Raw genomic sequence first — 72,089 nt, 5'->3', positions numbered from 1 at the left:
ACTTTTTTGCTGCTGAAACTTGGTTCAGCGAGGGTTCGTTGAGATATAATAGATTCGTGCATGTTTTTCCTTGTTGTTGCTAATTTTGATAATGCACATGCTCGGGTGTTTTGTTCCCGAGCTATATGTGTAATTTTTATTGAATGGAATTATGGCATGAGGTCTGTTACCATTGTATGATATTTTTCTAATAGGTTATCTTTTACCTGAAAATGTCCTGTTACTTGTTGGACGACGAGCTGTGAGTCACAATAGACTTGGAGATGAGTTATGTTCAGCGATTGTGCTAGTTGTAGTCCTGCGAGCAATGCCTCATATTCGGCTTGATTATTGCTTGTTTGGAATGTGAATCTGATTAACTGCTCGGTTTGGAGCTCGTGTTTGTTGGTTAGGTATACTCCTGCTCCTGATCCTTCTGCATTTGAGGCGCTGTCTACATACAATTCCAGATATAGTCTTGGTTTGTTTGGTCCGTCAATTCTGCTAGAAAGTCGGCTAAGAACTGAGCTTTGACAGCTGGCCTCGGTTCATAGATGATGTCGAATTCTGAGAGTTCTATGGACCATTTGGTGAGTCTACCTGAGACCTCGGGTCTTGTGAGGATTTGTCACAGTGGTTGGTTTATTTTGACAATTATTTGGTTGCTTTGGAAATAATGCTTTAACCTTCTCGCTGTTAGTATCAGTGCGTAGGCTAGCTTTTCTGTTGGTGGACATCTTAGTTCCGCATTTTGCAGTGACTTACTGACAAAGTACATTGGCTCTTGGTTGCCCTTGGCTTCTGTCACGAGTACCAAGCTAACAGCGTTTGAATTAACTGCTAGATATAAGAGTAGGGGTTTACCTGGGCTTGGTTTCTGCAGGATTGGGGGAGAGGATAACATTGTCTTTAGTTTTTGAAAAGCTGTTTCGCAATCTGTGTTCCAGTTAAATTGTGTTTGCTTCTTAAGTGCATGGAAGAAGTGTTGGGAATGTGTAGATATTGCTGGTATGAAGCGGGATAGTGCGGCTAGTCTCCCGTTTAGTTGTTGAATTTCCTTTATTGATCGAGGACTCCTCATGTTGATTATCGCATCACATTTCTCGAGATTTGCTTCAATTCCTCTTGCTGTTAGCATAAAGCCGAGGTCAGTGTTGACTCCAAAAGCACATTTTTCCGTATTGAGTCTCATGCTGTGCTTTCTTACCTGATTGAATACCTCTTCTAGGTCAGTGTCATGAATGTGGTCTTGTTGAGACTTGACGACCATGTCATCGACATATACTTCCAAGTTTCTTCCTATTTGTTTGCTGAAAACCTTATCCATCAGTCATTGATAAGTAGCACCTGCATTCTTAAGTCCAAAGGGCATAACTTTATAACAATAGTTTCCTAGTTCAGTTATGAAAGCTGTTTTGTCCTTATCTTTTGGGTGCATTAGAATCTGGTTGTATCCTGAGTATGCATCTAGGAAACTCAAAATATTATATCCTGATGCATTATCTACCAGTTTGTCTATGCATGGGAGTGGATAGGCGTCCTTAGGACATGCTTTGTTTAAGTTAGTGAAATCTACACACATTCGCCACTTACCTGATGCTTTTCTTACCATTACGACATTCGAGAGCCATGTTGTAAACCGCAGCTCTTCTATGAAACCTGCTCATAAGAGTTTCTGGGTTTCTTCCAGGCATGCTGCTCGTTTCTCATCACCCATGTTTCGCTTCTTTTGTGCTATTGGCCGAGCTTTTGGATCAATTTGTAGCTTGTGGCGTATAAGGCCGGGGTCAATTCCGGGCATGTCCACGGGCGACCAGGCAAATAGGTCGGCATTAGCCCGAAGTATGTTGATGATTCGTTGTTTGGTTCCTGAAAGAAGAGAACAACTTATATAAGTAAAGTGGTTGTCATTGTTATCCAATTGTACCTTTTCGAGGTCGTCTGTTGGTGCGGGCCTGTCTTGAAGATCTTCTCTAGGATCGAGGTCAGCGACGCCGACGATGTTGGCGACGTCATATGTTTCCTTGCTGGTATTGCCGTTTTGATTGTTTTCCGATTTCATCCTCAGACTGTTGTTGTAGCATTTCCAAGCTTCAATGTGGTCGGAGTGTACATAGCTATTTGGTCCCCCTGTGCCTGAAATTTAACACAAAGATGGATGGTTGAAACAATAGCTCCGAAAGAATTTAAAAAAGGCCTGCCTAATATAATATTGTACGGACTGCTGCAGTTAACAACTAAGAATTGTATGTCCTTGGTTTTACTCAGGGGATGGTCTCCAATTGTTATCTGTAACCATACGCTGCCGAGTATGGATACACGTTCTCCCAAGAATCCGACTAGCTCTCCGAAGGATGGTAGCAAGGCTTGCTCACTGAGCTTCATTTTTTGAAGGTGGAATAGAACAACACGTCCGCGCTGCTGCCGGGATCGAGTAGGACTTTCTTTACGAGAAGATCTCCCGCTTGGACTGAGATTACTACTGGGTCGTCCAGGTTGTCTGACCTTGCTTGATAGTCAGATTGTTTGAAAGATATGTTCGGCGTCCGAGGTTTGTGGGCTATTAACTCACTTGTTTGTTGCATTGTTAACATCTCTCAGAACCGACGTTTGCGTGCCGAGCTGGTCTGGCCGCTGCTTGCGAATCCCCCTGATATGCAATTTATAACTCCTCTTGGTGGCGGAGGTTGTGTTCTGGGTTTGTCTGGTGTGTTCGGCCTCCGCTCTGGGCGTCTGTCATGGTGGTCCTCTGAAACTGGTCTGGTTTTGCTTATATATTTGTCCAGTTGTCCCTATCTCGCTAATCTTTCGAGGAGGTCTTTGGTAATGACGCATTCATCAGTGGTATGCCCGAACTTCTGGTGAAAGGCGCAGTGTTTTGATTTGTCGACGAACTTCTGGTCTTGATATGAGCCGGCTCTGCTTGGCGATTTGATGAGCTTATTGTGTAGTATTTCCTTTAGGATGTCCTCCCTTCTCGTGTTAAATCTTGTATATGAGTCAAATTTCGGGGTTAATTTGAAAGGCCTCTTGGGTTCCTTTGTTTGAAATTTGTCGTCTTCTCTTCGTGATGGTTGTTTCTCGTTTCTCTGAGTTTCACGCAGCTCCTCAATTTCGATTTGTCCTGTTGCTTTGTCTCAGAACTCTTCCAATATTTTTGGTTTTGCGATGGCTATGGCCTCTTGGAATTTCCCCGGTCGGAGGCCGCTCTTCAGGGTGTGGAGCTGTACTTCGGGGTTGAGGTCAGGGATTTCCATGGCGGCCGTAGTGAAGCGCATCATATAGTCTTTCAGGCTTTCATGTTGTCCTTGTCTTATTGTGCTGAGGCAGTCCGAGTCCCTTACATAGATCTTTGAGGCTGCAAACGGGTTAATGAACAGCTTAGAGAAGTCGTCAAAACTGGTTATCGATCCTGCAGGTAAGTTAGAGAACCATAATAACGCGGCACCATCTAAAAAAGTTGGAAAAGACCGGCACAGAATAGGATCGGAATCACTGTTCAGGAACATCATAGATTCAAATTTTGTTACGTGGACTTTAGGATCTCCGATCCCTTTATATGGTGCCAGAGTCATAGGGAGTGTGAAGTTTTGAGGCATTTTAAAGCTCATAATTTCTTCAGAAAAAGGGTTAGCACGTCGTCTCCCTGTTTTCAGGGGGGGGTTCCCCCGTTTTTTCATTGGATTCTGACTGGTGCTCCTCGCGCTGTTCGGTGTTCGTTTCTTTGTTGACATTCTTCTTTTCGCCTCCATTTTGTAATGTAGCTAATAGCTCGGCCATGCGTTGATTTTCTGCTAGCAAAGCGGCGTTGGCCGCCATCAGATCAGTATTGGACCGAGAATGTGGCTGGGTATCCGACTGATCTGTCATGCTTCGGTTTCTGAAAAGAAAAACAAAGCACGGACTGTGTGAGAGAATGCTATTACTGGAAATAGAAAAGGAGGGGGTTAATTAAATCCGGCCCCACGGTAGGCGCCAAATGTTCCTGGCGAGATGAAGCTTCCGAAGTATGATCGGCTACCAGCTCCGTCAGAGGCTCGGAAGTACTTCTCCTTGGAACTTGAAGACCTCGGCGCGAGACTTACAAAAAGGACTCCGATGCCCAAGTTAGTGCTTGGTGATATAAATTTCAATAAAGGAAAATAAGAGTGAGCTATTGACATTGTTTTCTCAGTAGCTTGTTATCTCTCTTTTTCACTTTCCCCAGACGAGGTTATGTCGTCTGTTTAAATAGACTGTATCGTAGTGAACGTTAGAGTAGTGTTCCGGTTTTTAGGGTTTGTTATCGAAGATCAGTATATTTGGTTAAGTACGAGATTCTTGACGCGTGTGACGAGTTTGACTTGTTCTCGGTTGTGAGGTTGTTAGCCGAGGATATCGGTAAGATACAATTTGTTTGCCCAAAATCAAATTAAGCTCAACGGTATGGATTACCTAAGATTGAGAGCTCTTCAATTCATTTCACATTAAGAAAACACTAATACATAATCGGTTAAAGTATCACAAAGTATTTGCGAGAGAAAATTGATACTAAAAGAACACATTTCTCATAAAATCATCATATCAAATGAACAGCATTGCCTCCAGGGCACCAGCTAGAGGGTTGGTTAGTTGTTTCGTAATTTAAACATGTGCAAGCATAGTTAACTGCCAAAAAAGGGATTAGATATATAGGAGAAAATGAAAAGAAGAAAAGGGTATGTTGGAAAGGTACTGCTCACGTTGTGTTAGGTGTGGCGCATGTAAACTCGATGAGGCCAACAAACATATCTAAATAAAATGCATCTTATTAGCTGAATTGATGCATTTACAGGTAGAACCTTTTAATACAATAATGCCTCTGCCCCCTAAAGCCACAACTGCTTCCGATACTTACGCTCTTGGCATCACTATTCACTACTATACTCAACTTCATTATATTTCCGACTTTGGGACTCATCAATTTAATACCCAAAGACGGGAGTGAAGTACTCACTGCATGCATGTTCCTATTTTGTTTGTATGTATATATTGCCGAGAGAAAAGTTAAGTAGTCAACATTTTTATTTTATTTTATTAATCTTGCACATGAGTTAACAACTTAACATTAACTATTTTTTTTTACTAGAATATTAGTTCTTTAGTATTTTCCTATGTAATAATAATAAGGGAGCCACTCCAATAAAGACATAAAAAACGTCTTTTTAAAAAAAATATTTTTTAATAATTAAAATTATATATTTTTTAATAATTAAAATTTAATACATATAATCGATTAAATCGTGTTATTTTTGTCAAAATTAGACCAGACAAATTAATTTGACCAAAAAATGGTGAATCAAATTTTGATTCGGTCTAAATTAATATTATTTTTTATAAAAAATGACTACAATATTCCTATCATAGAAAATGACTAAAATACTATATATATATATATATATATATATATATATATATATATATATATATAAAACTCTAAATCCTAACTCTACGACGACAGAGAAGAAAAGAGTTAGAGTTCTCATAATTAATATATATAATAAGATTATTTTAGTCATTTTCTATAATAGGGGTATTGTAGTCATTTTTTATAAAAAAATAATATTAATTTCGACCGATTCAAAATTGGATTCACCATTTTTCGGTCAAATTAATTTGTCTGGCTTAATTTTGACAAAAATAACACGATTTAATCGATTATATATGTTAAATTTTAATTATTAAAAAAATCTTTAAAAAAAGACGTTTTAGACGTCTTTATCGGAGTGACTCCCTAATAATAATAATAATAATAATAATAATAATAATAATAATAATAATAATAATAACGCGTCGCTCTCTCAATTAAACTATCCAAAAAGTATGGGTTAAAAAATAATTTTATAATAAAAAATTGATTAATATTATTAATTAAAAGTTAATGTTTATATTTACTCTTAAGTAATTAATACGGAGCAATAATTGGTTTTGGTGTTTTGGACGTGTACTAAGTATTGCCGCAGAAACGTTTTGTGGTTGAAAGTAAGTGATCTGATTCACAATGATGTTCCCATAGGCCATAGTTCGTTCTTTTGCACTTGTTGATTGTCCGCAACAATTATCAAAATCACTATAGAACAATAGTATACATTATACAACTCCCTTTGTTAAATAAATCACATATTAGTAACTTTCAAAGTACCTTAATTATTGTTTGCATTGTAGAGGAAACCAAAACCTTCACCCTTTATTTCAATAAGTTCGTATGACCTATCTATTCAATCAATAGAATATGTTGACCCATATATTTATTAATTAGTATAGACTACTTTTCCTAGTTACTGTTTAAATAAGTGTATTGATCAAAGTTTTCAATGATAAAATTATGGATCCCGCTAGGAAGATAATGGACTATTTATACAATGTGTACAATAGACTATTGAGTTACAAAATGAACATTCTCCATACTATTTAGAATAACCATCCGAGTACTAGCGATAATAAACATCTTCTCAAAAGTTTAAACTGATTTTGGAATTCACCAAGGATCAAACTCTTGACCTTTCGGAGCTAGCACTCTAGTACCATGTCATGATACCACTCATCCCAAAAATTTCAACTAATGAAAAAAGGTAACACTAATGATTATATCTCTAATACTCCCTAAACCTCTATTGTACACATTGTATAAATATTCCATTGGCTCCTCATACTTTTCCTAAAACTATTAACGGATGAAGAATTGGATTATGGAGTAAGGATGGTAGGGAGTTAAGAACTTATATTAAGATGGTAGGATCGGATAAGGTAGCATGATGATGTTATTTCTTTTCAAAAAGAAAATATATATGGAAGTGGGATGAGAACAGAAAGGTGGTGGGGACTGACTCAGATAGAGCTTGGATGGGGACACTATGAGATGTGAATGAGAGTAGGATTTGGGAAACATAACATTAGAATCAAAGAAAGGAGAATGGAAGATACTCCAAACTTTTCAACTTAACTTTTTGTAATAATTTGGCTTAAACTTGTGTTGACTATAAGAATTCGCGTGGACATGCGTTAAATTCTTTATTTATATTGTTTGAAAGGTAAATTTGGAGAGATCGCAGATAAAATTGTGCGTGATATATGCATGTTATATATTCTAGAGGAAAGTAATAATTAGATTTTTGAAAGTATTGATCTTGGACTAATTATTTTTTGAAAAAAGAAATAATTAAGTCCTCTAAAATAGTAAATTATGGATATGTATGTCTTTTTATCAATGAATAGTGTAAAACGAAACCAAATTATTTATGTATTTTATTATTTATAGTGGTGAATGTCTTGTTATTGTCAGATGAGCAGAAAAATGATGTAATTTTAGATAGTGAAGCATTTATTATCTTTTGAGTTTTTATATACCTTTTATCAGTTGTTCTCTATTTATCACAAATTCTACTAAAACAACTAATGTTTCATTCCAAAAATTGTTATCTACATGACTATATTTCATAAATAGACATATCAGAGTAATTAACAGTACATATAAACATTATCGTTAAGTTTTAGTTGATAAATTGATAAAAAGATATCATGTGTCCATTATTTACTATCTTTCAGAACTACATTGATACTTTTTTTTCTTTATGAACTAATTAGCTTGAAGTCAAAATTTTTAAAGACCTGATTATCACTTACTCTATATTCTAAATTATGTCTTATGAGTTGATATATTCAAAAAGAATGTTGCCACAACTTTATACTCAATTTAGGAGTTAAACCGAAACATAATAATTATTAAAAAGGACATATCATGTTTATTTGATATTATTTTTAATTAATATTTTAAAATTTAAATAAAACAAATCAATCTTTGAAATAATTATATAACTCTTATTTAATTATTAAATAACTTATTTATTTTTTCACATTAATTTCATATTTTTCAAATTATTATTTTTTAACTCAATGTGTTTAAGTATAAAAAATATGAGATTAATTAATTTGAAATATATTTAAAATTTTTAACCCAAAATAATAGATACAAGTCTTAATCTTTTATATATAAAAAATAATAATTCTATAATGATTTTTAGAAAATATTTATTATTATTTTTTTAAGTGAGCAAGAATATTTTTTTAGGAATTAAAATGAATACTTAAAATTTCAACGATAGTAAACAAGAGGAAAAAAATTGGTACTTTGTTTAAAGAGGTAAATATCAAGAGAAGTGTTAGGGAGTTAGTATGTTTTGTGATTTGTGATTTATAGTCATTAATTAGTCATTATTAGTATTTTTAATGGTGTGAGATTATATCTAATGATGTGGAATTACTTACTTTTCTTTTGCTAATTAAGTGCTGGTCAAATTTTAATAAAAGTGCTGGCTTTCTAGACTTTTTCAAATATCAATTTAGTTTTTGAAAGATAAAATCTTAACAAAATGGTACTTGACTTTTGTTATTAATAAAATAATTTTTAAAAGATTTTAAAAGTTGACAAACGTATCCCTAAACTCGCCAAAACACATTTTCGACGAAAAGGATGTTGTGTGCCCACCAATTAAATTTTAATTTGATGATATTATATGTTTCTTTAACTAATTACTGAATTATCTTTTATAATTAATTAAATAATTACAAGCTGAAAAAAAATCCAATTCTTTTACCCTAAGCTAACTTTCTCCATGTCAACCTCTACAAAAGGGTTTGCCTTGCTCCTTCCATGGTTCCTCCTTACTTCTTTATTGTTGTTTCAAGCAGCACCACTACCACCACCGATGTGAAAATTAGAGTTATATCTTTTTCAATATATGATCCTTTCAATGACTGTGTTTTTATTATACAATCTGATAAACTAAATAACAAAACACAAAAGTTTAAAAAGAAAAACTAAAAATAAAAATTGAAGAACAATAAAAAAATTAGTTCAACAACAACTCCAGGAATACAAATTCTGTTCATCAGCATTCAACAAGCTCATAAATAAAAATTTAACACAAGTTAGTTTTAATTTTGTTCACATTCAAAAGATGAAATGCGAAGAGGCTGACTTACCAGAAAGAAGAACGACCAACAACGAAGATACTGACGACGACAATGAAGAACGATCTTGTTGGAGGTGGCGACAGAGACCGGACTGCAATGAATACGGTTCTACCTTTGATGACACTACAAGAAATGTGTTGATTACCGTCGGAGTTATCGTTGGATTTAGCATCGCACATTAGCATTGGCTTTATTGACGATTTTGGTGTGGAATTTGTCAGGTCAAATCATTACCGGCGAATTTTTGTTTCCGACGGTAAATTCGTCGATAATAACTGGAGGAAAAAGGGGAAAAAATAGGTACAAAATGTAGCGTGGAATTTACCGACAGATTTTTCCGCTGGTAAACCCATTTAGTGAAACACTGCGTTTTGGTGGCCACAATGCGTTACCATCGGATTTATCCGCCGGTAAATCCGATGGCAACGAGTCCAAAAATTCAAAGTGCGAAACCACTCCCCCCTTCAGTTCAAAATCTCCTATCTCTCTCTCTCTCTCTCTATGTAACCTCTCTTCTCCCACTCTCTCTAACCCTTTCCTCTCCCTACCGTTCTGTCAGCCCTGCTGCCGTCGACCCTCCTGTCACCGCCTCCTCTCTCCCTCACCGAAACCAGCTCGTTCATCCTCTCCCCTCTGTCAGCTCGTTCATTCTCTCTCTCTCTCTCTCTCTCTCTCTCTCTCTCTCTCTCTCTCTCTCTCTCTCTCTCTCTCTCCCCTGTGTTCTTCTTCTCCTGAGTTCTTTTCTTGTTCGCTCCTCAGGTTATATGGTCACTTTTTTTCTTTGTTTAAGTTAATTTAGGATTTAGGATTTGATTATTATACGCTAATTTAAGATTTAGGGTTAAGTTAACTTAGAATTTAAGATTTAGTTATATATTGTTTTAGGATTTAGGATTTGGTTATCATATGCTAATTTAGGATTTAGGATTAAGTTAAATTTGATATCAATAATTAAGATGTTCTTTCAAGTAAATTTACATGAGCATAAATTGCTTCAAATTTATCACTATGGTTCCAAATAGAAATAGATATATGTATATGCTAAGTAAAAGTGCGTGCTATATGTAAAACATTATATATATATATAATATGAATTCAAATATGAAAATAAAGTGAACTTGGAACAAAAAGATAGATGGTGATGGAGGTATGAAGTTTTTTCACATAGCTTTCAAACAAAAAATTAAATATAAAAAGTATGCACTTTCCTAAAGTTGTTTAGCTTGTAGTGACCTTTGAATTTTTCAAAGGGCAAGCTAAGTGTGATAGTACATACACAAGAGAAAAATGTATAAAAATTATTTGCTGAAATAACTTCTATAAATTAATGAGAATGTAAAAGATTAGTTCTAATTTAGATTCAATATGTTAATCTATATTTTTGAGCATAACTCAAATAAAAATGTTGCATTTTCAATGTATAAATAAGTTAATATATTTTGCTGAAAATATTGTGAATTTAATTGAGTTTTGACTGATGTTGTAGATTGAGATTGGTTGGATTTGTTGAAACTGTAAAGGTTGATATATGTCCAATTTTAAGGAAAGTTATGTCAATTTTTTTTTAAAATAATATAAATGTTGAAAGATTTGTGTGGTATATATGCTTACTAGTGTTAATAATATATTCTTTTTGCAAACATGACGACAAGTAGTAGAGGTAGAACGAGTGGGTCTTGCAGTCATGGTAGAGGGAGGGTTTTCACCGGATCCCCAAAGGCTGGGTGAGAGACAGAGAGCGCTGGAGTTAGAGTGCCATTTTGGAAAATGAGAAAGTGAGAGTGAGAGCTGGGGAGGGGCGGGGTGGGTTCAGATAGCCTAGAGAGTTTTTTGTCATTTTCAAATGGTTAAATTACACGGTTGGTCCCCTTACTTTCACTAAAATTACAAATTGATCGCTATTGTCAAACATGTGCAACTCACATGTTTAAAATAGAGAATATGCTAAGAATATTCTGCTAAATCAAACACTTTTTGAACGACGGGGACTAAAATGCAAATCTTAATTCTTTTTAGGGACCCAATTATAAACTTTTAAAGTGTAGGGACCAATTTGTAATTTCACTAAAAGTATAGGAACCAACTATGTAATTTAACCTTTGCTATTCTTAAATTTTTCATTGATAGGTTTGCACCAAACAACAAAGTATGTACATAGGAGATCTTCAACGTGATTAAGTCCATGTACGACACTACTTGACCAAGCTACACGAAGATCCCTGCTAAGACCAGAGAGCAATGGTTTCAGAAGTGGACGGTAAGAACTCAATGTTGTTGAATTAACTGTACTTCAACTGTTTTTTTTTTTGACTAACTAATGTTGTTGAATTACTTTGTGTAGGAAAAATTTATCTGGAATAAGGAACATGATATCTTGATCAAGAAGATTTACGACCACCAGATAGCTAAGCGACTTTAGTAGATGATGCAAGACGTTCATTAGGGGCGCGACAACCTCACTATTTGTCTCCATCCAGATCTTAAGAAGGAGTTGAGCGTCCATTTTAGTACTGATGAGGGGTTCAAGTATCCCCTTCTGACAAACAGAGCTAACAGGGCTTCGCCGATGTCGTTAAAGTATACTGGTGGATTGGCGACTTTCATGAAGACAAAGAGCAAGCTTGTATCTAGTTTATTTACTAATTTTTGTTAATTATTATTTGAATTAATTGTTACTGGATTTATTTTATTATTTGGTTCAATATGTGTAGTCTAAGTTGCTGGATCGTGAGGCGACATTGACAGAGACCTTCAAGTATACCCGTACATTGAAGGCCAACAAAGAGAGATTTGCTGATGAGTGGTCTGCGACTCATTACGTGAGTTTCAATTAATTCTAACTTTGAAATTTATTCAGTTTAAAGTCGATTAACTGGCATCATAACCACAACGTGTGTTACACAGGAGGACTACATGCAGAGATTGGAGGCCGTGACCCAGCAATCTCAGCCGCCTAGTAAGGATGACCCCGCCAACTCCGATGCCTCAGTGGTAGATCCTGATAGAGTTTGGCACGAGACCACCTATAAGCCCTACAAGAATCATATCTTCAGATTGGGGTTATTTTTTGCCAGCGGCCACTACACCTCCACATTGATGACTTCATCTGCCTCTGCCACCAGCCTTGCTGATCTCAAGGAAATTGTCGACTTGAGGGAGCAGGTGCAGAAGCTCATACAAGAGCTTCACCAACAAGCTTAGTAATCTGAGCAGAGGTACAACGACCTTCTTGCACATGTGGGAGGAGTCATTACCATCAGCGTAGACCTGACGGAGAAGCTGGAGCGGGTAGAGCATTTGCGAGAGTAGATGGAGGTGAACAACGAGTCGATGCACGCTGGAGGCAGCAGCGCTACTGGTACCAGCGGCAATGCTACTGGTGGAAAACTGACATCAGCACTACCTACTCCTCTGCCTCAGCATGGCGAAGACGACGACGGCGATGATTACCAAGATCCGTACGGCTTAGGGCTTTAATTTATTTCATATATATTTAATTGTATTCTATTTAGTTTGACTTTTTATTATATTCAAACCATTGATATTTAATAAAATTATTAGTTAATTTCTAATAATTTTGAATTTCTGTCCTAATTTTGTAAACAAAAATTTTAATTTTATTATTAATTGTGGGCTAATTGTGAAAAAACACAACTACCGTAGGATTTATCGGTGAAAAAATCCGACGGTAATTGGACGCTACAAAACATAATATGGCGCCAAAGTTACCGTCGAACTAATCTGACGATAATCATCAACTTATTTTCGTCATATTAATTGAAAAACTTGACAAAAAATTCGTCAGTAATTAGCGTCGGATGGAATAATCCATCGGTAAAAATTTCTCGGTGTCGTTTATACCGAAAAATTCAATCTGACGATAAACTAATTACTGACGGATTATCTGCTGAATCCGCCAGTAATTCCAACGGTATTCGGTGCATTTCTTGAAATGTGATCTTTCTCGACGACAATGAAGACAATTCTCCTCTGATGCGATAAAAAAGGCAATGCTTCTACCTAGGACGTGACAATTCTGCCTTTGACGGTTCTCCTCAGGCGCATAAAGACGACATTCTCCTTGGAGGGGTCAGACGCGCGAAGATGACTTTCTCCTCAAGATGGATTAGGCGTGCGATGACGACGTTCTCCTCAGGTTGGGTTTCAGGCATGCGACAAGAATTCTGCGGTGACCTTGAGAGTAAGAAGGAGAAATAGTGTTGGGGGGGGGGGGAGTTTGGCAGTAAAAAGGGAGGAAGATGGCGAACAACATTGAGAGAAGGAGTGGAGGCACAATTTCCAACTTAGTAAAACCTAGGACAAAAGATTAGGAATTTTTTATTTTTTAACTAATTATAAAGGATAATTTAGTAATTATCTAAAGAAATAAGTTATATCATCAAAATACGGTAGCCATTTTAGCATCTTATGTTGAAAATGTGCTCCAGCAAATTTAGAAATACGCTTGTTAATTTTTAAAATTTTTTAAAAACTATTTCATCGATAACAAAAATTAGATACTATTTTATTAATGTCAAAATCTTTTAGATATTGAGTTAATATTTACCTCTTGTTTAAACATGCTTTTGATTCAAAAATAAATTCTCTGCACGAATTATTCAAATACAAGAGTACAAGTCCAATCTCCAAGAGGCCAAAAAAATGTTTGATCGATTCTCAATGGCTATCCAACTAATAATCTCATGAACAATATTTGTAGGGAATGTAATTGAAAAGTGAAAATCCAAATGTTATTGTCTTATGGGAAATTATTAATTAAGAATTATTAAATAATTTAATATATTTAATTAATTTATTATTTAATAAATTTTAATTATTAATTTTATATAAAAATAATTATATATAAATTTTTAATGTTTTATTTTTTTTTTAAAAATATTTATATACAGATTGAAACGGTACATACAATACATAAAGACATTTATTATTTAAAAAAAAAAACCACTAATAATATGTAAGAGAGTAAGAGCAAGTTTTTGTAAAGGAAAACACTTATACACAAATTAAAACGGTACTAAAATAGTAGTAAGGATATATATTTTTTTTTATCAAAGATAAGGAGATTTAAACTTGTAAACTTTTAGATGAGTATCAAAAAACTATGTTATTTGAACTATAACTCATTAGCAAATACATCAGGACATTCATTATTAAAAAAAGAAAAATAATAATAATAATAATACGTAGAACATTCATTATTAAAAAAAGAAAAAAAATAATAATATGTAGGAGAGTAAGCGAAAATTATTTTTAATATAGAAATGGAGATAGTATTTTAATTGAATATTGACATTTGCAGTATATTACAATATTGTAAAAATTATTCAACACGCTCTCCATATGTTTCAACATACTCTACGTGTTGGTCAAGATATTGTCACGTGTTCAACACGCCTATCGCGTATTGCAACACGTTCCCACGTGTTAACTCTCCACTTACAAAATTCACTTACTTATAATTACATCAAATAATCCAATTTTTAACAAAAATATCAATAATTTTTTCATATATAAAAAAATCAGCCGAGAGTAAGAGCAAGTACTTTTTGTGAATTGATTGTCTATAAACTGCGACATCGTCAATCCACTCCCTTTATCCAAAAATCTGGTGTTCCCCTTTTCACTTCTTTAGATTGAGTTCTCTCCTTTATGACTTGGCCTTTTGAACGTTGCCACCAGACCAAGTAGATCACTGCTGGCTCTCCCTTTTAGAAACCCATTGGTATTGACATGCATCATACTTATTTAAGTTCAAAATTTTACAAGCCAATCAATCAACAATTACACACACATAATGGAATACATATACATATAACTAATTAAGCTCTATACATATAATTTTCTTTAATTAAATTTATCAAAGTATAATTTAACAAAAAGCTTTATATGCATCATTTTGGTATACCTTTTTTTCATCTTTTATTTTTACATTTAAAAGTAATTGATAAATAATGAAAATATTTATATTTTATATTATAAAAAAATATACAGAAAAATTTAAACAAAATGTACAAACATTATTCACTACAAGAAACAGCGTAATTATCGACGCCAAAAATCGACGGTTAAGTTTTTTGTCGATATTTTTCGATGGCTTGCCGTTGATAAAATGAAAAATAGATGACCAGAAATAAAATATTAAAATCGACGACGATGTCGTCTATTATTTTGGTAACTTTCTAACCTTTAAATTCTATCGTCACATTATCGACAAAAGAGTGGTTAAAATTTTTTTTCTTTAAAATCGACGGACTAATTGTCTATTTTAATAATTAAAATATCGACATTTATTACTGTCTATAAATTTAGACGATAGAGATCTCTTTTCTAACTTGGATAAACAGTATAGATTTATTATATAAAATAGACGACTAGATGTTGATTTTTATTTTAACTAAAATCGACGGAAAGAGTCGTCGAGCTGTCGATTTTTATCATAAAAAAATATCACTCCCGCCTTTGGCTTCCCGCGTCCTTCGTTTCACTCATTTCCCCAAAATTTAACCCCAAACCTTCATAGAATCATAGTTCAGACTTCAGAGTGAGGCTTCTTCTTCTCCTTCATCGCCTAAGAATAGAGATCAGAGATGGAATCATAGTCACGTAGAGAGGCAGAGAGCAGAGCTTCTTCTTCTCCTTCATCGCCTAAGAATAGAGATCAGAGATGGAATCATAGTCACGTAGAGAGGTAGAGAGCAGAGCTTCTTCTTCTTCGACGCCTGAGAAAACCCGCCGGCCTCCACCTGAGTGCAGAGCGTCGTCTTCTTCTTCTTCTCCTCTGCCTGAGAGCAGAGCTGCTTCTTCTTCTCCTCCGCCGAACCCGCTGTCGCTCCTTTTCATGTGAGTTCCTCTCTCTCTCTCTCTCTCTCTCTCTCTCTCTCTCTCTCTCTATCACGCATTGTGATTTGTGAATTTGCATGTAAGTTCTTCTTCTTCCACAGACTCGTCGTTGCAATGTCTTTGCCGATCGTCGTCCCTGTGAGCCCGATGCTAGAGCATGTCGCCATTGCAGCTTGTTGTAAGTTCCTCCCTGTCTTTCTTTGATTGTTATATTTATTTTTGCAATTTTTGTATCTACTATTTTTATCATGAAATTCTGAATTTGCGTTTGTTAAACCTAATTAGCATAATCAATTCATCACATTACTTCAGCTTAACTAGTTTGTCACAATTTTACAATGTGATTAGATAAAATAAAATTTAAAAGAAAGAGTATTGCGGTTCTTGTGATAATCTTGAATTTGTTTTCCGACCAAAATCATAATAATAAAATCTTGAATTTGTTTATCAAAGAAAATAGTTATTATTTCTATTACAAATCAAATAAATCATTGTTTATTTTTATAAAAATCCATATGCCTTTACAAATACATGGTGGCAGATTAGCGTACGACGAAGAGTATTGCGGTTCTTGTTATGGTGCTGATGGCAATTGTTATAATTCTTGTGAAGAAGTTCAAGAAGCGTATAACAAAAAGGAATGGGCGTTGCCGGAGAACTTGGACTTGTTTGATCAGTGTCAAAGAGAAGGGTATGTTCAGAGGGTAAAGGATGAAGAAGGTGAAGGATGCAATATTCATGGATCTCTTCAAATTAATAAGGTTGCTGGAGATTTTCATTTTGCGATTGGGAAAAGTATTCTTAACCATTCAACTTCTTCATTTCTTGTTGATTTGCTTGCTTTACGAGATAATAATCATTTGGGAAAAGTATTCTTAACCATTTAACCTTCTGTGGATTATAGTAATAGACAAAGATATATGAAAGAAAATTTTGATCATTGAAACAGAGGGGTATTCTGCAACCTGCAGTTGTATTGCATTGTTTCACATTTGAATTAATTATTTTCTACTCTATTCCTTTCAGGGGCATTCTGGTAATCATTCATGGGCTTAACGAACACAGGTAGTCTACTATACTTTCTATTTTTTCTGATATATCCATTTTCAAGTGATTGTTATTTGTTAAGGCATTTGTAAGATGATAATAATAATAATAATAATGGTGATGTTGTGAGAGGCTTAACTGGCCAGCCTGCTGTGGATTTTGAGCACTATGCTGGCTATGTTACTGTGAATGAAACCAATGGAAGAGCACTCTTTTACTGGTTCTTTGAGGCCATTACCAACCCAGATGATAAGCCTTTGGTCCTATGGCTTAATGGAGGTAATTAATCATAATCATAATATAATTAAAATCATGATGATGTGTTTAATTAATTGAATTTGTTGCATGCAGGACCTGGATGTTCTTTTGTGGGATATGGAGCAACACAAGAGATTGGTCCATTTTTAGTGGACTCTGATGGGCAGGGACTCAAATTTAATAACTTGTCTTGGAACCAAGAAGCCAACATCTTATTCCTGGAATCTCCTGTTGGAGTTGGCTTTTCCTACTCAAACACAACTAGTAATTATGATCAATTGGGTGATCAAATGACAGGTCCATTACTTTAAACTTAACATAATTAATACTATTTGATTTGTTACATGCAAACACATGCATGCATATCTTTGATTTGTAACTTGTTTGTAACAGCTAATGATGCTTACACTTTTCTCCACAACTGGTTCCTCAAGTTCCCATCATATAGAACAAGGACTTTTTACATAGCAGGGGAGAGTTATGCAGGTATTTATTCTATATATTCATTCATTCCTGCATCTTAGTTATTTGTTAAGCATCTATGTGGAGCCAACAATTCTTTTCTTGCTTTATTCACTCTCAATTTACCCCTCTGTTATATATTTTGTTTCTATTTTTTGTCTTTTTAATATATCATGCCTCGGCAATGTTAGCAGTATGAATTGTGATCTTAAGCAGGAGCTTGACAAGTTGAGGAAAAGGTTCGAGTTGACAGAAGCAGAGAATGTTTATCTGAACAAGTCGATTGAGAGAATGGACAAAGAGTTGCATGAAGCCAAAGACACAAGTTTCTATTGAAGTCATCAAATTGAAAACTCAGAAAATCTGGTTAAGAAGAAAGAAGTAGAACTGTTAGCAATGGAGAAAAGGCTAAAGGCATCAGAGACATTAAACACCGAGTTCTGCAGAGCTATTGAGGAGCTGAAGATGGAACAAGAAGAATCAAGAATGATCAAAGAAGATATGGACAAAAAGGTATAAAAACACTTGAATTGAGTTAATTGATTGAAGAATAATAAGATTCTGTGAATAGTATTTGTTCATGTTATAGCTATTCCTAGCTCTCGAATGCTTAAAGTCCCTATCATCAATTGAAAAATTGTTAATTTAGAGCATTTGGTTTGTCTCCTTGTTTGCACTGTTCCTACTAATGTTTCTTATAATTTTGTTATCTTTAGGTGTGAGGATTATGCAATTTGCTTTTTGCTTTCAACCAGAATGGCATCACACAATTACATGGCAAGTGCCAAATCTGTATCTCTTTATTGTATAAGTTCAGGAGTTTCTCAATTTGCCATTGTTGCACTCTTTTGTAAAATCAATTTCGGACAGAAGCAATTCTCTACTTGCTGTTTCGGTTTCACTCAACTTTGTTTGATTGAGAAGTTCAGGTAAGTCAGTGGTGGCATTTTGATTATCCTTATGCTAGTTGATCATATGAATAATCTGGGAATATATGTGACAACTTTGAAGATTTGGAGGTTTTTACAGAGCCTGTTTCTAACCGTTTACACCGTTATCATCTACATTCCCTAAAGAAGTTTTCATACTGTGTAGTATCATTGTATCAACCATATATTACTAATAATCTAATATGATATTGTTGAGGTTTTTCTCTTTTTTTTTTCTGTTGTTTGACAAATGATTGTTTACTATCCAGAGTTGGCAGAGATAGATGGTGCCAGAAATTGGGCTTGTAAAAGTGGCGGGATACCAAAAAGCATGGAGATTTGACCCTTAACATCGCAAACTAGTGGATTTTTTGTCGCCATGTTCACAAAAGTAGCCATTTGATCTTTCCTCAAAGAATTTATAATTATTTATTTCAGTTGCCAAATAGTTTTAGATATGCTATTACATTAGAAACATTCAAACAGGAAAGTTTTCTTTTGATTATTATCATCATGTAGCTAATTAGTTACAGGAATTTAAATATTGTTGTCCAATCATACGGTTCTTGAGAGACTGGCTTGCTGCATCTTTTTCCAAAATTGAAATTGATTTCAAATTTTTACATATATGATAATTATTAGTTATGATTATATTTAAAAGTTTATTTCCGTTAATTGTTTACTATTTTTTAAATAGAAAAAAATAATTAAAATATATAACTATTAAAATCGACGGTAGAGTTGTCGCTTTTTAAGTTTAAAATAGACAAAAAAGCCAAAATATAGACACAGAATTTGTCGGTATCTAAATAATTAAATCGACGGCAAATGTGTCAATTTTATTGAATCAAATATCGACGGCAACGTTGTCGATTTTATTAAGCATATTATAGACATAAATATTGTCAATTTTATTGAATCGACGAAAATGGCGTCGATTTTATATAATAATATCGACAGCAATGTTGTCGATTTTAATAAGAAGGTAAAATTCTCAAACTCATTATAGACAGAAACGCTGTCGATTTTATTAAATTATTATCGACGGTTAGGCAAGCTGTCGATTTTATTAGAATTTTAAAAAATCGACAAGCTTAATAGCGACCACCTCTGCCGTCTATTTTGCCATCGAATTTTAATATTATCGACGGCTTAGCCGTCGATTTGGCCGTCAATTTTAACAATGTTTCTTGTAGTGATTTTCTCATTTAATAACTAACAAACATGAAGTGTTCAACAAAATAAAAGATATTATAACTATTAATGGATAATTTAGATATACATAGAAATATTATAATTTAAGTATAAATACGGTACTCCAAGAATACTCTCATGTATATCTTTACTAGGATAGAAAATTATGCATTCTAATTTGTTATGATCGTAAATTATGCTTTTTAAGATAGGAAATATTTGATATAGTTTCATATCAAAAGTTGTATATATATGTGTTCATGACTAATAGAAAAACAGGTTGAATTTTCTACATGGTATCAAAGCTTACTCTAATACCGACAAACACAAAAGGAACCTAGGCTGCATAACCATGGCAGCAGAATCAAGAAAGAACTAAATAAATGTACCAGAGACTTCAGAAAAAGGAACTAAGAAAACTTACTCGCCATATGACCTCAATGCGAGTGACAACCCAAGAAATGTAATCACGCAAGTGTAGCTACGTGGAGAAAATTATGAGGAATGGGCTAGAGCTGTGAAAATATCACTTCGGGCTCGGAGAAAATCGGGATTCATCGATAGAACTCTTATGGAACCAGAACAAGGTACATCTAATCTTGAGGATTGGTGGACAGTCCAATCCATGATTGTATCATGGATCTTGAACACGATCGAACCAAGCCTACGGTCGACCGTTGCGTATGTAGAGAACGCACGGACACTATGGGAAGATATCAAAGAGCGGTTTTCCGCTGTGAACGGACCATGAATACAACAACTGAAGTCAGATTTGATGAGATGTAAGTAGGAAGGAATGACCATGACGGCGTATTATGGGAAATTGAAAGTACTGTGGGATGAATTAGCATAGTGCGAGCAAATTCCAAAATACACGTGTGGTGGATGTAAGTGCGGGATTGGATCTCAACTTGAGAAGCGAAGGGAAGAAGAGAGGGTCAACCAATTTTTGATGGGCCTAGATGATGTGATTTATGAAATAGTGCGGTCAAATATTCTGGCAACCGATCATTTGCCATCACTGAATCGTGTGTATGCAATGCTAGTCCAAGACGAGAGAGTGAAGACGATGGCTAAAGCATCAGAAGAGAGAGGATTGGTTATGGGACTCACAATACAGGCAGGGAATAGGATGAAAGGACGAGGAGATCCTAGCTAAAAATCAACAATATGCTCTCACTGTGGCAAAAGTGGGCATGATGTTAAAGGATGCTTTCAGATTGTAGGATATCCAAAATGGTGGGGCGATGGACCAAGGAATGAAGGAAGAGACAGTGGCAAAGGCTACGGATGACAGGGCATGTGTACTCGAGGAATTCCAGTGTGTGCAAATGTGGCACACACTGATGGAAGTGGTAGGCATGCTACCAACATGGAAGACACGAGACATGAGATGTCAGGATTGACCAATGAACAATGGCAAGTATTGGTAGATATGATAAATAAGCAAACACCAAATGACTCCGAGAAAATGACTGGCAAGAGAACTTTTTATTTATGGATCATTGATAGTGGAGCTTCCAACCACATGACTGGAACCCTGAAAAATTTATGTGAAAAGAAAACTATATGCGGGTGTCTAGTAGGTTTACCGGATGAAGAGCAGGTGATAGTGCAAGCAAGGAACAGTGATACTTGAAGGAGGACTTGAATTGAAAAATGTTCTCTATGTACCTCATTTAAAATGCAACTTACTCTCAGTTTCTCAATTAACAGATGAAGAATACTGTCTAGTACAATTTACTGATAAATTTTGTGTCATACAGGACCGCACTTCGAGGACGCTGATTGGAGCGGGTGAGCGGAAGGATGGGCTCTATTGGTATCGTGGGCATACAAGATTCAAGCTTGTCATACCAGAACATAGAATCAACTAGCACTTTGGCATAAGAGACTAGGGCATCCATCATTTCAAATTGTACAAATGCTTCGTAATGTAAGTGGAAAATATACAGCCAATGAGATTTGTGAAATTTGTGAAAAATCTAAGCAAACAAGAGATAAGTTTTCTTTGAGTGACTATCAAGCTTCCAATATTTTTTATTTAATCCATTGTGACTTGTGGGGACCCTATAGAACTCCCTCCTCGTGTGGTGCTTCGTATTTCTTAACTATTGTGGATGATTGTTCACCAGCAGTTTGGATATATTTGTTGAAAAAAAAGGCTGAGGTATCAATCACATTGAAAAAAATTTTCACTTTTGTTGAACGCCAATATAAAAAATATGTTAAAATGGTGCGATCTGATAATGGAACGGAATTCATGTGTTTAAAACAATACTTCCTACAACAAGGCATTGTTCACCAATCATCATGTGTTAATACACCGCAACAAAATGAACGAGTGGAGCGCAAACATTGACATACTCTCAATGTTGCTAGATCATTACGTTTTCAAGGAAATCTTCCAATCCACTTTTGGGGAGAATGTGTCTTAACTGCTGGCTATTTAATTAATCGTACGCCATCCTCAGTACTGAAGGGCAAGACTCCGTATGAGGTTTTCCATGGAACAATTCTAAGTTATGAACACTTGCGGGTTTTTGGCTCTTTGTGTTATGCTCAAAATCAGAATAGGCAACGAGACAAATTTGCCAGCCATAGTCGAAAATGTGTATTTGTCGGGTATCCTTTTGGGCAAAAAGGATGGAAACTATTTGACTTGGAAAAAGAAGTTTTCTTTGTTTCTCGTGACGTTCATTTTGTTGAAGATGTGTTTTCCTTTAAAGCGGATTAGTTTTTGGAACCAAGGATTGAAGATATTGGACCTCTTGTGACAGAAATAATTATTGAAGAAGACACATACATCGAGACCAGTACTCCACACTTGAATGACTGTGCTGAGGACTCCCCTATTGAAGAACCTATTGACCAATAAGGGGGACATAAGCTCAATAAAGAGATTGAAGAGTACATCGCTGACGATGCATCGGAACCAAGTGTAGTAGAAACAACGCCGATTTCTTATCTATCACTAGTCACGATGGACGTTCCACTTGGTCGAGGTCACCACATGAAGACACCCTCAGTCAGGTTGTGCGATTTTGTCTTTGCTGCTACGATACTAATAGGCCTTACCGACCAACCTCCCTCTCTATCAAAATCCTCAGGTGTGTCCTATCCTATACAAAATTTTGTGAATTATAATTCCTTTTCCAAACAACACCGCAGTTTTCTTTCCTTTCTCCAGACAGAATGAGAGCCTTTATTTTTCTCTCAAGCAGTTAGAGATGAGCGTTGGCGTGAAGTGATGTCCCAAGAAATTTGTGCACTTCAACTCAATGACACTTGGAAGCTCACAACCCTTCCTCCAGGAAAGAAAGCACATGGGTGTAAGTGGATTTATAAAATTAAATACAACTCTGACGGAACAATAGAGAGGTTCAAAGCAAGACTGGTAATTTTGAAAAATAATCAAGTGAAAGGCTTGGATTACAATGAAACGTTTTCTCTAGTGGTAAAGATGGTAACAATTTGTACAACACTCACAATGGCAACAGCCCAGGATTGGAAACTCCACCAAATGGATATCCACAATGCATTTCTTCATGAGAACTTGATGAGGACGTTTATATGAAGCTTCTCCCTGGTTTTCAAGTGTCTCAACAAGGAATGGTTTGTAAACTTCAGAAATCTCTCTACGGACTACGATAAGCTCCACGATGCTAGTTTGCAAAACTTTCATTTACTCTCATTCGATATGCTTTCAAGCAATCCCCAAAGGACCATTCCTTGTTTAGCCTTCACTACAATAGCGTGCAATTGGTAGTTTTGCTATATGTTAATGACCTTGTAATTTCAGGAAATAATGGTGCTGCAATTCAACGTTTCAAAGAGTATTTACACACATGTTTTCACATGAAAGATTTTGGCCGGCTGAAATACTTCTTGGGAGTTGAGGTTGCCAGATCTCCGACTGAAATCTTTCTGTGCCAAAGAAAATATGCTTTGGACATAATCACTGAAACAGGACTTCTAGGTGCTAAGCCTGTAGCAATACCGTGCGAAGAGAATCATCGATTGGGGTCAGCTACAGGTTCTCTTTTATCCGATCCTAGCATATATCGTCAACTTGTTGGAAGACTGATTTATTTGTGTTTTACTCAGCCTGATATGGCCTACAGTGTTCACATATTGTCCCAGTTCATGCAAAATCCACGCATCGAACACTGGCAAGCTGCTTTGCGTGTTGTACGTTATTTAAAGGGACATCTTGGACAAGGAATTCTTCTCCCACGAGAGACTGATTTATGGCTCTATGGATGGTGTGACTCCGATTGGGCTAGTTGTCCACTCACTCGCAAGTCAATCACAGGCTGGTTCTTCCAGCTTGGTAACTCACCAATATCTTGGAAGACTCAGAAACAACAGACAGTGTCTGCCTCCTCTGTTGAGGCTGAATATCGTTCAATGGCTCAGATAACAAAAGAATTGAAGTGGATTAAAGATATACTCTTCTCTCTATACGTGCCTCATCATGCCTCCATTCGTCTCTATTACGACAGTCAAGCAACTCTTCACATTGCTAAAAATCTGGCTTTGCATGAACGCACAAAGCACATTGAAGTAGATTGTCATCTTGTTCGGGATGAGATCGTGCACCAACGCCTCCTTCCATCTTATGTTCTCACTCAAACTCAGTTGGCCAACCTTTTTTACTAAAGCTCTTGGTGCCAAAAAGTTTGAGGCAATATTGGTCAAGTTGGGCATTCAAGACTTGCATGTTCCAACTTGAGGGGGGTATTAATGGATAATTTAGATATACATAGAAATATTATATTAATAATATTTCTATAATTTAAGTATAAATACGGTACTCAAAGAGTACTCTCATGTGTATCTTTACTAGGATAGAAAATTATGCATTCTAATTTGTTAGGATCGTAAATTATGCTTTTTAAGATAGAAAATATTTGATATAGTTTCATATCAAAGGTTGTATATATATGTGTTCATGACTAATAGAAAAACAGGTTAAATTTTTTACAATAACTTTATTAGTGTTATATTGTCTATTTAAAAAATTATCAAAATATTTGAATTATAATATATATTTTAAACAAAAACAGTTTAATTTTTTTTAAATTTAATATAAGAGTTTAGCCATCCAACAAGATTGCTTGGATGCAATCTCCTTGCATTGGATAGCCAATAGTAATGAGAAAAATACATAAGCTTTTGAATGCTAGAAAGATATTCAATTGCTGATGAGGTTTCCTTGCAAGTTCGAAGCTGAGACTTTGGATTCGAGCTCTTGATGATGTGGTAAAGATATGAATAATCTTCTTCCACATTTCTGCAAAAGTTGAGCAATGAACCACTTTGTTTTTAGCAGTGAACCACTCGGTTGAAGTTGATGATTTTGATGATGAATCCAACTCTTCTTTATATCAAGAACCATGACAAATGCATATTGTGATGGTGCATTTGCTAGATTAAAGTGATTATCAAGCTCAAGAATTTGGATTATAAGAAGAACGATGTGTTGCCAAGTTGAGAAATTGGTTTTTTCAAGCTTATTAGTGAGAGGAACCAATGTGTTTTTCGCAGAAGATGATGATGATGCAAGAGTTAAGGTCATCATTGATCATGACCAGCTTTGATACCAAGTAAAGTTATTGAAAGAGAAGAAACTAGAGAAAAAGTTACGAGAATGAGGTGAGAATATGAAACTGAATTGATATTGGAATGTATTAATTTACACCTGAAGTTACCTCAGTTATATACACAATAAAAACAAAGAATAACAACACATCAATAACTAACACTTAATTGATCCTATAATAAATTCTAACTTCATCTAACTAATTTTGCATTGCTTGTCACACATGTCACTAGAGTCTTCTCCCTTAACATTTCCCCCTGCCCCTCCCCCTCTCTCACTCTCTTAACATGTCACAAGATCCGAAAGTGAGAAAGGTCATGGACCATAGAAGAAGACTTTATCTTAATCAACTATATAGCCAACCATGGGGATGGTGTTTTAGAATTCTTTAGCCAAAGCTGCCGGTAAGCACACAAATACGTGTGCGCACACACATATTACATCTTTCATTTCTTCTCTTTTTAGTTTTTGTTCTTTTTCATTTCATGTTCAAACCCTAAAATTTTATGCCTTTTCATGCTTTTACAGGTCTTAAACGTATCATAAAAGTTATTGATCATGTACTTGCTTGCTCAACCATGCCTTCTGTGTTTTTATTTTTTTCATAGGCTTTCTCTTTCCAAATATTTGAAACTTCTTCAAAAGTCAACCCTTTTGTCTCCGGCATATAGAGAATCACAAAAACTATCGCAACACAAGCAATTGCCAAAAGAATCATAAAACTCTTACCAAGCCCAATGATATCCACAATTGAAAGGAAGCTAATGGACATGATGACACTACCAACCCAATTAATTGTTGCAGACATGCCACCACATATTCCTCTATATTCTTCAGTGTATATCTCTGTGTTCACAGCCCAAGGAACAGGACCCATTCCAGGTGCAAAGAATATAATGTACAAAGCCAAGCCCACAACAGCAAGCCACCCATAAACTAAACTCTGGTTGCCATGTTCTCTAACATAACATGAAGCAGAGAGTAGGATCAAGGCTCCAACTACACCTGTTAAACTACTGAGAGTTAGCTTCTTTCGACCTACAATGTCAATAAGGTAAATTCCAAGAATTGTGCCACCGGCATTAATTGCAGAAACAATGAGGGATAAGAACAAAGCCATTTCGTTTGATTTAAAGCCTGCTAATTGGATGATTGTTGGGCTATAGTACATTATAACACTAATTCCAGTAAGTTGTTGAAATGCTTGAAGTCCAGCCCCACATATGAATGCAACTCTGATTTCTTTCAACTTGAATACATCACTGTATTTAACTTTGACCTTATCCCTTTGTTCTTGCTTCATGTGAGTTTCAAGAATTTCTATTTCATCCTCCAATCGAGGTGATGAGTAGATCTTAGAAAGAACATTGGTGGCTTCCTCTTTTCTATTCTGTAAGTTAAAAAAGAACTAAGCTTTTAGTTATTGTACCAAAAGGAAATCAACATAAGGATTTATTTTACCTAGATTTTATATGTGGCTACTAACATAAAGTTCTTTTCATGTGAAGATGACAGTTAAACATTATTAAATGATAATTTAGTTAGTTAACTTTAAAGTTTATGTTTATAATTTAAGATTCAGGTTTTAAAATTTAAGATAAATAAAATAATTTTAAAAAAATTGGTTCATGTTGGCTAAAAAAAATTAGTTTTCTAGCATTACTATTTAGTTGAACATGTTAAATTATCTAACAGTTATCACTTATTATCTTAGCATAGAGACAATTTTACGTGAATGATCACTAATCTTATATCATCGTTTACCTTCAAATAGAGCCATCTTGGGGATTCAGGGAGAAAGGCCATAAGAACCAATTGAATGACAGCTGGTGTACCTGCAATTCCAAGCATCCAACGCCATGTCCCAGGAACCTACATACATAATTTTGACGTTAGAAAATCAAGAATGTAGATGAAGACAAAAGTATTAGTATTGGTATTGTTGGTTAAAGTGTTGGGTATACTTACTCTAGTCAAACCATAATTGATGACAAAGGAAAGAAATTGCCCGGTTGTAATCATAAGACAATTGATACTAACTAATCCACCTCTTATTTCAGATGGCGATACTTCTGCTATATACATAGGAGCAGTAACAGAGGCAAAACCTACACCTAGGCCAACAAAAAATCGGCCCACTATGATAAGAGTTGGATTTGGTGCAACGGCGATAAGGAGTGATCCTAATACAAAACAAATATCTGCGATAATAGTGGCAGCCTTACGTCCTAAGAAATCATTAATGTAACCACCAATGGCGGCGCCAAAAATTGCACCAATTAAGGCCATGGCAACAATTAGTTCCTGCAAATAAAATTTTTGTATCTTAGTTATAATTACGTGAATTTACCATTTAGATAATACGGCATATCAATTCACAATTTATTTGTGTAATGAAACGCTATATGTACATTTTTCACATCAAATATTTTTAATATGATGTACTGTATAACATATAATGATTTCTGTACCGAAATGAATTGCGTTTCATGTAACCATATTCATAATTATAAGCTAAAAAATTAAAGAAAATGAGAAAAAAATCAAGTTTCTCCCACTCTTACTTGAAGAAAACTACTATTCTTTACAATTTCAAAATCATCTTTTATGTACAAGAGAGCACCAGATATCACACCTGCAAATGAAAACAAACTATGAGCTATATCATTTTGTTTTTTCTTTTTAACCAATGAAAAGGTACAAAGTATGCATATATTTATACCAGTATCATAACCGAATAGAAGGCCACCAATACCAGCTGCAAAAGTAATTCCAACAACGTAAGAATTTCGAAAAAAAGATATTTTACGCTCTGGATGCTTCTCCAAATAATCAGAGCTTCCTGCTTTAATTGACACGGATATATCAACCACCATTATTGCTAGCTCACTTGATCAACTAGTTGTAAATTGCATGTTATTGCATGAGATCAAATATCGTTTTATAGACAATAAAGTTGTTAAATTTAGAAATTTTGTTGGACTTCTTATTCTCTTAAAAGTAGTTGAGCATATATATGATAACAACATTTGTTTCTTTTGTGAAGGAACAGTTTTGTGTTGATGTATTATTGTCCCTTTTTCTATTTCTTTTGCCAACTTTTTGTTATTACTCTGTCAAAACAAATATGTACTCAAATATCTACACATGTTGATAAGGTTATTGTCATTTTAGGTCCTTAATTACCTTAATTTAGATTATTTTAATTTTTATGTGTTAATACCATTAAATAACTTTCTATTTTTGTCTAATCGCATATATTTATAATATTCATGTGGGTGATTAAGTGAAAATTATTTGTTGATGTATTGATATGTTAATTGGATGTCTGTAAAAATTAATTTTATACTGATATTTATATAAATTAAATCCAAATAATTAATAGATTTGAATCATACAAATTATTTGCATATACTTTCTGTGAATAAATGTTAGTAACAATATTTTTTATCAATATTAATTAATATTTTTTGCCAATATTTTTTTTATACTGTTAGAAGTTAAATTTAATGTTTAAAATTTAAATTTTTGCACTTAAGATACAGAATATTAGTTAAATATTAATTAAAAATAATAAATTTTATTAATCATATAGCATTGCTTCTTTGTTATGCTAACTTGAGTTGGAAATATATTTTTTTTTGGTGAACTTTTAAAGTTGGTGAAAATTTTTTCATATAATGTAATATAATCTATTTTTCATAATTCAGTCATGTATAATTTAATATCATTGTGTATTTATTATTATCCGTCGTATTTGGGTGTTATTTGTATATTTCATAAAGCTTATATGCTAATCATTCATCAGTGACACTAATTGTATCTAATAAAGTTAATTATGTTAACTCCTGTTGCACTCCGCTTAATATAGTTGTATAGTATATGATTAATTAAAAGTTTTTATATTTAATTTCAAGTATGATAAAATATAACATTTATTTTTGTTAGTATATTATAAAATTTATTTAAAGGTGAACTACCGATATTTTATAATATGTTCTATATAATTTAAAAATTTCATTAGCATTTATCTAACAGTTTATTTTAAGTGTTTCAAATTACGAGATAAATTTTTATTTGTTGTTATAAATACAAATTAGATAATCAAATATGAAATATAAGAAGAACTTTACTACAAAAGGCTTTGAGATGTCACTCTACTTTAAAATTGAAAATAGTCACTATATCACTCTACCTCAAAATTGAAAATAGTCACTATTCCACACTTAATAATGGATGACATTTGATATTCATCTCAAAATTGGAGGATTTTTTTCCATAATAAATTATAAAAAATATTTATTTTCTCCAAAGCTAGTTTTAAGCTTTATTTACCGAAATACACTTTTTTTTTGGTAATTAGGATAAATTTGTCGTATTTTCCGGTGAACTCTATATAAATTATGGAGTTTGTCGTACCCCCGGCTACGACGAACTCTATGCTAAGTTTCTGCCATAAAGCTGAGTTCCCGACTTTGTTCTCCACAATCATTTTGGTTTTTGGTCATTTCTTTTTTTTTTTTTACAATGGCAAGAAATCCACTGTTTTCTATTCATTACAATGGAGAAATAGTGTATGATGAAAAAGGTTCTATCATTTTTAGATCAAACCAACCAATATTTACCCATCTGACAGCGAAAATCAACAGTTTAAAGTTGTTAAAGAATCTGATATTACTTTCCGTGGAGATGCAAAAGACAAAGAAAGTGAAAAAAATCTACTACAGATATCCAACCAAAATAAATGGTAGATTAATTTATAAAAGGTATGTCACAGGTGTGTTGTCTCTGCTGATGGTATATTTATTTGAACACGCTTGTGAGAAAAATTTTATGGTTTTTTGAATCAGGTATCGTCTGCGTGACGACGAGGACGTATGTCTTATACGTTCTTGGCACAACCGGTGGACAAATGTTCATCTGTTGGAGTTATTTGCGTTCCTTGTCGATTTGGGTGGCCGAGGATCGTCTGCGGATCTTGTCGATGATAGTCCGTTGAGTGAGCCTATTAGACAAAATATCAGACAAACGATGGTGGATCTGAATATGGCTCCTGAAGGTAGTCAAGAAGGGTCTAATGTTGAAGTCGGCAATGCTAAGTTGGATGACGGCGTTGAAAGTCATGAGGGTTCCGCTGTTAGGGATCCGATGATGGATCAGTATGAAGTTAACCCCGATGATGGATCAGTATGAAGTTAACCCCGATGATGGAGACGATGCCGAAGAAGAACCAACCGAAATTCCTGATGATGGTGATGAGGAAGAAGAGATGAACTATTACGGTGACACACAAATTGCTCTGACATAGCCCGCAATTTCGCAACCGTATGACCGCCCGGACCATTTCTCTAGGTTGAATCTCGATGCAATGACGTCCGATTGGTCCTTTACCCAGGGAAGCCCTGAAGATGATCCAAGGAATGAGTTCAAGGTTGGACAACATTTTCGGAACAAGGAAGAAGTCATGTTGGCTGTTAAGACGTATAGCATTAGGAGGGCTGTGGAGTACAAAATAATATACAGTGACCAGTGGCGGTATAATGCACAGTATATCCAGTTCGGACCCGGTTGTAATTGGAGCATACACATATCATATCGTCGTAAGGTAGAAAAGTGGGGGGGGGGGGGAGATGCACTGGTCCTCACAAATGCATGCAAACTTCCATGGGGCAAGACCATCGTCGGTTGGATTCGAAAGTGATTTCTCAACACATTTTCACAATTATTAAAGCGGATCCAACAATAAGCATCAGGGTTCTGTAAGGAGGTGTAGAGAATCACTTCGGTTATAAGGCATCCTACAGAAAAGTTTGGTTCGTAAAACAGAGAGTGATTGCTAGCATATATAGGGATTGGGAGGAGTCATATAACGAGCTTTCTCGTTGGTTGTTCGCTATGCAAATGTACTTGCCTGGTAAGGATTACTCTGTTGTGGTTATATGTTATTAAGACAAGAACGGTATACCATATGCAATGCTTATTGAGAATTGGTTTGTAGGTACTTGGGTGCAACTTGTCACTCAGCCTTGGCCTGGTTCCGCCGATACCATCATGTTTCATCGGGTGTTTTGGAAGTTTCCACCATGCATTGAGGCTTTCAAGCATTGCAAGCCACTAATTTCCATTGATGGAATACACTTATATGGTAAATACGGTGGGACGCTGCTCATGGCCATAGCTTAGGATGGAAACGCAAACATTTTGCCTATTGCGCTTGCCGTGGTTGAGGGAGAGACAAAGGAGGCATGGTCGTTCTTTTTGTCGTATCTGCATCATCATGTGACTCCACAACCCGGTGTCTTAGTGATTTCAGACAGACACAAATCAATTGATGGTGCATTGAATGCCGATGATAGTTTATGAAAACCACCTCATGCTTTCCAGGCATTTTGTACGAGACACATTGCTGCCAACTTCATGACTCACTTCAAGAATAAGGATTTGAAGAAGGTTCCGATTAATGCAGCATATTCGAAGTCGCAGCGGGAGTTCGCTCATTATTTCGGGCATCTGAGGGGCGAGAATGAGGCATTATTCTAGGCACCCACCTGTGCCACAAGCAGGTGGTCGAATATCGCGATAGACTCGCCCGAGCTGAGGATCTGGGTCAGGCAGTGGAGTGCTCATCTGGTCCCTCAGTGCGGCATACTCTGCAATGGAGGACGACCCGCTGGAGGGATCATCAACATGTTGTGGATGGTATGCTGACTGAGGAGGAGACGTGTGCATCTGGGAGAATGGTTGTGCCTGCTATGACTGTGTCCCGATATCTGGCAACCCGCCATTACCCCCCGTCATCCAGTCAGGGACCAGTATCGTCACATCAAACATGTCCTGCGTGTCCAAGATGGGCTAGTAGTCCGTATGCTATCCGAGATCATCTGGGTTGAACGGCAGATGGATTTGGGTATCGATGTCAACATGTAGTGCCCGCTGCTCCTGCTGGCTAGTCCCGACATCCGGTCCCTCACCCTGGTGGCTGGAACCAGCGTAGAGTGATGTGACCCAGGGGGTATGAGGGACAAGTATCCTCTGGGCAAGGGTCCCGACAGAGTCCTAACTGTCTGGTCACCAACTCCCTCTGGCCCATGACCTGGGGGGCTGACTGGGTCTCTGTCTAGGTGAAGCTCGTCATCCCCTGCCTCTCTCGGCCTCCACCACGTCTGCCTCTGCCTCTCCCCCGTCCCCTACCTCTCCCTCTCCCAACGGCTGATCGTAACTCTGGAGCAGGTGGATGGTATATAGGTAGGTCCTCTGGCACCACCCTCGCCGGCACTAGGTGCTGGTCACCCTGACCAAACAATTCCGTGTGTGCCCACTGTAAGTACCAAGTCATATATAGTAGTGAAGGACGCAGGTCTATATGATGATGGATGTGCAGACGATGGTCGGCCCGCTGATCCCATAGCTCATGCCACCCCTCAAGCAAGTGCAAAAACCACTCGCCCCTTCCAACACGACCGTCCATCCTGTGCATGTTGTCGATGTCCAATGGCCTGTTCGGGATGTTCTGTAGGCCACCGAACTGCCGCACCACTCGGTCCACCTGATGCTACTCAACAATGGCAAAGCAAAGCAATGGGCATACAACCGCCACCGTGTGGTCAGCCTCAGCAATCGCATCAGGAACTATACCCTCCAGTTGTGGGTCGGCATACGGCGTCCACTCAACCTGTTTCCAAGACGCAAGTTGGTGTTAATATTTAATTTTCATATGCAAAACACATAATATAAAGTAAACAATTTAAACTTAAATATTTATGACTTACGTAGAGCATCCCAATCCCGTTCAGAATACGCCTGTAACGCCTAAGGCGGCCCTCGCCTCTGGCGTTGTCAGAGCGGTACTGAACCCACCTACAATTCCGCGGTAAAAGTTACATCACAGCTAAGTTATATTAAACAATTAATATAATAAATTAACAAAGGATTATTGCAGAAAATAAAAAAATACCTCTCAACCAGCGAAAATCGACGAGTATCAAATCCATCAGGTCCTAACAGGGGAATACAGTGGTAGGCCCAAGACAATAGCAGGCTGACGCAACCATTCAGGTTGCGCGCACCATGCTCCGTGGCACGACACATCTGGCGGTACATCCATGCCAATACAGCCGATCCCCACGACAACCTACCACATGCATCAAGGTCCTCCAGCAGGGGGAGCCACCTGATGTGCACCCGAGAGTCAGATGCATATGGGAACAGAATACCCCATATCAGCTGCATGATGTACCCTCTCGTGTACCTCAGGAGGTGCTCCTCAATGGCGTCCTGCTCCAGCTCTCCGAAGACAGTGTTAAGGAACCACATGAGCTTGACAGTTCACTTTGTCTGTGACTGTCTGTCATCCGCGCCGGGCATAACACCCAGTAACTGCTGACAAAAGTCCTCGATGCTCCGTCCCTGATGGTGCTGCTCCCAACTACCCATGCACCCGCTCATAGGATCACCATCGATCCTGAGTCTTAGCTGATACGCCACGTCCTGCAGTGTGACGGTCATCTCCCCGCATGCTAGATGAAAGGTGTGGGACTCAGGCCTCCACCTCTCTATCAACGCTGAGACAAGTGGCCAGTCATGCTCGAACTCAACCATATAGGCCACATACTCAAACCCGACTCGTCTGAGATATGGCCTAATCGCCTCCGGTGGCATCGTCATCAAATTCCGTCTGGTGCGCAAGATCCGAGGCGCCTACCAAACGGAAAGATAAATAATAAAAAAAACGTTATCTCTAAATAGCACAAGTTCACTCTTTATTAATTAGAGAGAGATAAACGACAACGATATTATCGTACCACACGATCAAGTCTGCCAGCAATGTGCTCGACCTGATCTAATCTGTAGAGGGTATCCTCGTATCCCAATAACTGTTGCTCCATCTAACCACACTCAATTTAAACAAAATAACATATACTTATCAATATTTGTTTCGCATGAACAGAATTTGTAAACAAACGTATTTGAAAATACTAGTTATCTACCTTACTTTCACTAAGGTACCCTAGGCAGCCCTAACCAATAACTCACTTAACCCTATATTCTAACTTAATTTTATTAAGATTTGGCTAACAACTTAAACCAATTTTTCTGACTAAACTAACTAAGAATAGACTAACCAATTCACATGTTAAAAACAATCAATAACTACTGAATAACATGAAATCAGTAAACAATAACTCTAATTATAATTAGCATGCAACCACTAACTAAGAAATAATAGGTAACTCTAACTAATCTAAAAAAAATTACTCCAACTAACATATTAATTACTAACCTCAAATTACTGATGCCGTGAATAACGGACTTCTCGAACGCCGGAATACAAAAAGGAGTAACAGAATAAAATTTAGAAGAAGATTTAGAAAGAAAAGGACAAAAGATAATGATCCCATTCTAAATATATAGTGCGCCGAACTTAGTATAGAGTTCGCCAGGAGTACGACGAACTTGCCCTAATTACAAAAAAAAAAAAAAAAGTACTTTTCGATAAATAAAGCTCAAAACTAGCTTTAGTGAAACTAAATATTTTTTATAATTTATTATGAAAAAAATCCCAAAATTGGAGCTACATGCAAATGCAAAACTAACCGTTTTTACTTCACACATTTATGAATGTGGTAAGCAAGACAAATATTTAAAATGATTCCAATTTTAGAAAATCTCAATATGGTCATATAACATTTCTCATCTCCCTAAAGATATTATAGCGTAGATCAATTTAGAAACAAATTGTGACAAACATTTCTACACTTTTCATAATTTTTGAGCTATGTAATAACAAAAGTGGCGGTAATTCAGTAAAAATTTCATAAGAGAGAGGGAAATGTTTTAGGATTGCAAGAAGAATCTAGATAAATAGAGATTTTTGCTCTTGAAATTAAAAAAATAAAACGAAAGAAATAGCCTCTACAGATTCTGAAACAAAGAGATGTCTATCTTTCATAGATTCTTCTATTTGGGCCTACTTACTATTGGTTACTAGCTAGTGCAACATTACACGCATAATTTATAATTTTATATTTGAACAACCACCATTTATATTTTCTTCTTAATATTGTTTTTATCTCATTTTTTTCGATAATTATTTACTAAATTGTAAAATTTTTAAATTTTCAAATGAAATCAAAAGTAGCCATTTTTAATTAAACAAAAACTGAATAAATACAAAAGATAGATATGAAATTACATTTTTAAATTATAAAAAAAGTTAAAAAATGATCTCTGAATTTTGTTTTTTGTTTTAAAAAGTAGTTGTTATTTAGTAATAGTAATTTAGAAAGTATTAATGGGTTATAAGTGATGGGACATAATAGGGGGGTGTGGTGGAGTGTTTGAGTTTGAGTTGAATAGAATAGAATAGAATAGAATAGAGAGTGAGGGAGTGATCCACGTGGTTCTGAGAAGTCTCGAACCCTTCTTAGCTTGTTGTGTAGATGGCTGAAATCAAAGGAGGCGCCGACGACGACATGGCTGACGGTATGCAATGCACGGACCACCCTTACAGAACGAATCCCGGCGGAATCTGTGCCTTCTGCCTCCAAGACAAGCTCGGCAAGCTTCTCTCCTCTTCTTTCCCTCTCCCCATCCGCCCTTCTTCCTCTTCCTCTACCTCCTCCCCTTCCGACAACATTCCTCCCTCCACCTCCACCTCTACCTCCGCCTCCGCCGTACCTCCTCCCTCACTCTCTCTCTATCCTACTTCCTCCGCTAACACTACTCATTCTAGAAGGCCACGCCTTCCTTTTCTCTTGGTCAAGAAGAAGAAGAAGAAGCCCTCTCCCAGCTCCTCCGCTGCACCCTCTGACGCCGCCATTCTCAAGCGCAGCAAGTCCACCGCCACACCGAGAAGACCACGCTCTCTCCTCGACCCTGATGACTTACTCATCCACGATTTCACTCCCAGGAAGAGGAATCACGGCTTCTGGTCCTTTCTCTACCATTCTTCCAAGTCCTCCAAGAGCTTCAGGGACACCATATCGGAAACTTCCAAGCCAAAGGAAAATAGCAAGTGCTGCTCCGGTTCTTCTCTCATGGCCAGAAGGACCGACATTGTTGTTGTGGAAGAAGATAACACTCCCAACAGTAGCCACTCCACCGCTTCCTTTGAGCGCAAGGTTTCCAGATCCAGATCTGTTGGCTGTGGTAGCAGGAGCTTCTCCGGCGACTTCTTCGAGAGAATCTCCACCGGTTTTGGTGACTGCACTCTCCGCCGAGTGGAGTCTCACCGTGAAGGCAAGCACAAGCAGGGGTCGTCTTCTTCTTCCGCTGGCGGCGGCGGCGCTGCCATGAACAACCACCACCACCATTGCATGAAGGAAAGAGTGAGGTGCGGAGGCCTATTCAGCGGGTTCATGATGACGTCATCTTCATCTTCGTCGTCTTCTTCCTCTTACTGGGTCTCATCCTCTGCTGACGATAACAATAACAATAATAATGGGAATAATAAAGCGTCCTCTTCTTCTACTGCTGCTGTTGCAACATCACTCTCACACTCCCATGGCAGAGTCAGGAGTTGGGGTTGGGCGTTTGCGAGTCCTATGAGAGCTTTCAGCGCCAAACCCTCTTCTTCCAAAGAGAATCAGAATCGGAGGGATATTATTAGAGATGCAAATCACAATGATAATCATAATAAGAAGAATGCCACGCCAAACTTGTCTGCTATACCTTCATTGCTCACTGTCAGAAGCTGATGAAGAAAGAAATCCCATGTTAATTACTACTATTCATTTTGGTTTCCTTCATTACTTAATTAGTAATCTGATACTACTTTTCTCTTATAAATTTGGTGTTCATGAATAGTTGCAGCTGCTTGTAATGGAGGCGTAGTACTATGATCTCTCCGGTGGCAAAGTGAAATTGGAGAAGAATATCTCTGTCATCACATCACGTGGTTCGTCTTAATTTATGTTATTATGACTGTTGTACTTCTCCCTGTTGGATAATTTTCTTACTTTAGTAATTAGTATGCCCAAGACATGTAATTTTTATTTTTGAGGACAATTACTTTTCACATGCATACACATGTTTTGGAATCACCGTTGTAGAGCTTGTGTGCAATTTCAATAAAAATTGTTACTACTAAATACTAATTGTGATGAGTTATATAGAATACATCATGTGCAAAAGGTTCCTTATGTAGTCAAATATACAGCTAGTGAAGAAAGTGGTCCCGTAGTTTGACATTGAATGGGACTAGATCTTGTAGGCTGTGGCATGGCATTTATTCCATGTTCTCGCACTCCATCTACACCTGCTGTTACTTCTCTTGTATCGTATGGTATTCCATGTCACTCATTCACATACAGCTGTATACACAGTCCTGGTTTTTGGTCAACATATCAAATATAATTCATCATTGTCATGTGCCTATCCAAGTACACCAAGCACCACACTCGCTAATTAATATTATTGTTGCCATCAGCAAGTAATTTTAATTTCTTGTCGTTTACGCTAACCAACCAACACTCAAATATATACCGTCGGTAAAACGTCCAAGCAAAGAAGGATAAACATTAAACAACACCACATGGTATATTTTTTTTATTGGAATTGTAAAATTGTTTAGTTGAAGAAGGGACGAAAAGGAGTTGAAGGTGAAATGAAAGGAAAGAAAAGAAGAGTGATGGTGACTGGTGTTATTATAGGGAAGGGAAGAAAGATAGAAGGGTGGAAACATGGACATATGATGGGGACTCTTTCTCTCTCTCTATTCTCTAAGGGGTGATGGGAAAGTACACAAGGGCCAAGGAGAGAGGAGACACATCAGGAAAGCTGCTAAAGGGACACTGTTAACCTCATATTGGTGGATGCGCATCATTAAGATGTGGACCAACTAACCTGTACTTTTAACCCACACCCCCTCTACTTCCCATTTTCTTTTCTATCTTTCGTTGCAACTCACGGTAATTCACATTCTGTTACCATCTCAAATCTATGTTTCTTAATTACGCCACTGCCTAATCTTTCTTTGGTTGCTAACGGATTTTCTAACTCGACTGGACAAAAATTAATTTGTCGCATATTTGAATTTGATTTAAAGGTTTTTTGCTAATTAATATGTTCCTACAAGAACAAAAAAAAATTCAAATTCCCACACTTTTTCAATGGACGAGTGAGTTAACAACTATTCCACTGATCTAAATTAGTTCTTGACCGTCTAATCCATCGACTATTATTGTTTTTCTAACCCTTTAGCTAGAACCAAATATTTGAGTACAAATTCATATTAGGGGCGAGGCAGGAGTAATTATTGTTGAGAATTTCTTTCTTTCTGGATGTCGATGTGGCTAGTTAACTCTTCTAATTCATTGTTAAATAGGATATAAAAAAGTTTAAAGACAAGCATAATTTTTTATTTTTTATCAGCATTTTTAATCATTAACCTAATTTTTTTGTCTAACAACTAGTATTTTTAGGCTTTTTTTTTTTATACGGAAGTAAAAGTAGTGATATACCTTAATATTGTAATTTTTGATATTTTTCAAAAGTGTGGAAGATACACAAATCGGAGGGTCCGATTTCTATACTTCAAATTTTTAAAATTTTTTTAAACAGAAATCCCTCGATCCAATTTCTGTACTATCACAAATTCCTCGATCCGATTTTTATTTATCTAATTAAACGATCCCACATTTGAGAATAACACCCCATCAACCCACATTTTGAAAAAACACCATTGCTACTTCAATATCAAAAACAAAATTCTGTATTTTTATCAGTAATAATATTACGAAAATATACATTTTTTAAAATTACAGTCTACTTTATTCTGACAATATAGATTATACATGACATAAAAGAATTATAAAATCAAACTATTTTTACAAAAAAAAGTCGTAAGTTGACAAAAGTCTCTGACTAAGAAGACCAAGGTATCTATAAAAAATCAAATAATAAGATTTTTAGTTATTATTTTTATATGAAAAAGTCTAATTTTTTATTCATAATTAATTTTAACATTAGTTATCTAAAATTTGAAACAATTTAACGTGTATATTTTTACATTTAATTAGGTGTTAAGTCTGTTGCGCAAATAGAAATAATTAATTTTTATACTTGTTATTTAAAAATAATATTTTTTTCTCTATGTATATAAAAATATAATTAGATATTAGCATAAAAAATTTATAATGATAATTATAAAATTTACTCAAAATTAATTTTTTTAAAACAATTAAATCTTGATTCTAACTTTTAATTATAACATTAGTATTCTCTCCAAATTATATGTAATAAATATTTGAAGGAAGAGAAATGAAAATATAGATTAGAAAGATACGCGGTAAAAATTTAAAACTAAATAAAAAACTAAAATAATAATAATAATAATAATAATAATAATATTATTATTATTATTATTATTATTATTTTTTTTTTTATTTTTATTTAAATTATATTATTTTGTTAATTTTGTTTTCTGTAGAAGAGAAAGGTAGAAAAAATAGAGAATGAGAGAAAAGAGAGAGAAAGATAAAGATGAAGAATAAGAGCGAGAGTGAGAGTTTGTTGATTTTGGAAGAACAAATTTTATTTTAATTGTAATAAAAAAATATCGGATGACATATAATATGTCAAATTACTAATATAGAATATAAATTATGTATATAGTAAAAATGGTAGAAAGAAATAAAAATAAATAGAGAGAGGTAGATGAGAGAATTTAGGAGGGAGTTTATTAATTTTGGAAAAAAATATTTTCTCTCAATTTTAATAAGAGAGTGTTATGTGACACATTTAATTATTAAATTAGATAGTAATATATGATACATAATATAGGTATATTTTAATTTCAATTTTAATTTTAATACAATTAAAGAATGTCATGTTACATATTTTGATTGTCAAATTAGTAATTAGTCAGTCATATTAATATTAATAATTATATATAAAATAGATAGAGTAGTTGAAGGAATGAGAGAGATAGAGAATAAAAAATAAAAAAAAAAAGAAAGAGGAAGGAGGGAAGATCTTTTTAATTTTGGAGGGAAAGATTTGATTTCAATTGTAATGAGGGAGTGACATATGGTACATTTTGATTGTAAAATTAATATAGAGGAGGAAAAAATTCTTTAATTTTAGAGAAAAAAATTTAATTTCAATTACAATAAAGAAGTGACATATGACACATTTTGATTATAAAATTAAAAATATATAATAAAATAATAAATATATTTTTAGTTCGTATTTTTAAAGATTGTTGGTTAACTGTAGGCCAATAACAATATATTTTGTTTAGGGTATTATGAATTGTGATTACTTTCCAAAGAGCTATAGCTTGCGGATATAGGTAATTAGGTATGTAGGGTTTTAGACATACAATGCACTCAAGCAAGTAAATACAGAATTTTTTTCCATGGAATAAAGAGGAATAATCAGTTAAGGACAAACGAACATATTTCCTTTCTTCCTTGCATCCCTATACACGCTAATGTGGGTCTACCGACCTTTTTCGGCAATTTTCTCTATTGGTTACACCCGCTTTATTAATTCAAGTATGATCATATTATCTAAACTCCTTGTTACATACTCAAATCAATCTTAATGGTCCCAATGCTAATTATACATGATGTCTTGGTTAAACTTGGATTAGCTTGTGATTAGTAGAGCAATGCGAGTGAGATGAGATGGGCCTACGGGGCAACGGGCTTGTGATGGGCATGGGGATCATGATGATAAAAATAATCATAATTATTGAGGAGGAGTCATGGGTCCACTAATTTTAGAAATTTGGGCTGAGCAATGGAACGTGGCGTCTCAGGTTGTTCAGGTTGTAGGTCCAAGAGACAACAGTTCCATCTCTTTCCAATTCCCATGCACAAAATTACTTGCCGAAGAAAAAGAAGCAGCACAAAACAACAAAAAGCTTTTCCACCACAAAACAAGATGAGAACGACAAACTCACAAAAGCTTGTTAAAAAGAATCAAACGAGACATAATTATCACGCTCAGTTCTACCGTGGCTGCAGTTATGGTGGCGATCGTGGTCACGCTTTCGCGGCCTATTGACACCCTAACACCGTAACACGTGACATTCTGTTTAAAATAGTTTAATGATATTCATAATTTTTATACGATCTGAAATAAATTTTTAGTAATATATATTTTATTATTATAAATAGATGATTTTACTTTTAATCAAACTTGAAGAAGAATAACATGTCAAAATATTAATATAATATCTAATTAAAGAATAATATGTTACTAAATTAACTTGTCCAATTATTTTTTTTTCTTTTTAGCTTTTTATTTGTTCGAATTACAACAAAAAATGAAGTAAAATTATGAACTTTACCAACTGAACAAATAAATCATTACGAATTTTATCATAAAACAAAATTTCAATTACAAAACAAATTAATCTGTTTAAAAAGGAATTTCACATTCTAATTTCATAAATCCAAATCATTGTATTTTTACCACGTCAAGTAAAAATTTATTTATCCCAGCTTAACATGTAATATCGTAAGACTTACATTTCATATTCGAGACCTATTTTTCCAAAAGATCACATTTTGTTATATCAAATAGAAATCTATTCCCACTTGATGACACGTAACGTTGTCTCACTAACCACTAATGAATTAGACAGTTATTTTTACTAAATTGATAATTAAAAATTATTAAGTAATAATTTAATTAAATTAATTAAATTATTTAAAAAAATTTAATTATTAATTTTATATAAAGATAACTATATATAAATCTTTATTTTAAAATAAATATTAAACTAATATCATTTAATGAATTTAATAAACTAAATCAAAATTTAAATAAAAATTTATATATAATTATTTTTATAATAAATTAATAATTAAAAATAATTAAATAATTTAATATACCTACTAAACTATCATTTTAATATTATTAATCTATAGAGCATAGACATTTCATCGAGTCGTCGTATCCGTATGTTAGACATATTTTAGACACAACACTTATCCGACATGCATGTCTATGTTCAACCATGTCTTAATAAAAAATAAAAAATTACTCTAAATATGTTTAGACATACTTAAATACCATCGTATATTATTATGTGTCAGTGTATTCTTAATATATGTTTTTAAAATACATTTAAAAATAACATATATTATTATTTATTAAAACAAAAATATTTTAAATATTTTATATAATTAAAATAAAATATTAAAAATAATTAAAAAATCAATTTATATTTTAATATAATAAAATTACAAAATATTATTATAATTTATTTAAAAATAATTTATATTTTATATATATACGTATTTTCTATCTTATAAAATTTTAAAATTCGTATATAATCCTGTGTTGTATCTATATCGGTACATCATAGTTATTAACTATTAATTTTATATAAAATTATTATGACCTTTTTCTGTTCCGTTCAGCTAAGTATTTTGATTCTTATTAATCCGGTCTCATATAAATGGAGGGATAGCACGATTAATGTGTTATTAGATTAACAAAAGAACAAGAAAGAAAAAGTATGAAGGATAAGTCCATTACTAATTTAGCAAATATAGATGGATAGAAACTAAGGACACGCAAACAAAAACGAGTATATCATTGCTATTGCTTTCGGATACGATCATAGGAAGCATAAAAAGCCTTTTGGTTTTGATATGATAATATGATTATGAGTGTGGGCCCGGGGTGTGGTCTGATGTGAGTTTGCGGTTGAGGAACATGTGTCGGAGCTCCACCGGGTCAATTTGTGGAGTGTGATTGATGGGCCTGTAGTAACCGCTTACTGGATCTGGGGCCCAATCTCTGCACACACCTCCTCCCCCCTTTCCTTCTACAATGGAATTTGAAGCATCACGCACTGCCGCATAACCCCGCCTACCATGCAACAAACTACAAATCACCAAAAATAAAATATCAATCATAAGGAGGAAGAGGAAAGAAGAAAAGAAAACTCACCGACGAAGAGGGATTAAGGAGGAGGAAGCTTCAGCAACAAGAGCACCAAGGCGGTTTACTTGTGAGAGAGAGCGAGCCATGCTTATTATTATTATTATTATTATTATGTTATATGACAAGGATATTGTTAGTTTGCTGCTGCGGAAGATCGTTTCTGATGGATGTAACGGCGGAGTTCCGCAGCAGCAACCACGGCTGATGGGGTGGCTCTGTTCCCTCTGGATTCTAATACTGCCTGTGTGGTTCCTTTTATAACCACAATACAAGAGAAAGTGTAGTTTAAGCTAGGGTCGGGGTGGCGGAGCGGAACCATGTGTCGCCATTTGGGTGCCAACACATAAACCAACCTCCTCTTACCCCACGACACGCGTTACTACCCTTTCTTTAGTTCATATTGGATTAAGATATTTCTTTTGCATTCATTGAATTGAGACCTTTTTTTATATCAAGGTTGTTGTCAATTAATCAAACAAGTCAACACAGTGGGCCTGAGAGCTAAGTAGTGTCAAGAGAGCAGAGGATAGAGCCTCCCATTAGGATTTGGATAACATTTTCATTTGGTGCCCTCTACTGTAAAGATGCATTTTTACATACTTTTGTCTTTTGTGGCAAAAAAGCGTGTCACTAAAAAGTGTTGCTTAAAGAGAAAGTGTTATCCTTAATCGTTAACTTGACTCTGATACCAATTTTTACCATTTCTACTATATGATACCAAATTTTACCATTTCTCGATGTATATTGTGATTTCATTTTTATAATTTTCAATCTTGTTTTAGTTTATAATATTCTTTTTTGCATGGATTATTGTATATAAAATCTTTTATCTGTTTGTCTTTTTCTTTAATATAATTTTTCAAATCCTCAAAAACTTCTTTTATTTCTACACTTTCTGTTGTTTCTAAATACCTTCTTAATTTTTCGACTTCATTCTCCATTTTTTCTTTCAACAGTTTTAATTCTTTTAAGTCATAATATGGTTTTCCAGGCATTTATAAATTTTTTAAATTTAATTCCAACTTGTTTATATTTATTCTTATTTCTATCCTTTTTATTATAAGGTCATCAATTTCGATCTGAAGGTTATTTAATTCCCTTTTATACTCTTTTATTTTACTTTTTAATTTTTCCGCCCTTTTTCTTTTTATTTTATTTTCTGGTTATTCAATCTTTTTATGCTTCATTATTTATTAAAATTTCTGCAAACTCTATCATCGATTCATCACTATTTTCTAGAGATTCTATTAATTTTTCTAGCTCTTCTCTTTTTAACTGGTCATAGATTATTTTTAGAGCTTCAAATGCTCTTTGATTTATTTCAGAAAACTGTAAATAATTCAAATGATTTTCTCTTTCAAAGAGCTCTTGTTTCTTGTCTTGATAAGTTACATATATTTCTTCTTTATTTATTGTCATAATTTAGTGTTTAGGGTTTCATTTAATTTTTTGACCTTTTTTGTTAATTCTTTTATTTCAGAATTTTCTTCTTTAATCTTTAACTTAGATAAACTTAAAGGGCTATTAATTTTAGATTCTCTTATTTGAAAATTCGATGAAAATAATTTTCCTGATGGTTCTTTTAATAATAGAACTGGGTTTTCAATAGCTTTATATTTTAGTATTTCTGTTTTTACAATTTTCTGAATAATTCATCGACATAAATTCTTTCTCTATTTTTAAATATTATACTATGATGGCTATTTGTTAAAGCATAATTTATTGCATATGTAATTGAAAATGGTTCATCATCTTGTTCCATTAGATTCTTTCTATGAAATTTATAAGCCAAATTTATAGATCTTCCAAGATTTTCAGTTGATAGAGGTATAGCATATCCAAGATGGGCATTGAATTTAACATTTACGTTTGCCAAGTTTCCATGAACAATTCCAATTATTTGATCTATTGGGTCATCAGTAATTCTTTTGTCACAGATTGCTAAGTTTATTGGTGAATTAATTCCTTTCATATATGTAGATTTGATTAAGACTTGTATGGTACTAATATGAATCCATCCAATTTTAGATCTTTTTTGTTGATCCTTAATTTTTTCAATCTGTTTACTTAATTCTTCATCATTTATCAAAACTATTTCAAGTTCTCCATTGGCAGATTTTATCTTTATAGGGGCTTCAAGTTGAATTTTTCCATAGTATATTATATTTTTTCTATTAAAAACTTCTTTTAAAAGGTTTGTTTATTAAAATTTTCATTTGATTTGAGATTTAACTCTGTTTTTAGAACAGCCTGTTTTTCATTATCTAATAAAGCGGTTAATCTATAATAATCAGATTCTTCTGTTAATTCTAAACTTTCTAAATAATTCATAATTGAAAGACTAGGATGAAGATGTACCTTTTTGGAGAAAAACTTCCTTTATTTAGTATATTTTACATAAGGTGTTTTTATCTCCAGAGGGGAGATTGTAAATACTAACTCTAGAGGGGAGTTTAGAACTATTTTTCCTAAAGGAATTCTTCCTCAGACCATAGAATCGCCTCGGCAGCTTCCTCCTTGCTCTCCTAGCATGTGAGTACTCTTTGCCTCCTGTTTTCTATTTTCTGATGATTCTACAATTGCCTAGCAACCTATTTATAATAGTTGGGTTTGATGGACAATTCCCATCCTTACCCTTCTTATGACGTCATTGCTTACGTCATTGTTTGCTTATCTTGCACCAGCTACATCGTTGGTGCTTTATGACCTAAGTGCTTACGTCACTATGCAATAATATTGAGAGATGCTTCAGATGTGTTGTCCTCCTCTTTTATCATGTGACCCTCAGATGCATTGTCCTCTTCTTTCATCATGTGAGTTGATTCCGTTTCATTATTGCTTTCTTCAGATAACTCTGAGGCACATAGCTGGCACTTGTGGTCTTCTCTGTCTTTTATCAAATAGCAGAGATTCCTCTTTATCCCTTCAGGGAGCTTTTCTAAAAGTCCGGATAAGTTGTAGAATGCTGATTCAAATTCCACCAAGAGTCTCATCTCTCTTTCTTCAATTTCATTTTTTTTGCTGGACACAAGCAAAGTATTTCTACTTTTATAATTAATCCTTGTGTGAGATTCCTTCGTTATTTTTTAAGTTCTTTCAAAGACCCTTGCTAATGTGCTGGCTAGCCTTCCTTCATGACTGTAAATTGTTAAGTCTTGAATCTGATCAATTGGTTGAAAATTTTCTGGGAAGACGGACATGAATATTACTTGGTGTGCTGGAACCAAGCATTCTTCTTCTTCATTAAAAATAAGTTGACTGTTTGTAAATTTTAGAGATATATCCCTTGGATTTACATTGTCAATCATATTTTTAAATCTCTTTACTGCATCAACGAATCCTGCAGGAAACTCACTAATAATTTTTAGATCATTAAAAATTAAAATTGTATCAATTAATCCATATTGGAAAAACTGATAGGTGTCAGATGGGGAAGCATCTGGGAATATAACCAGCTTTGTTAGCTATTCTTTGGCAATAGGATAATATCCCAAAATTGCCCTTTTTTCTTCAGTCCAATTCAGGACTATGTTAAGGGTTTCTCTGAGATTTGATCTACAGACCCTTTTCTTTTCTTTGATTTCAGCCCTTGTAGGAATGTTTCTTATTATCCCTGTTCTCTGGGTTTGAATTGGAGCTTTATCTGCTCTTTTTAAGGTTTGCTCCGGATGGAGAGCTTCATATTCCCTGAAGGATTCCTTTGCCTCTTCCAGTGTTAGAAACCCTCCTTTATGAATTATCCTTGATTGATGTGTGAATGGTGCTGCTTTTTCCCAGGCATCATATACTCCTTTCATGGGGCCATTATAAATTACATAATATTTTTTATCTTGGGTGGATTTTTTAATGATTTCAGCAATTGTTTTGTTTTCTGAAATTTTTTCTTCACCTGATTTGTCCACCACGCTTAGCTGGCTGAACTCTGATGGTTTTTCTTATTGTGTTGATTTCATTGCTTCGATGGCCTTCTTGAGAGATTGGATCTTTGTCCTTATTTACTGACAATGCTTGCATTTTTCGAGTTCTTGCTCGTATTTTTGAATTTCTTGATCTAATGCGTTGTAGACGAACTCCATTCTCTTGTTAATGTATCTGCAATAACATTTTTGTCACCCTTAATATATTCAATTTTTATTGGATATTATAACAAAAATAATTGCCATCTTACCAATCGTCCATGATTATAATCAACTTTTAAATTATATCGTATGAAACCTGTTAGGTAACTTGAATCTGTCCTTAATGTAAATTCTTTGGGTAGTAAATCAATTTTCCATTTCTTAAGAGATTTAATTGCTGCTAGAGTTTCCTTTTCATGAGTGGTATATCTCTGCTCTGTTGGAGTAAAAGTCCCTGAAATATACCTGCAAAGTAATTCTTTTGGGGAATATTTAGAATCTAGTGATTCTTTTTCTTGTTTCAAACTTTTTATAGCTTTCTTAGCTTTTAGACATCCTGACCAGGTTATGTCTGAAGCATCTGTTTTTACTATTAAGTAGTCATTTTCCTCTGGAATATAAAGTTCTGGAAGTTTTTTACATAATTCTTTAATCCTTTGAATTTGCATACTATCTTTTTCATCCCATTTCCATTCTTTTTTAGTACTTATTTTTGGAAATAAGCTTTTAGTGTATTCTGTTATATTCTTTAAAAATCCTTGATCAGAAATATAATTTATACAACCTAAAAATCTTTGTAATTATTTTCTATCTTCTATTTTATTAGGAAATAAATTTACCTTTTCTAGGACATTTGGCTGAAGTTTTAGCTTTCCTTGAGTGGATAGAATTAATCCAAGAAACTCTATTTCTTGTTTTGCTATTCTTGCTTTCTTTTTGCTAAGAACTAATCATTTTTCTTTACATCTTTCTAAAACTATTAATAATTTTTGAAGATGATCTTCTCTATCCTGTTTTGTAAAAATTAGTATATCATCAATGTATACTAAAACAAATTCATTTAACTCTTTTAGATTTTCCTCCCTAAATCTTTGATAAATACCTGGGGCTTGTTTTAATCCGAATGGTAATACATTCCATTCATAGAGCAACACACTTGTTGATTCTTTTGTTGGGCAAGTAAAAGCAGTTAATTTCTTTGTTTCTTCGTCTAAACGAAGTTGCCAATATCCTGATTTTGCATCAAGAGATGAAAACCAAGTTGCTCCTTTGATTTTTTCTAAAATAGAATCTTTTCTTGGAAGTTTATGAGCATCACCAATAGTTGCTTCATTCATCTTCTTATAGTTAATAACCATTCTTCGTTTTCCCCTTTTAATTTCATTATTGTTTTCGACATAAAAGGCTGGAGCCGCATGGGGACTTTTACTTAATCTTATAATTCCTTTTTCCAAAAGATCCCTACATTCTAGTGAAAACTCTTCTCTATCTCTTGCGGAATAAGGAATTTTATTTGGAACATTTATCTCTTTTGTAGAATCTTTTAATTTAATACTTACTAATTCGTTATTTGTATTTTTAATATCTAAAGGATTTTCAGCACAAATTTCATCCAAAAGTTCTTCTATCTTTATTTCAAAATTATTTTTTGGGATATTTATCTGAAAGTATAAATTTAAATAACATGTCTCTAATATAGAAAATATTTTAAATTTTAAGATCTTATCTATAGTAGTAGTCGGTATTTTTATACGTTTTGATTTTTGATTTATTGAAGAATCGTGTGGAGCTTTTAAAACTATATATGTTAATTCTTGAATGAATGGATGATATAGCTTTAAAAAATTATTTCCTATGATAAAATCCATTCCAGAATCTAACATATATATAGATGGAACAATGAACCTATAATTTTGAATAAAAATTTCAACCATCTCTGCTTTTTGGTCAATTTTATGTATTGATTTGTCAGCTATTCTAACTCTTAATGGTTTCTTTAATTTTTTCCAATCAAGTTTTATATTTGAACTAGCAAAGCATTGTGTTGCTCCAGAATCTATGAAAACATTTATAAACTTTTCTGTTATTTTTATAGTAATAAATGTAGCATTGTTACTCAGTCTCTGAGTCTGTTTCCGAGACATACTCAAAAATATAGTCTAAGTTATCATCAGATTCCTCTAAAGATTCCATGAAACAAGACTTAGCAATTTCTATTTGTTTAGTAAGATCCTTTTTATCCTTCTTTTTCGGACATTCATTTGCATAGTGTCCTTCTTCTTGGCAATACCAACATTTACAATTTTCTTTTTTATTCGGGCAATAGTTATTTCTTTGTCTTTTGTTTTTATTATTATTTTCCTTTTTAAAATATCTCTTTTTTCTTCAGTTTGGATAGTATTTTCTTTTTCTAAATTGATATTTTCTTTTTCTTTGAAAATTTTTATTAAGACCATATTTTTGAGGTATCTCTTCATTATCTTGACAGCAAATTCTAATTATATTTGCAAATCTTTTTTGAGTTGCTTCTTGCATACAACGTTCTTTTATTTCCTCTCTTATTGCAGAGGTTGCTCCACCAAAGTTATTTTCAATTGTTCCTCTATTTATTTCTCTTATAAATCTTCCCATTATAAATTCATTAGCAGGATATGGAAGTTTTGTTATATACATACTAAGATAATGATTTTTATCTTCTTCTTTTAATTTGTAATAATGTATTCTATATTCACATATATAAGACTCTACATTACATAGATCATATATCTGAATATTAGCTAAATGGTTTTTTGCTTCTTGATATTCTTTATTATAAACTTCTTGTCTATGATCTATAATATTTTTTCCAAAAAATTCTTTATATAGAATCATCATTATATATAATATCTTATCATAAGCTGTAGTTTTTGTTGCTAATTCTTCTATTATTTGGTTTTCTATTGATGTCATATAATCTCTTATAGTTCCTTTAGTATGAAACCCTATGTAATTCCAAATATCTCTTCCAGACAATTCACTAAGTTTTGGATTAGTAAAGGCTTCTAATAAAAAGGAATTCAACCAATTTTCGAAAATTTCTTTTTCGTTCTTTTTACAGTCTAAATCGAGCATTCTTTCTCCTTCCATTTCCTGAATTTTAGGAACATATTTTGATGGTATTTTTGTATATTTTGAATCTTTATTTGTAAACCCTTTTTTAAAAGCATAATTATCAAAACCTGTTTCCCATTTAAATTGAGATTGATTATCCTTAGATGTTCCAGCTTCATTTTTTACTTGTATTGGAATTGCTGGTTCTTCGTCACTTGAATAATTTAGAATGTGTTCTTCATTTTCTATATTTTCAGAATTTACTAATTCTTCTTCTATTTGAAAACCATGTTCCATAATATTATTTTCTTGAGCCATTTTTAATTGTTTAAAAAGCATTGTAACTTCTTCTAATTTTTCTTCAATATTCATAATTTCAATGGTGGTTTTACTTTTAAGTCTGTTATGTTGATTATATTTTAGAATTTTTCTTCTTTGGGATTCTCTTTTTCCTTATTTCTTTGAAATTTTATGGATATTAATATTTCTTCAAGCATATCTACTATAGAATTTAATTGTGGGTTAAAAGTATGATAAAGATGTGGGGAATCATTTCCATGGTAGCATTTTTTAGAAGTTCCGTGTGAAAAATAAGTTTTTTCGGGTTTTTGAAGTCCTTCAATAAAACTTATAGTAAAATAAAGATTTTGAGAAAAATCGTTTTGTATTGATTTTAAGAATTCGGTGTCATTACAATTAACATTGGTTAAAATCATTAATTTTTTATCTATTAATTTTGATAATTTAATTATTTCTTCTCTTAAATCTTCTAATTTACTTTTTTCCATTAGGTGACGCTTTTCTTTGTAAAGTGTTACAATTTTAAATGAAAAGTGTGACTTTAAAATGTATGGTTTATATTTTGCCACGTAGCATATCTTTAAACTTTGATATGTACCTTATATTTCACCTTTTCATTTTAACAAAACAGCCAACATGACCAACTATTTTCTGTGTAACCACAAGATTGGCACCATGTGTGGGCCAGCCTTACATCTTAAAATCTAAATGCAAACATAACTACATAAGTACCTTCCAAACACTTATTTATCGCCGAATAATGGGTTATTATATACACAAAAGTAAAATTTATATCTTTAATACTTGTTTAAGTAAAAAATTTCTTTCATTAATTTGGATTGGTCGAATAGTTAATTTATTCATCTCCTTAAATAAGTATTAGAGTTTAAATTATACTTTGTGCGTACAATAATTGATTGGCCAATAATAAATTCTTAAATAGAATTCAGATTTGTAATAGATTAATTTTTGACCTATTAAATTAGGGGATATCTTGGACAAACAAAAAAAATTATAAGAATCATTTAATTGGTTATCGTTCTTTTTTTTATTTAATTAATCTCGGCTGAGGTGTTTTAGGTTTCATTGGGCCGCAGTTGAAGGCTATGGACACAGAAGAGAGTACAAAAATAGGTATATCCGAGAAAATGGGCTTAGATATTGCAGCCTAATTAATTGCCATCAGGAAGGCCCAAAATTTCAAAGCAGTGTGTGACACACAACATAAACAAAACAACATACCTGACCCAAAAAAAAAAAAATCAATTGCGCATGAAACTTCCTTCATGGAGGCACATGCAAGTTGACTCACTCTTTCCATAATTCTAAAAGAAAAAAAAAAAAGAGCAATTATTTTTGAAAGTTAGACGCGTCCCCGCAACCCGAAGAAGCACTTATTTTAAGGACACATAATTCACAGAAAGCAGTGTGATGAAGTAGTAGTTACATACGATTTTGATTTGGCCATTGGTAGCAAAAGTAAAAGGAAAAAGGAAAAGGAAAAGATGATAGAAGAAAGGGGTGCACCCCATGGAATGCTTCTAGCAATTGTGGTGGCAATTGTGGTGGTGGTGCCATTCTTCATTGGAGACCAGGGTGAAGCCATCACAGAAGCCATCTCAGAGCTTCTCAGTCCCCTCGGCCTCCTACTCCTACCGATCATTCTCCTACTCACTATCCAGTTCCTCTCCTCCGATCGCGGCTCCTTCATCTCTTCCATCTTCACTGGCGAGCCTGATACCATCCACCGCGCCACCGGCTCCCCCGCCGGCGTCGCACTCTTCCTCGTCCTCATCCTCTTCCTCTTGTACAACCGCGTCTCCATCTTCGGCGGCGACGATTCCGACGACTGAACTCAACTCACTTTCTGGATCTAGCTGCTCCAAGTAGTCAACCTTGTTCGTTTTTTGTATGTACCATTATTTCTTAATTCTTTTTGTGATTTTAGATTAGATAGATGTATGCGGGGAAATTCAGATAATTCCAGGGACCAATGCTCAGCTTTTGTAGTAATAATCGTCCGAGTTGTTCCTTTATTTCATTTCTTACCTTCCAATCTCAACAAACAAGTTAGAATCAACTCATTATTATTATTATTATTATTATTTGCAATCTTATTGTTTTTCTTTGACCGACGGTCCAACTTGGAAATTCAAATCAATTCTATTATGTTGGTGTTTTTTTTGTCGGTGGTGGGTGGCGGTTTTTCGTGTTGTTGACGTTTTATGCGGTTGCGCTGACTGACCTGTGTAATGTGCGGTGCGGGGTGCTTCGGAGTAGTTTGAAGTTTGTACAGTTTTGTGGACGCGTAAACGGTTGTTACGTGTGCCTGGTGGATCCCTTATTATATGGTATGGGATAGTAACCAACCAACGAAATTATAACCATGTTTCTTCTCAGCATTTAAATTGTGTTTATGTGAAGCAGCATTGGATCCTCTGATCTATTCTTTTGAGATGGATCGCTTTGTTGTTTGTGTAATGGCTGGCATAAAAGAGATCAGACGACAGGATCAAGATCCACATGAGGGTGATCAAAGATACCAATGGACTTAAAGGACAAAGTGAATCTTGCTCCACACAAAGATCCACTAAAGACGCTGTGCCTGTGTCTGCCTGCCATCTGACAAGCGTCCCCTTCTCATCGCATCATGTGCACAAAATGCTTAATTGCTTACTACTAAGTACTAACTCAAATGCATCCATCTTTTGAGACGCTACCTGTTCCCCTCCCTAAGCTTTCACACAAAATTATATACCAGGCAATACATGTGTTTACATAAGTGATGCTTATCCCTCCAAATATCATTCTCCTAACGTTAATTAGATCCCAACACATCAACGGTGTCACCCTAGCTTGCTTCTAGAACCCAGGATACAGAAAACCTAATTCGTGAAACCAACAGAATACCAAATTGCCAAGTAGGTTTAAACTTTATCTATGTCAAATGAGAACAATTTTGATACTAGATTATGTTTTATGTAGTTAGATAGCACTAAAATTTTATAATAGATATGTTATACTACTTCAGTAATTTGACAGGAGAGAATCATATTAAGTTTTTTTTTTTTTTTACACGAATTCAACTTGCAAGGCATGAGGTCGAAGTAACATCACACAAGGAGACAAATATACATTTAAGTGAATTAAATTTGAATATCCAACGAAAGATCCGCTGATATCAAATGAACAAAAACCTTTAAACTATATATTTGCTAACAAATTACATCAAGAACATACACATGATCATCATTGAATAAAACCAGGTCTCTCAACGAGGTACTCTTTTTCTACTTAGTATCTCCTGTTCTTTTAGTCGATGTTGGAATCTTGCGAGCCGGGCTTGAAGACTGACGAGACTAGCTGCTTTGCGAGAGAGAACAAAACTCAGCTGGGTTACATAGTTGTCAATAAGGCTTCCTGGCTGATCCACTTCTGCCAATAATTTCATCTCCTAAGAAACCAAAAATTAAGATGATCACCAACTCAACAGATCATAAGTTGAAAGCATTTATTTTTATTTTTACTTTTATTTATTTTTTATTGACAACCAAGATATTTTAGTTTATTTTAAGAGAAATGCTAGAAGACTATTCATAATTTATTATTTTTGGCCATCAATGTTTAAAAGTATAGGCTAACATATATTGTTGGATTACTAAACTAAAAGAATTAGGTTGATTAGCTAAAAATAATGACCCTCTAGCATTTCTCTTATTTTAAATAGGGAAAGGTATCCTTTAACTGCCTATCCGACCTAATATCGTGATGCTGTTTCCCATTTAAACTTTACAGTTTCAATATTAAGCTTAAAAAAGAATGTAATAACTCACTTCGCGTACTATCTCCATTGTATCCTCGATTTCTTTCCTATGAGCAGCAAGCAGTGCTTCTTCTTCCTACAAAAGCAAAAAATGGTGGTAAGAAAAAAGATGGCATAAACAAGTTTTACATTCAACCAAAAATCGGTAAAGCCAATAGCTCCAAAATGTCTGGCAAACCTCAAGTATTGCATTGATATTTCCATCAGGAGAGGCTTCTGTTTCAGACTGCCTGGGTGCAGTTGTAACTGTATTATAATTCCCGGAATTCTGCTGCTTGGAGCTTGTGGTCGACTGATCAGAACCATTGGCATCCCTTTTCATCCAGTTTACAGCCCTTTCAGATTTCTCATCCTTTGTCCCTTTCCTGCGTGGGGGTGACACCTTTTGCACTTTCTGATTCACGTCATTTTGGGAATTAGAGTTCATCTTTTGACTGGTAGAATCACTGTAAGAAGAACTCTTCATTTCAACCCTCTCCCTGTCTGTTGAGACAGAAGCCAAGCTTTTGTCCTCTCGCCCATTGAACAAGTTACTTGAAGAAAAACTTGATGGTTGCCTGTCAACATCAGCGGCAGCAGAGCTGTAAAATGAGTTTTCCTTTTCAACCACTCTCCTGCCCGTATCAACTGTCTTCACCTCTTGACGTTGATCATTAACTTCCTCTGCAGCAACACTAGCTGGAAAGGATGATGTGGATGAGACCTCCTTAGTTGTTTGTGGAACTGGACTTGGGGCTTGGTCTTTCCTAGGATTTCCACTTTTAGATAGACTTTTCACACTGTTCACATTATTATGAAAAGGTTGGTTAGTATCCGCAAGCATGAACACGCATAAGAGAAGGGGACACCATGATATGAATCACAAAAGGTAAACACATACCGATCTGCATATCTTAATGTATTAAGTGTGTGTTCACATGACCCAGCATTTGGTGATATACAGGAGATCATAACAGTCTTTGAATTGCCAACAAATGAGTCGCGGAGCACTTCTGTCAGTTTGCTTCCACGAAAAGGAATATGGATCTGGTCATTGTCCAAAGCACGAATGCATTCCTTCAAAGCTAAAAGGCTCTTATTGATTTCTGCTCCTTCAATCCTACATCAATGATACATGAAGTGGCAGAAGTGAAGCAATATTTTTATTATATGAGAAAGTTATTGAGCTGAACAGGCAAGGAAGAAGGAACTCATTGAAGCAATAACAACAATAGAGTCGTCCCAAATTGTCGTCCCACATCATGTTTCACCATCGAGAAAGAGCAGCACAATTACTCAAGAAACATAAGATGATTCTTTTTTTCATTTTTGTTTTAGGTTTGCAATGGTATCAGACATAAAAACATTAGCTACAAAGAAGATCTATTAAGTTCACGTTCAACCATAAATGTCATCGGTAGAGAAACTAAAAAAAAAATCAGTAGAATGAAGACCCCATGCAAGCATTCGGTATCCAGGAGGCAATGATTTAAATACAAGCATACCGTGTCTGACGGTCATTATCTGTAGTGTCAGCACCTCTTTCACTTCCAGCAAGATCGATGAAAGAAATCTTCCCTACAACCTTCCCACTTTTCATCTCATTCCCATCATTGTTATTGTTCCGCCTGCTTTCTTTTACCTCATTATGCCTCTTTACAACAAGTTGTAAGATAGCATGTGATCTGGAGGACTCCTCATTAGCACCTGTTGATCCGGTACTTCTTGCGGCATTCCCCCTTTCAATGAATTCTTTGACAATCTGTACATCAGAAACTTCAAATTCTTGCAGTCCTACAATACAAACTTGCTGACGTCCATCTTCTCTCATGCAGAGTTTCCTATGCAGAGTAACAAGCATACGCACTCAGAAATCCATTAATAACATGTGCATCCAGTAGCATAACATGCAATTGATGCACATAGAGAGAGTGCAATAAATCTTTTAATGTATATAAGTTTGGACAAATAGTGTTTACATTCATATATAGCTGAAAGGTAAAATTAATGCAAACAATAAACCATTAATGCAGAAAAGTTAGTGCTGCTTGATGCAAATAGTAAAAACACAATCATCTAATTAGGGTCCATATCACAAATTGAAAAGTATTCATATCAGAGGCACAAATAATGCATTGAGGACAAATAGCACTACAACGGCAGCATCATCTACATTTAGACTAATACACCCAGTTTGTTCATATGAAAGATCAGAGGAGATAAGAGAAACTCACTTTCTGTCACTCAGAAGATCAAAAAGCTTTCCACCATATATTTCAAAGTAGCTAAGCCACAATTTAAATTTCTGATTTCGGTAAACTGGTTGATGCAACTGTCTAACAAGGTCTTCGGCAGCTCGGAGTGGTAAAGGTTGCATTGTGTATGTTTTGCCACTACCTGAAAGTACAACACTACTAGCATCATGCTAACAAAAGAAAGTAACTGATGAGGAGGCTATATGATTATCAAGCAGCAGCTATGAAATGTGAATGAAGAAAGTAATGGTAACACCAATTAAACTTATGCTTCATGATAACTGTCAATGCGTCCATAAAAAGGGAGTTTGACACACATTAGTTGTGTAAGTACATCCAGCACAAGTACTGTTATTATCTCAGTCAAGGCCAAGGCCATCACTAACCTCCAACTCTCAGCACATTATTGGCATGTTATGATATATTTTTGAACTTTAAAATAAATTGGGCCATATTTCATTTACCATCCAGGAAAAATGTTAGGATTTCCAATTAAAAAGGGGGACCAAAATAAAGATTGAAAAGAACGGATGTCTATCTTTTTAAAGGGGTCTGGTTAATATGCTTAGCTATTGACAATATCAAGAACCATCTATAACCACTTAGATCAATTAACAAACTAGACAAGTAAAGCCAATAAAAAGAATAGATAATGTTGAGAAAAAATGGAAAGTATTTTGGAATGAAAAAACTGGTACAAGTATTATAAACCAGTAATAATAGCTTCTCACCTGTCTGACCATATGCAAAGCAGGTAGCTTTGGTCCTCCGAAAAATTGTAGGAATAATTGGCTCAACTGTAACTCGATATACCTGTTGTCACAAAACAACCTTGCTTTTAGCAACGCAAGTCAGAGACAGGCAAACAATGATCATATTACCCAATGATTAAATCAAATACAGATGAAGTTAAAGAAAGAGGAAAAAAATAAAATAAAAATTAGTCTTTGATAAATAGGTGCCTTACTTCATCATTGCTAACATTCTCATCAAGAACAGCATCAAAACAAAACTCATGCTTCTCCACATAAGCTGTCAAATCAACCTTTCATGAGTAGAACACATAATCAGATCTTTGAACATAAAAAATTAAAATAATATCACAAGAATAAATAAATAAGAACTTGATATTGAGTCAGCTATAATACGACTTTTGAACACAAATAGTTCTAAATGGTAAATATAGCGCTTCAATCAAACATAAACAAACCTTCAACTTGGGTTCATGGACTGTCAAATATGCATTGTCATATACAGTTACAATATCATCCTCCTTCTTAGCAAGCTCCTTCTTATTCAAAGGTCTTTTGCGTACCTAATACACACAATTAAAAGCAAACTATGTTAAAGCAAAACTAATAATAATAGTAATAAAAATAGCATAGATGATTGATATGAGTAAGGGTATTCTAGTAAGTTAAAACTGTGGCCCAAATGTTTTGCATAATCCCCTCAACTGTTTAAAATCCAAAATTACATTTTGATGATCCTGAAGAAGAATAATGCTTCTTTAAATTAACACGCAGCAAGTAGCAACTATCGATAAAAGATGCATTTACAATTACTACTCATCAGTTTCTTTAAAAATGATACACATTTTACTATAATCCCTCTTCTATTTGAGGGGAAATGATGGTAAGCAGCATAGTGGTGGTGGTTGCTTGTTATAATATAAAAATATAAAAAGTAAATAAAAAATAATTCAATCAGAAAACTACCAGGACCCAAGGAGGAACATATATATACATGCACTAATGAAAAAGTATGAAGCCATCTCAAGCATCAAGTATTTATACATTACTTGTGCCCATAAAATACATACCACAACTTTGATCTTAGCAACATTATTTTCTCTTGTACTATTCTCCTTTTCATTTACAGGTAGAAAACTTGATGCATCAGCATCTGCCTCTCCACGTTCCTGATTGCTGGTAATTGGATTTAACTCATCTTCAAATACTCTGGTACCTCCAGCCATGAAGGGAGATGGCTCAAAGGGTTCTGAAATAACATGCTGATAAGCGGAACATAATCAGAATATCAGAGCCAATACAATATATGCTAGCAAAGATACCTGTACTACTAATCAAGAAAATCATGGTAAATTAAGCAACCTAAGGGAACAATTGAGAACAAACATGAGCAACAAAAAAGTGATAATAAAAACATAAGTGTTATACGTTAAAAGTTTAGCTGTTCAAACTCAAGATAGCTTTTCAAGCCTTGGAATATAACCAGATTTTTCACTGCCACCAAAACAAACAGTTGCATAAGATGGTACAAGAAACTTGTAAACTTTTTAACGACAACAGCTTAATAATAACGGGGTAATATCTTCTACAACCAACCGCCATATAGGATATTACAAGTAAATTATACCGTAGACTATAGTTGACTTGAAGGAACGAGTATCTATCATGCAAAGAAACGTACCTCGGACAGAAGCTCTGTATCATCCATAGCATGAAGATCCAAAAGCCCAGCTCCAAAATCCCCCCGGAACTCGGGAGAATAAAACCCTTCCGATGCAGCCACTCCACCAAAGCTTTGTGCAGTGGGTGTATATGGCTCTGAACCAGACTCCCCATTAAAATTGAGGTTTCTCATCAACTTGAAAAGCCTCTGCTTCTCTTCTGCGGATTGTGCCCCATAACCCTATGAAAACATCAAGTTCATTCAAGTCATATCAGATGCTACTACCATACACAAAAATTAGCACCTTCAAATTAACCTATACTAAGACAAACCTGCATGAGGAGGTTGGGGAGGAGGCGTTGGTCGATAGCGGTTGTGGAGGCCAAGGGAGAGGCCAGATGCTGCAGGCCGGCGGACTGCAGCCACCTTGCCATAACGGCATCGCCTGCATCGGTGGCAGGTCCTGCCGCATTGTGCAGGGAACCACCGGCGGCGTGGTCGTACAGAGCGGTGGCTGCAGCATTGTTCTGCTGCATCTGGCCACCCATGTGGCGCTGCGACCGTCTTTGGGGCGCCAATTTTCAAGATCTGTTTACACACGCTTCGCACAAACAACAAAACCATCACAATCATCATCACAGTAACAACAACAGCAAGAAGAAGAAGAGGAAGAGGAACAATAACAGTAACAGTAACAGTAACAGTAACAGCAGTAAATACTAACGTTCGATGAGAATTAAGGAAACAGCACCAAATGATTACTACCGAAGAGAATCAATAAACAAGAAGCAGCACTCACTATGAGGGGAGAATTGCGATCCGAAGAAGAACATGAAAATGAGGAGTGGAGGGAAGGAATCCAAGATCAGCAAAATTCGGAATTAAAGTGAAATGGAGAGGGATCGCGCAGAGGAAAATCGAGATCTGCAGTGCGAAATGATGATCGGCAAGGCCTGGATTGCAATTGAGATCTGAAAGTGATCGAAAATCACAAGAGGAACGGAAAGTGAGAAAAGTGGCGCTTCCAATTTAGGTCTGAGAGTGAAGAAGCGAATGGGTTCGGCGAAGAGAGAGAGAGAGAGAGAAGGATAAAAGGGTTGATGATATGAATGATGGAGATATACCTTCTGAACGACAAATGTATCTGTCAAATACAAAATTATTAAATTAAATTAAAACGGCTCTGATGAATTTCAAGTCTCTTTCTGTAAAGACCATTATGCCCTCACCCGTCTCTCCTTTTAATTCATATGTGATATTATTTTGGTAAAAGGATTTAATCATGAGAGATTAAGGTTCCTCTTCCCAATATATAGCTTGTACCGGACGCCATTTCAATTTGATGTCTAAGCTTTGAAGTGGGTAACAGGTTAACGTACCTTCACCTCTTCCCTTTCGTTGACGTACCCGCCAACAAATATTTTAGTTACATATATCATATGAGTATTCTTTAGCAAGCTTTCTTTTGCATAAACAAGACAATAGAGGAGGCATTGGATGCTCGGTTAGATGGGGTAGATGAGTGTGAAGGATGAAGGTGCATGTGAAGTCCATGCGCAATTGTTGAGTTCTATTATTAATATCAGTCACAGACTCAAAGCAGGCTTGGCAGACGCAAGCTCCAAATATTCATAGATTCGAATTTCTCTTCTTTGTTTGCTAGTTGTACTACTACAACTCAATATCTCTACGGAAAATCATGCAACCACGAGCGTTCCTCTAACTCTAATTATACTCACCAGTCACCACCAATTAACTATTCTTTTCTATTAGATAATGGATTTTAACGGAAAGGGCCGGCATTGGGGATCGGTTCATTCTGAGTTTCTTACCCAATCACTATCCAAGAGTTTTGCGCTAGCTAGATGTATGAAATTATGGTACTAGGACCATGAACACTAAGGAGTTTAATTTTTTGGCCAGTAAAAAAATGTCAAACCTAGAATTACACAATTAACGACAAGCATTTAACCATTTGATTTTATACGGAGCACTTGGTGGTACTTGCCTACTTTGTAGTTGCCCTAAATAACCAATCGGACATTTTAACAGATTGTGTGATATGGACATGGTCCCATGTATATGGCATCTCAAATGCTATGATTATAACAAAGCACTGTCAAATTGATCAGGCATTATTATTAAACTTATGACAATCTGCAATTATAACATTGATAATTGTCAAAATTATATAAAGATGATTATATATACTAAATTTGCACAGTTCGTGGGAATGGGTGGGTGGAATTAATGAATGCTGAAAAACTTTCACGGGTTATTCCTTTGCTTTTGGTTCAATGGTAAAAATGACATGTAAATTAAATTAGTCACTGTATGTTTGTATATAAATATAAATAGAAAAATGTTATTTGTACACTAAAATCAGACACTAAATTCAGTCACCAATGTATTAGTGTATAAATACATGTGTATTTTTTTTTTTTTACTAAAGATAGGAGACTCGAATCCGCAACCTCTTAATTGAGTATGGAGAGACTATGCTATTTGAGCTATAACTCATTAGCTAAATACATGTGTAGTTTAATTTATTTTCAATGTGTATTTGTATTCTAACATATATCTTATACTGATTTTAATAGCTGATTTTAGTGTATACGTAACATAATCTATATAAATATTATTTATCTTTTTAATATATTTTTTATTTTAATAAATATTTTATATTAATAATTAATTTTAATATACATCTAATATAGTTAAAATATTTTTAGAAAAATATATAGTTTTGAACTTTTGAAAAATATTATAAACACTTTTTTTGTGTTTGATAAATAATTTTTTTTATATATTCGTATTTTTAGTTTTAAAAAGTTGGAAATATTATATATTAATGAATACTTATATTTATTCTTGTCTTTCATTATATTTATGTCTTTTAAAGATATTTTAAACGTTCAAAAATAACTATTACAACTTTTAGTAAATTATGTTTGAAAGGTTAAGTTTAATAAAATACTTCTAAAAAAACTTTATTAAATTAAACTTTAGAGTTGTAGACTTAAATTACTCTCATCATCCTTATAGGCTTTTACTCATTGGGAGAGGCCAACGCCACGCAATAATAAGCTAAGGAACCAATTAATTACCATGCTCATAAAACCATGAAATATTTTGTTGATAAAACGCTCGTGGATTTTTATTAGCCTGTTTTTTCCATTAAAAATTTAAAACAATTTAAAAATAAGTGTGAAAAAGGGTGTTTTGTTTCTGTCATCCCATGCGGTGGACAGCGAAGCGTGTTTATTTCAAGGGAGCAACAAAATCAAATAATCAGTATAGTACAAAAACGAAAAGGGCACAAGTGTTAAAAATTTGAAACATATCCTACAATAATGTAGGTTTAAGTTTTCCTTAATTTCATAGTCTAATTAGTACTAATTCACTTAATTTTTCACAATAATCATATGATTATATCATTAATTATAAAATAGAAAGGAAAAAAAAATAGACCTATCAAATTATGTCAATCATGTCATACCTTAGGGTTCACTTCTTTTTGAACATAACTCATTGCTTTTGCTTGAAGCGTGAGAGGACATGTAGATCCAACGATTAATTAGGATAATTAATTTGGATTAAAGTTTCATCAACTCTCTCTCTCTCTCTCTCTCTCTCTCTCTCTCTCTCTCTCTCTCTCTCTCTCTCTCTCTCTCTCTCTCTCTCATACATATTTCCACCAAATTAATTAGCTCTCCCGTCTTGTCTAAACAATAAACATACGTCCAAAGTCCAAACAATGCGTTTTTCATGCCCCATGGCTACCCAAACTCAACCAATGAGCAGACTGCAGAGAGATTCATACACAAATTTCTTTTCATCATTTCTCTATGCATGTCAAGGTATACAATAATATATAATAATTTGAGATTATTTATTTTGACAGCAATATACAATCTTTGAAACGGTGTCTTTAGTTAATATTTAATGGATTAATGGTAAAGAAATTCATACATTTGTTAATTAAAAACCGTTAAATAATTTGATATATTTGACTAAATTGTTATATTCTCAATTCACAATTTCATATGAAGTCATCTGCATATGAGTTTTTGACTATATATAATAAATTAATAATAATAATAATAATAATAATAATAATAATAATAATAATGTGGTATTGGGACTATTTATTTTGACAACATTTTTACTTTTTTTTTTTTCCTCTTTTCCTTTCGGGCATTGTTTAACCATGAGGAGAAATAAGCGACTTCACATTAGTGCGAACAAACTTAACATTTTTTGTATATTGTCAGCTAATAGAAATAAAACGACTTGGCAAAAATGGAAAAATAGCTAATATATATTGCAATTCACATGAAATTCTCATGAATATTAATCTCTTTTTAAGTTTCGTTTTAAAATGAATGGCGTGGCAATAACATGGCTAACATGTGTTGTCAAGTACTAATTAATTACGATGTAAAATGTCATGTTGAATTCATAATTGCAGTTGTCAAAAGCTGCCTCCAAGCTAACTGTGTATGAATGAATAAGTAGTATAGATAAGATTTTTCTTTCAGGACATAAACTAGTAACTGAAAGATACTTAGCCTGAGTGCGTAACCAATGCTCACAACTTAAAGTCTATATGATTGCGGCTACCTACGTGGTCTTTAAAGTAATCAATTCACATCCACCCCTACTAGCTTTTACAACAAAATAGGTGTCATAAATTCAGCAGAGACTAAAATCTAGCACATGTAGGATAGGAATCATATAGGATAGTGGGGAAACATGAAAAAAGTAGAGCAATTAAATATTTCAATTGACAATGAACTTGAAGACTTGTCCAACAAAATTGTAGTTCAGTGTGCAATGAGGCACTCAAAATTTTTCCAAGTTGACTGAAAAACGTGTAGGTCAATTACTTGTTTTTGAAGAGAGCTTGTTTGTGTTCATCGAGAAACTGAATGTGTCAACAACCTTCTGAGCTTGGTCATTGACTAATTAAGATCCAACCGTTAGTGCAAAAATAAGGTGCGAGAAACAAAGCAAATTGGTATGAATTGAGAAGCGACGTGGGGGAAAAGAAGAGAGCATGAAGGTGCCTGTGATGAGGTCCTGGTAAACCAACATATTTACAGAGCAGAAGATGGAAAAGGGGCGTGCGCCATGGATGGAGCGAAGCAGAGAGTGAAAGAGTTGAAGTTGACGCAACAAAATTTTTTTCACGATATCATCCTGCCTGACAAACTAATAACTAATTCGTCAAAAATTTGAATTTCATTTACGAATTTGTCACTGTGTAATAGATTATTGCATAAATAAAATAAAATTCAAACTCTCCAACATATGTTTAAAGTTAACGAGTAAGCTACAGCTCCATCAACCCTATATAGGTGGCAGCAAAACTTATTTATACACAAGGTTGAGAGTTTTGAGAACAAGGCAGATTCTCCACGTTTGGACTTTCTTGCCCTAAAACCTTAATTAAAAGTGAGGATTAGATTAATGTCCAAAAAAAAAGTGAGGAATAACTGATGAAGAACAATACTCTAGCTAAAAGAAAAGAAAATGCATTCCTGAATGAATTCAATTCGGCCTGAGAGTGAAATAGAGAAGGGAGTTGTAGTTCTGAGTTTGTAGTTGGAGTTCGTGAGCCAATAAGTGAGCTTTTTCATCGCGCTTAAGCACTTGCTTATTTCTTTCCTGATCCTTTCACCTTAAAGACGTGTTTAAAGCTGCTTAATCAAATGACTTAACCGAACATAGTCATTTCTGATTTCTATCAGTTACGCCTTAGTATTAAATAGGCAGAGAAAAAAGGTGCGGGATTAGAGAGACACGAAAGAAGAAGCTCTTACATCGGGTAAGTAACAATATATGTCAATGAGTAATAGCTCAAATGTCATAATCTCCTCATATTCATCTAAGAAATTACGAGTTTGAGTCTTCATATCTTTGGTAATAAAAGAAAAATAGATTAGCAATATATGTACATAGCTCCTTTTGTTGGAGGAAAATATCCCTTACATCTTAATTGAATGGAATTTGATAGGTAGCCAATAATTGTTGTGAACAACGTGAATAATAAGCTCTAAAATTAGTTCAATAAAATAAAAATAAATTACACTCCTAAATTATTCATCTAAATCTTAATATTAGGATAAACATTCATACAACTAATAAATTAAACATTCGATATATTTATTATTCACATTATTTAATATTTTTATTATCTACCTATATTTTTCCTAATTGAATTAACCATGAAATCAATTTTTGTAATTGACTACCATGTTATTAATTGAATAAAAATGAATCTCTCTCTCCTTAATGACCGTTAATTTCATAATTTTCTGGTTTCAGATAACATGTATCCCATATTTAAGATTATTATTAGTCAAAATATTTAAATATTTTACTATATTAAAAATTTAAATTTTGTATTTTTTTATAAAAAATTTAATTAATAGCCTTGACAGTTGACATGAACCCTTATTAGTTAAACACTATATTTTTAGAAAAAGAAATTCTTAAACATTAGTAATGTTATTTAGCAAATCATATAACCGGAGTCAGATTAATACTAGCCAAAATTATTGTATTAAATTAATTAATATAATAATCCGCTTAAGCCTTAAAGAAACCAAAATAGAAACAAAATGTACTTTAGATAAATAGAAACATCTCTTTATTTTAATGAATAAGATTTTTTTAAGATTTTATTATAAATTAATAATATAAGACTTAGTTTGGTAAAATTTTTACTTTTTTAAAATAGTTTGTAAAAACTAACTTTTAAAAGATAATTTATTAAAAGTTATAACATCTATCTTTGATAAATTAAATAAAAAATAACTTTTAATAAACACAAACAACAAATGCATTTGATAAAATAGCTTGTAAAATTTAAAAATACTATAATAAACATTAATGTAAGAATTAAATTTGAATATTAATTAATGTATGAAATTATATTAGACGGTCTAATTTTGATAAACACAAGTCATCTTTAAAAAATTTTACCTTAAGAACTTTCAAAAGCATCCATATCTTTTAAAAGGTATAAGTACAAGCACATAATTTTTTTTATTTATATTTTTAAAATATTTTACCAAACCAAACTTAAAAGGTCTAAGAAGCATCTTTGTCATAAGGTCTTTAAGGGATTTTTTTTGGAATAAAAAAAAACTTTATTTCCATAGAAAAATTATTCTTGGATTATATGCCAGAATACAATTTTTTTTGTGGGAATAAGTTCCACCATCCCCTTATTGAACTTCAAATTCTTAAGCTTCACAACCGCTTCTTTCTTCGTGTTGGATCCCTGTATGTAGGGGTGCACATGGGCCGGGTGAAGCCGGGTTTGATGTGACCCAGACCCGGCCCGAAATATACACCGGGTCTATTTATTAGACCCGAACCCGGCCCTAGACCCGATGAAACCAATACACTTTCGGGCCACAATTATACCGGGTAAAAACCGGGTGAAAACCGGGTGAAAACCGGGCCGTTAACATTACATTACATTGATACCTTCTTGTAAGCTAGCATGTAAAAATATCCAAAGTTCCAAGACTCCAACCATTATTTAACATGATAAAATTCACTTAGAAAAATATAACAAGAACCAACCCTTCTTCAAAATTAAAGCATAACCACAATCAATACTAAAGTATAACCACAATCAATACTAATATTGTCTAATAATACCAAATATTTAAATACATACAAATAACACAATATTATGCATTCTAAACATAAAACATTAACTTATAGTCTTATAATGACTAATAACACAAAATATTAAGATTTACAATACTTAAATTCCACATAAGAATAGTCATGTTCCATCACTAATAACACAAAATATTAATTGTGTATGATGACCGGGCCACCGGGCCAACTTCGGGTGACCCGAGCTATGGCTCGGACCCGACCCGAAATAATGACCGGGTCTATTTTTGAGACCCTTACCCGGCCCTAAACCCGATGAAATCACATCAAATTAGCCCCAAAAGTGTTCGGGACCGGGCCGGGCCTTCGGGCCGGGCCGGGTCTGTGCACCCCTACCTGTATGCATGTGTTATTCGTAATTGAACAAATAATCATTTGAATAATTTTATTTTTTTCTATGAGTTTTTTATAAGTACGTATTATTAAAAAAACTAATGTAAAAGTACAAAAATATAATCCATTTTTAAATACGGTTTGTTCTTGTGTACTCTTAGAAACAATGATAATCGTTTGCAATTGTCGCCGACAATGTTAAAGAATAAATGACATTGTTTCATCAAATATTTAGCATCAAAACTAAAGCAACATCATTTTATCTAGTCCAACCTAAAAGAATATGTGCCAAGTCACTCATAGGTTGACAAGTAATGATAGAAAAGGGGTAGGACTAACGTGCAACTTTTCAATTTCGAAGACCTTTGTGGTGCAATTAGAATCTTGAAGACTTTTTCAATGCAAGTGGCAAATTTCAAAGACCACTTTGTGATTTAACTCGCTAGGAGTGCTTTCTATTCGATGGACGTGAGAATGAGAATCTGACCCAACTGAGAAATCGTTTCACAGGATACAGACAAGGTCAAAACCTAGAAGTGAATGATGGTAATTGGTAATGGTAAACAAACTAGTTGCCTAGGAAGACAGGATCAGTCTGATTGGATGATTGGATCTTACAAAAATAACTCTTAAGAAAAAAGACAAGACTCCTATTCTAATGATTCGGTTCTCGTGGTATGTACAAATACAAATTTTTACTGGATTATACACTACCATTGTGGATATACCTGGTTGGAATCCAGAATCCTGATAGTCACTTGGTCAGTCCAATCCTCAATCTGAAACTGTTGACAAAAAGTGAGTCCTCCTAAGCAGACGCTATTAATCTCATCAATCATATCCCAAAATCACAAATGCACCCAAAAGTATGGTCATTGATCACTCCTTAGCTTAGTCAGCTTCTAGTCTCAAGATTTCCTTAGCTGTTCTAAGCCGGAAGTAAGGCATGTCTCCCTACAAATGACCAAGAGGGATCCAAATTCTGAGTCACACCATATAAAAGCATATGATGACATTATTTAAAATATGCATCCATCAAGGAATCATTGATATTATATCAGTTATTCCTCACACCATACACAACCTGCAGAAACCACACTTGTTTTTTTTTAAAAAAAAAAAGAAGAAATTTCAAGCAAATAACAAGACTTGAAACATTTTGCAATGAAAAATTATTGGTAGCAACACTGTCTGAATTGGCACTACGAGTGCATTTCTGATCAGCCACAGATTAACAGCTCACCTGTGATTATTGATTTGATTTTTTTTTTTGGGGGGGGGGGGGGAGAAATTAATTTTAACAATCCAAAATAAATGCAAATCAGAAGCATAACTTTCAAGCTAGAATAGATTGCTCTGCTTCTTACCTGGCCAAAACACAATCTCATATTTCTACTGTAGAAATCAGCATATTTGATCATAAACATCCCACAATCATAGCTGTCCAAAAAAACAATTGAATTCAGAAAATAATTCACCCAAAAACAAAACTGCTGTAAATACCGTAAGCTACAATAAAACCCTTAAAAGCACGTGGTGTGCAAAGATTAGAGGGATAATGAAAGAATGAAATACAAGGTTTGTAATTACTGGTGATAAAAAACATTCATTGCGTTTATTCTTATACTTTTACTGTTACAACATTAAAGAAATTCTTGTGTGCCATACTTTATTCAGAGGATATATGTTAGTACTGCTTTTGTTTATTGGAAAAAATTTTCCTGATTATTCAAAGAGCAGGAGAAAAAAGCGCCAAACTAAATTATGATCCCTGTAGTAAAAGATTATAATACACACCAATTCAATTGTTTAGGATGGTCTTTGACAAATTCTTTCTCCCAAGAACTTACATCGGTGTCTTTTCCAGTCTTGTCCTTTACTTCATCTACAAAATACCTAGCCTGGAGGGCATCAATGATAAACATTCGAAAAACTTTGCACTAATGTAAGGTAAAGGCATATACATCTATCTGCAACATCCTATTTAATTGACAGACCAAAAATTTTACCAGCACTTCCAGCACTTGGGTATCTGTTCCTCTCAGAGAGTCAAGATACTGGAATTTTTTCTCTTTTTGATTGATGACAGCCAAACACCAATGAGACGTTCGATGAATAGGTACAAATATCTAGGAACATCAACAAAAAAGTAAAAGAGCAGCATGAAAAGCAATTCAATTGATTTTGAGAAAGAAAAAAAAAATGATCAACACAATTTACTTTATCGCATTCATGGGGGATGTATCCCAGTTTCTTTTGACTGGTCCATCTCCTTACAGAGTTGAAATCATAACCATTCTTCCCACTTATCAACTGCCACTTGACATTCAAAATGAAGAGCATTAACAACATACCAATACGGCTAAATTGCATAGCAATTATAGACAGAGTGTAAACCATATAAATATAAATGAATGATGTTTATGTTTCCCTCATTACGGCCTAGATAGGATGTGTTTTCCCATAATATTAGTATACTATACACCAATCAAGAAGGAACAAAATGAGCTTGTAGCCAATCAGAAGCACTATTGTCTCACCCCCAAATGGGGTGGGCAGGAACAAACAACAAGAAGGAAATTTAGAATAATGGGGTATCCATAATTAGGATTTACACTTTTCCTTCAGCGATTTAGCCTTTCAATATAAGATAATTCAAATCAGGTGTTTTGTCATCGTTGGAAAACAAGCCATCAAGTGAATGAGTTTGTGCATGCAAACACTACCTAGGTTACATTATAATTAAAAACATGTTACCTTTGTGTAGAAAAAGGTACTGAAAAAATGACATTGGAGAGAATTCTTTGCCTTCCTTCTCTCCCTCTCTTTCAGAAGTACCAGGTACAAATCTATCACCTGCAAAAGAAAGTACAGAATCATTAAATTGGAGGAGTAACGATTTGAAATCAGGATATTTTTTTAATACCAAATTCTTCTCTTCTTCAGAATAAACAATAAGCAAATAATATCACCTTGTCATTTAACCATCCACCCCGCCTGAGGCACTGAAACGTTCCGCCTGTGATCTCAATGTTGGATTTATAATGGGTGACCAAAACCTTCTTCCTGCATAAGCAAGCCCTCAATGAGAGATGAACCAGCTAAAACCATTTTGCTGACATACAAACAAAATTGTAAAAGCATACCTGTCAGCAGAAAAGGCACGTGCAACCTCATCTTCTTCCTCCTTTGTAAGAGGAACAAAAGGTTTCAGTGACACCAGCTGAAATCCATAGCAACACTTTGTAAATTGCACAAACACTTTAAACCCCATCTTATTCCTTGATAACAAAGTCAACACATTGATATACTTCATTCTAATTTAACAGAATTAGGAAAAGCACTATAGCCTAAATAACAACATCTACAAAGATGGAAGAATGAATGAAATTCACCTCTACAAGTGGTTCCTTCTTCGGATGCTCGGGGCTCAAGGATAGAGTGTCCAGCGTCCTCTCAGCATAAACCACATTCAAATTACTATTTATGGACTCAGAAACCAAAGGAGTTGATTGCTGCAAAAATCCTACAACATCCTTAGCATCAAAATCATGCATCCCAGTCAAAGCCATATCATCCCCTTTCAAACTCTGTTCTGTCACAATGGATGGTCCTTCTTCGTCATCATCTTCTATGACATAAACCTCCTTGTTGCGACCAGCAGTGTCGACTTGCGCCGCCTCCTTGCGCTTTTCAAATAATCGAATGCAAGCAAGTGCAGAATCCTTCGCCTGCTGGTACACGCGGTACTTGTTATGCAACGCATCATTGCCCCTACCCTTACCAATCTCCTTCTGAGTTCCTGAAATATTCAAAAGACCGAACTTTTTGGATCTGCAAGGAGCGTGAACCTCCCTATGCAACGGTAGCACTGCATTTGGGTACCGGGAAACTCTTGAACCAGTACTAGTGGGAGATGATCTTAAAGGAGTTGAGTTCATGCTCGTTGATTGGAACTTAGCTCTTTTTAATGTGCGGGAATCTGAGGAATTCGGAGACGGATACATGCGATTCAAATTCATGCACTGTTGGTGCCGTTTGTTGTTGCTACTACTAATGAGACCCATTGATGCAGCAGAGCTCAGAAACGATGAATTCGCCGAAGAAGAAGCATGTTCAGCAATGTGAATTTGGGGATTCGGCGAGAGAACTTAAAGCAGATGAAACGCAGCCGAATGAACTCAAAACGCAATTATTTTGAAGAATCACGTTGGCGAAGGGTAATAATTAGAGATTAAAGTGAGAGGGAAATGAATCAAAAAAGCGAATTTGGGCTTTATATGAATGAATTGAGGAGTTGGCGATTTTGTGATTCTCATTTTCTTCCACTTTGCTTCGGCCTTTCGCGGCACTACCAGAAAAATACAACCTCTTTCAAATGGATTAACAGCGAAAAATAGTTCCTAAAACAGTAAAACATAATGTGTTTGTAAATTGGGACCTCCATGTTGTGATATAGATGTTTATGGGCGGCTGAATTTTTTAAAAATGGGGAGACTCTTGTTATCAGGAGAGATTAAATTTTCGGAAAAGCTCTACATACAAGCGATTAGGGCTTGTAAGCATTACAAGTCAATTAATCCCTAACCCCCCAAAACACGCTGCAAGTGCTACGTCCCTTACACGCGCTATATATCTCCTTCTTTCTAAATTTGCTCGTTCTTCTTCTCGCGCGTCTTCCTCTGCTTTTTCGATCGTTCTTTTCTCCTCCTTCCTCACTGGTTTGTTCTTCGTCATTGACGTTAGTTCCTCTCTCTGTAACTCCAGCTTCGTTTTCTTTTCGATTTTCTGGTTTCTGAAATCAAAGTTTGAACTCGTTTTGAAGATAATGGATGATTCAACCTCAGGATGTGAGGGATTACATTACGAGAGAAGTGCGAGAAGCGTGGGTGTGCTTAAAGACTTATTTGCTAGGAATTGGAATGATTTTCTGCTGAATTTTTGTCTTGTGGACAACAAGTGGCTTTCAGGTAATGTTTGTTTAAAATCTGCAGTAGAGGTGTAAATTTAATTTTTTTTCGGGTGTATTTATAGTCTGTGTTTGGGTGTATTCTGCAGATCTCT

The 72,089-nt window shown here is 34.5% G+C and overlaps 6 protein-coding genes across 9 annotated transcripts; 2 read left to right on the top strand and 4 right to left on the bottom strand.

Moving 5' to 3' along the window:
* Positions 1 to 25,882: 25,882 nt before the first annotated feature.
* LOC107647619 (inositol transporter 1-like) lies at positions 25,883 to 33,831 on the bottom strand. Its single transcript, XM_088502065.1, has 7 exons — positions 33,811 to 33,831; positions 31,619 to 31,625; positions 28,049 to 28,168; positions 27,891 to 27,961; positions 27,295 to 27,630; positions 27,091 to 27,198; positions 25,883 to 26,716 (listed from the first exon to the last, which is right to left on the bottom strand). Exons 1-7 carry the CDS (start codon positions 33,829 to 33,831, stop codon positions 25,883 to 25,885), a joined length of 1,497 nt encoding a protein of 498 aa, XP_088358191.1.
* A 1,818-nt stretch (positions 33,832 to 35,649) lies between these two features.
* On the top strand, positions 35,650 to 37,415 carry LOC107614218 (uncharacterized). The gene has a single exon (XM_016316446.3). The coding sequence runs from the start codon at positions 35,766 to 35,768 to the stop codon at positions 37,020 to 37,022; it is 1,257 nt and encodes a 418-aa protein (XP_016171932.3). The 5' UTR covers positions 35,650 to 35,765; the 3' UTR covers positions 37,023 to 37,415.
* A 5,381-nt stretch (positions 37,416 to 42,796) lies between these two features.
* DI21 (drought-induced 21) lies at positions 42,797 to 43,582 on the bottom strand. The gene is made up of 2 exons (XM_016342050.3): positions 43,237 to 43,582; positions 42,797 to 43,155 (listed from the first exon to the last, which is right to left on the bottom strand). The coding sequence occupies exons 1-2, from the start codon at positions 43,314 to 43,316 to the stop codon at positions 42,948 to 42,950; spliced, it is 288 nt and encodes a 95-aa protein (XP_016197536.1). The 5' UTR covers positions 43,317 to 43,582; the 3' UTR covers positions 42,797 to 42,947.
* An 8,325-nt stretch (positions 43,583 to 51,907) lies between these two features.
* LOC107638674 (uncharacterized) lies at positions 51,908 to 52,599 on the top strand. Its single transcript, XM_016342033.3, has one exon. The coding sequence runs from the start codon at positions 52,025 to 52,027 to the stop codon at positions 52,370 to 52,372; it is 348 nt and encodes a 115-aa protein (XP_016197519.1). The 5' UTR covers positions 51,908 to 52,024; the 3' UTR covers positions 52,373 to 52,599.
* A 912-nt stretch (positions 52,600 to 53,511) lies between these two features.
* LOC107638655 (kinesin-like protein KIN-13A) lies at positions 53,512 to 60,198 on the bottom strand. Of its 2 annotated transcripts, none has more exons than XM_016342015.3 (13): positions 59,791 to 60,198; positions 59,324 to 59,592; positions 59,010 to 59,231; positions 58,399 to 58,590; positions 57,787 to 57,891; positions 57,544 to 57,621; positions 57,308 to 57,389; positions 56,556 to 56,718; positions 55,827 to 56,162; positions 55,223 to 55,441; positions 54,521 to 55,121; positions 54,353 to 54,418; positions 53,512 to 53,973 (listed from the first exon to the last, which is right to left on the bottom strand). In XM_016342015.3, exons 2-13 carry the CDS (start codon positions 59,537 to 59,539, stop codon positions 53,791 to 53,793), a joined length of 2,463 nt encoding a protein of 820 aa, XP_016197501.1. In that variant the 5' UTR covers positions 59,540 to 59,592; positions 59,791 to 60,198; the 3' UTR covers positions 53,512 to 53,790. The 2 variants fall into 2 exon arrangements, with proteins under 2 accessions (XP_016197501.1, XP_016197508.1); XM_016342022.3 differs by having other exon boundaries at positions 59,324 to 59,579; positions 59,791 to 60,137.
* A 6,979-nt stretch (positions 60,199 to 67,177) lies between these two features.
* Positions 67,178 to 71,509, bottom strand: LOC107638623 (putative ubiquitin-like-specific protease 1B). Of its 3 annotated transcripts, none has more exons than XM_016341985.3 (9): positions 70,421 to 71,509; positions 70,172 to 70,248; positions 69,998 to 70,091; positions 69,783 to 69,881; positions 69,246 to 69,338; positions 69,035 to 69,154; positions 68,823 to 68,926; positions 68,393 to 68,465; positions 67,178 to 67,979 (listed from the first exon to the last, which is right to left on the bottom strand). In XM_016341985.3, the coding sequence occupies exons 1-9, from the start codon at positions 71,090 to 71,092 to the stop codon at positions 67,917 to 67,919; spliced, it is 1,395 nt and encodes a 464-aa protein (XP_016197471.1). In that variant the 5' UTR covers positions 71,093 to 71,509; the 3' UTR covers positions 67,178 to 67,916. The 3 variants fall into 3 exon arrangements, 2 of the variants coding, with proteins under 2 accessions (XP_016197471.1, XP_016197464.1); XM_016341978.3 differs by having other exon boundaries at positions 67,452 to 67,979; positions 69,246 to 69,344; positions 70,421 to 71,436; XR_015902565.1 differs by lacking the exon at positions 67,178 to 67,979 and having other exon boundaries at positions 68,424 to 68,465; positions 68,823 to 68,910; positions 69,246 to 69,344; positions 70,421 to 71,436.
* Positions 71,510 to 72,089: the final 580 nt, after the last annotated feature.

The sequence above is a fragment of the Arachis ipaensis genome, chromosome B1 (genome assembly GCF_059453495.1).
Source record: "Arachis ipaensis isolate K30076 ecotype BB chromosome B1, ASM5945349v1, whole genome shotgun sequence".
Lineage (NCBI taxonomy): Eukaryota > Viridiplantae > Streptophyta > Magnoliopsida > Fabales > Fabaceae > Arachis > Arachis ipaensis.
This window is presented reverse-complemented; position numbering and strand designations above follow the sequence as displayed.

Coding starts and splice junctions, on each gene's coding strand:
- LOC107647619 (XM_088502065.1), bottom strand. CDS start 33,831: ATGACCGTCACACTGCAGGAC. Junction 27,962..28,048: donor TCTATTCGGTTATGATACTG/GTATAAATATAT, acceptor TTTCATTTGCAG/GTGTGATATCTGGTGCTCTC. Junction 27,631..27,890: donor AGAATAGTAGTTTTCTTCAA/GTAAGAGTGGGA, acceptor TTTTATTTGCAG/GAACTAATTGTTGCCATGGC.
- LOC107614218 (XM_016316446.3), top strand. CDS start 35,766: ATGGCTGAAATCAAAGGAGGCGCCGACGACGACATGGCTGACGGTATG.
- DI21 (XM_016342050.3), bottom strand. CDS start 43,316: ATGGCTCGCTCTCTCTCACAAGTAAACCGCCTTGGTGCTCTTGTTGCT. Junction 43,156..43,236: donor TCCTTAATCCCTCTTCGTCG/GTGAGTTTTCTT, acceptor GTTGCATGGTAG/GCGGGGTTATGCGGCAGTGC.
- LOC107638674 (XM_016342033.3), top strand. CDS start 52,025: ATGATAGAAGAAAGGGGTGCACCCCATGGAATGCTTCTAGCAATTGTG.
- LOC107638655 (XM_016342015.3), bottom strand. CDS start 59,539: ATGGGTGGCCAGATGCAGCAGAACAATGCTGCAGCCACCGCTCTGTAC. Junction 57,622..57,786: donor TCCATGAACCCAAGTTGAAG/GTTTGTTTATGT, acceptor TACTCATGAAAG/GTTGATTTGACAGCTTATGT. Junction 56,719..57,307: donor CTTTGCATATGGTCAGACAG/GTGAGAAGCTAT, acceptor TTGTACTTTCAG/GTAGTGGCAAAACATACACA.
- LOC107638623 (XM_016341978.3), bottom strand. CDS start 71,092: ATGGGTCTCATTAGTAGTAGCAACAACAAACGGCACCAACAGTGCATG. Junction 70,249..70,420: donor AGAAGGAACCACTTGTAGAG/GTGAATTTCATT, acceptor TATGGATTTCAG/CTGGTGTCACTGAAACCTTT. Junction 69,155..69,245: donor TCCCCCATGAATGCGATAAA/GTAAATTGTGTT, acceptor TGATGTTCCTAG/ATATTTGTACCTATTCATCG.